The sequence below is a fragment of the Cajanus cajan genome, chromosome 6, assembly GCF_000230855.2.
Source record: "Cajanus cajan strain Asha chromosome 6, NIPB_CcT2T_4, whole genome shotgun sequence".
Classification (NCBI taxonomy): domain Eukaryota; kingdom Viridiplantae; phylum Streptophyta; class Magnoliopsida; order Fabales; family Fabaceae; genus Cajanus; species Cajanus cajan.
In genome coordinates this window covers 14,053,842-14,125,930 of record NC_138522.1, presented here as the reverse complement: position 1 = coordinate 14,125,930, position 72,089 = coordinate 14,053,842, and the positions used below count along the sequence as shown (strand labels likewise).

General features: G+C 33.4%; 1 protein-coding gene across 1 annotated transcript; it reads left to right on the top strand.

The window, feature by feature from the left end:
• Positions 1-32,384: 32,384 nt before the first annotated feature.
• Positions 32,385-34,012, top strand: LOC109814475 (dof zinc finger protein DOF5.4). Its single transcript, XM_020378913.3, has one exon. It carries the CDS (start codon positions 32,440-32,442, stop codon positions 33,580-33,582), a length of 1,143 nt encoding a protein of 380 aa, XP_020234502.2. The 5' UTR covers positions 32,385-32,439; the 3' UTR covers positions 33,583-34,012.
• The last annotated feature ends 38,077 nt before the right edge of the window (positions 34,013-72,089 follow it).

The following is a 72,089-nucleotide window of genomic DNA, read 5'->3' as shown; positions in this document are numbered from 1 at the left end:
GAAAGGAAATCTAGTCAATTAGGATAACTTAAAAGGATTTTCCTGAGGAAGTACACCCTTTAATATGTTAAGAACAAGGAAGAGAGTGTTCTTGGAACTAAAGCAGGACAACGATATGGTGGTAGAATACATCACCAAGTTTGAGGAGTTTGCGTGCTTTTTTCCACATTACAACAATGGGGACAATGAGCAATCCAGGTTCATAAAGTTTGTAAACATCCTATGATCGAAGATCAAGCGAACTGTAAAAATTTAGAAGATTTACTAGTTTCATATACTAATAAATAGTTGTCGCATATATGATGAGGATTGCAGGGCACATTAGCACATTACAAGAGTAAGGGACCATTGAAGGTGCAAAGGAGGCATTCAAGTTTTTTCGTATAGGCGTTCTTTAAGATGATTGTTGTGAATCCTTGGACTCCTCTCATAGGCTTGCTTTGTCTTTCTTCATCTTCTTTCCTAGTAGAGTGAAGTGTCTGTTGATGCATTTAATGCAAGTATTGAATGTATTTCACCAAATTGTCACCTTTTCTCTTATCAAGGAATTACTTATCACCTTTAATGTACAAAATAGAAGGAATTATTGTGGGTGTCAATTGAAAATGACTTTATTTGAGATTTTGCACAATTTAAGATATTTGTTTTTCGTTTCTTTGATCTTAAAAAAAAAATAATATATATATATATATATATATATATCAGTGCATAGCTATTTTAGTAAGAGAAAAATTTTCAAAGCATGAGTAAGAGTAGGATTATTATAGCATAAATAAAGTAAAATTATAGCAAGAATTCAAGTGTTTTGTATACCCCCCCTAAGATGGAGCAAAAATTAAAAACTAAAAAAAAAAAACTTAATATTATTTTCCCTTTTGGCACTAGCGAAAGCGAGGTCTAAAGAAAATTATTATAGCCACTAGTTCATGGATCATTCATTGTCAGAGTTAACTTCCAATTAGAGCTTATTGAGCAACTTTTGATACTTCCTATCAAGGCGATGTTACTGACGAATAGACTATTAGAGTGTGGTGACCAATGTAGTGACCATTATCTTTAATTTTGATATCGTCTCTAGCACTTCAATGACTTTTGTAGAAGATGTTAAGTCAAACGAAAAAATTCCTAACAAGATTTTGAGTGAGACAAATATAATACATGTTGTTATCTCTAACAAGTGTGTCAGTGTTTCAGAAAAACATAAGATCAGGTAAAATGAAGGACAAACATATGCATCAAGCACAATCTAAGGCGAAACATAAAGACTCAAATGGAAGATGCTCAATGACCAAGAAGAAATACCAGAAGAAATTGAAAGTTTGACCATACATAAGTTGCCCAGACGAAAGGAAAAGCCAATATATTAATGACAAATGCTCAGACAAAGGTTGAAGTTTGAGCTACATATAAGACTACCAGACACAGAAGAAATTGTCACACAACTACCTGAGGAATCAAGCCTCAAAGGACAAATCCAAGCATCGTCTACAAATACATAAGATCAAGGACAAAGTTGAATACAGGAAAATAGAAGGGAAGAATGAGAAAATCAAGCGCAGAAGTAAAATCATGCTTGTGTTAGAAAAAGTATATTACTTTTTTAGACAAGGACAAAACTTCACAGCTATGAGACTAGAAAAGGGGAAAAAGGTTCATAGGACTCTGTTGTATTCAGACACAGCTACTAACAGGGCAAGGAAACTTCACGCATTATCTATGAGCAGGAAGCAACATTTAATGCAAGAATCTGAGCATTAAATGAGAAGATCAAACTAGTCAAGAACGACTACATCAGCTTCAACGGACACTTGCAACAGACAGATTTCACAAGACTATATATAGGTCTCAATATCAAGCCTTAAAAGGTTGGTTGTTTGGCCCGAAATGGTGCAAGCATGAAGAAAAGCTATATTCAGTCCATGAAGTAACAAAATCAGAGACAGAGCAAGTAGATTCAAATGTACCTTAGTGTAATTATCTTTGTAAACTAAGGAATTCTAAATGTGTACATCCTAGAAAGCAAAACCTTAGTGAGTGTAGATCATATATGTATCCTCTCTATGAGAGTAACCCAAAATACTCGAAACCGACTATACATCTATCAATTGTAAAGCCTGAAGAGGCTAGGGAAAGAATACTTGTAAAGCTCGGAGGGGCTTGTCAAAGAATACTCATTGCTAGCCAGAAGTGGCTGATAAGAGAATACTAGCGTTGGTGAGTGAAGTCGACGGGCTAGGAGTGGTCGAGAATACTTGGGGAACCAGAAGTGGTTTAAGAATACTAGCGTTGGTGAGTGAAGCCAATGGCCCAGGAGTGGTCAAGAATACTTGGAGAACCAGAAGTGGTTTAAGAATACTAGCGTTGGTGAGTGAAGCTAGCGGGCCAAGAGTGGTCGATAATACTCAAGGCCAGGAGTGGTCGAGAATACTTAGGGAACTAGAAGTGTTTTAAGAATACTAGCGTTGGTGAGTGAAGCCGACGGGCCAGGAGTGGTCGAGAATACTTGGGGAACTAGAAGTGGTTAAAGAATACTAGCGTTGGTGAGTGAAGCCAACGGGTCAGGAGTGGCCAAAAATACTTGGGGAACTAGAAGTGGTTTAAGAATACTAGCGTTGGTGAGTGAAGCTGATGGGCCAGGAGTGGTCGAGAATACTCAGGTCCAGGGGTGTACGAAAATACTCAAATGTTCTTCAATTTGATATCTAGCGGAACCCTTCAATTGAAGGAGACTGGACGTAGCTCAATTGAGCGAACCAGTATAAAATGATTGCATTACATTTCCTGCTTAACTAGGAACAAATCTTCCTTATTGAGTAAATCTCTGTGAAAAATTTCATCCAATATTTACATACAGTTTTTAAACCAATTTTCAGACAAAGACACAAGTTCATTTAATAGATATATTACACCGAAAAGCTTTATCTAATACTTGTTCTTAAGCGAAACTACCTTGAAAAGGAAAATGTAAGAATTTCAATATTGATCATTATGAAACATTTTCCTTAGCAAAAGATAAACCCTTCAGACGCATTGATCTTATGTTAAACAAATTCTGCCTAACAGTTTGACGTTTAAAAGTGCATTGGACGAAGAACATTACTCTTGCAAAAATGATTTGAAAATTCCTGTGTACACGCACACACATATTCAACCCCCCCCCCCACTTCTATGTGTTTTTCCGCTAACTTCAGAAGAAAATGGTGGCACTTGCTCTTCTTGTCTAAGAAAGGGGAATGCAACAACAAGGGTAGAGGAAGTATTTGTATACATGAAATATATATTTACAAGAAAAGAAACAATAAAATGAAAACAAAAGGGGGATGGATAAACATAATGGCAACGTGGTTAATAGAAAGCATTGGGAGCAAAAGGCTTGGGGAATAGAGGGATTGGAGATTGCAAACATCGTATGCCACAATGAAAATAGGGTAATCCTTGTTGACTTTAGCAGCTCTGGATTGATGAGTTATTGCTTAAGAAGATACCTTATGTGATGGCAAAGGTAAGAGAAGTGATTGAAGTTCTTCTCCTAAGCTTCACCAATGCACGGATCTTCTTCAATGGAGACTTGAGGACCGAATGCTTGAACTCTTGAATGGAGAGGATTCTCGGATGGAATGAGGCTAAGCCTAGGATGGAAGCATCCAAGCTTAAAGATCAAGGGAAAGCTCACTTCAAAAAGGAGGAAAACCTAGTTAGGGTTCCTAAAAGTGAAGGCTCTCTCTCACAATGACTCTTGAAGAAATTTGGCAGAAAATGTGCTCTCAAATTTCATATATCAAAAGTATCTACAATGAGTGAAGGAGGGGCTTTAAATTGAATCCGGAATGGGTCACACTTGGCGCCAGTGTGAAGGCTTCACATGTGGCGCCAAGTTTTGAATTCAAATTTTGAATTTGAATTCAAAACTTAACTCACATGCTAAGTCCGGTCACACTTAGTGCTAGGTGCATTTAGGTTGGATTTAGTATGCATTTAGGGTTGAATTTTGAGTCACACATGTTCAACCAAGGTGGCGCCAACAATGTGACTCAAAATGCAACTTAAATGCATCCTAAATTAAACCTAGTTTACCCTAATTCAATTAATCTAATAAACCTCCTTAAATCCTAATCTATTGACCTAAATACATTGGTCAAAAAAATACAATGAATAGGAAAAATTACAAGAAAGAGAATGAGCCCAATATTGGGTATCAAAAGCCCAAAGCCCAAGAAGCCCAAATACAAGCCTAAAAATCATAAACCCTAATCTATGGTCAAAATACAAGACCAAAACAAAGTAACTTCCTATTCTAAGAATGTAAAATAAAACATGGTGTTTAATCAAGTAAAGTCCAAGTGAGAAGCACCCTAGGCCCACCAAGCCCATTGGGCCCACTAAGCTCTGAAGCTGACAAGTCTTCAAGTAGTCTCCTGGCCATAGCTCTAGTGGTTGGACCCTTGGTCCATGCTCTTCCATCATTCCCTCCCTCTTGAAAAGGATTCATCCTCGAATCTGAAGACTCCTCCTCATCATCACTAGCTCCTATAAAAGGTTTTAAATCACTGACATTAAAAGTAGGTCTTACTCCATAATCAGAGGGTAAATCAAGCCTATAAGCATTATCATTGATACGCTGTAAGACCTGAAAGGGACCATCTCCTCTAGGACTGAGTTTGGACTTCCTTTGTTTAGAAAAACATTTTTTTCTTAGATGAAGCCAAACCCAATCACCTTCCTCGAAGATCATAGGTCTTTTGCCTTTATTTCCTTGTTGAGCATACTTCTCATTTTGTAGTTAGATATGAGTTTTAATCCTTTTATGAATTTTCTTAACAAATTCAGCTCTTGAAGCCCCTTCCTTATGAATAAAATGTTCAACATTAGGAAGAGGTATCAAGTCTAACGGAGTTAAAGGATTAAACCAATACACAGCTTCAAAAGGAGAAATATGGGTAGTTTTGTGGACTACCCTATTATAGGCAAATTCAATGTGTGGCAAATACTCATCCCAAGATTTGTGATTGCCCTTTAGGACTGCCCTAAGCATAGTAGACAGAGATCTATTCACTACCTCAGTTTGGCCATCGGTTTGAGGATGACAAGTAGTTGAAAAGAGGAGTTTAGTTCCTAGTCTTGACCATAAGACACGCCAAAAATGGCTTAGGAACTTTGTATCTCTATCTAAAACTATTGTCCTAGGAAGTCCATGGAGTTTAACCACATCTCTAAAGAAGAGTTTTGTAATGTTGCTTGCATCATCTACTTTGTGGCATGGAATGAAATGAGCCATTTTACTGAAACGGTCCACAACCACAAAGATAGAATCCATTCCCCTTTGGGTTCTAGGTAAACCTAGCACAAAATCCATGCTAATATCTACCCAAGGAGAAGAAGCAACAGGCAAAGGTGTGTATGTTCCATGAGGCATCACTTTAGACTTGGCTTGTAAACAAGCCAAACATCTAAAGCAATGCTTTTGGACATCCTTTCGCATATGGAGCCAATAAAATTTTTCTTTCAGCAAACTAAGGGTTTTATCAACACCAAAGTGCCTCATAAGCCCACCTTCATGACTCTCTTTAATTAATAGTTTCCTAATGGATCCTTGGGGTATACATAACCTTCCTTCTTTGTACAAATACCCCTCAGCCATATAGAAACCATCAAAATATTTTTGTTGGCATTTTTTATAATTATCACCAAAGTCAAGATCTTTCTCATACAATTCCCTAATATTATCAAATCCAAGAATTTGAGTTCCTAGAGACATAAGCAATGTATGCCTTCTAGATAATGCATCAGCTACAATATTTGATTTTGCTTTCTTGAATTTAATAATATATGGAAATTGTTCAAGGAATTCTAGCCATTTGGCATGCCTCTTATTTAACTTACCTTGACCTCTTAAATATTTAAGTGACTCATGGTCACTATGGATGACAAACTCTTTAGACACTAAGTAGTGTTCCCAAGTTTGTAAAGCCCTAACCAAGGCATACAACTCCTTGTCATAGGTAGGGTAATTGAGGAAGGCACCTTTTAGTTTTTCACTAAAATATGCAATGGGGTGTCCTCCTTGCAATAACACAGTCCTCTATACCAACTCCAGATGCATCACATTCTAGCTCAAAAGTCTTTTCAAAATTTGGCAAAGCTAGTATGGGTGCATTTGTAAGTTGATCTTTAAGAAGTTGAAATGCTTGGTCATGCTTTGAAGTCCATTCAAATAAAACATCTTTTTTAACATGCTCATTCAAGGGTGATGCAATGCTAGAGAAATTAGGAACAAATCTTCTATAAAAACTTGCAAGGCCATGAAAACTCCTAACTTCACTAACATTCTTTGGTTTGGGCCACTCTTGAATGACTTTGATTTTCTCGGGGTTCACATGAACCCCTTCTTTACTCACAATGAACCCTAGGAAAACCACATGATCCACACAAAAAGTACATTTTTCAATATTTGCAAATAAGTGGTTTTCCCTAAGGATCATCAAAAATTCTCTAAGATGTCCTATGTGATCATCTTGAGACCTACTATAGATTAAAATGTCATCAAAATAAACAACAACAAATTTTCCTATACACTCTCTCAAGACATGATTCATAAGCCTCATGAATGTACTTGGTGCATTGGTTAAACCAAAAGGCATAACTAGCCACTCATACAATCCAAACTTGGTCTTAAAAGCAGTTTTCCACTCATCACCCTATTTTATTCTTATTTGGTGATAACCACTGATGAGTCATTATTTTCCCTTATTTTCTTACCTTTCTGTACTTATTTTAATCTCCGGTTTGTGCTTAATTGTTGATATTCTGCACTATTTTCTAATTGGGCTTTAATTGGACCAGTAATTCATATTTTAACTAATTTGAATTTTCTGAATCTAATTATTCCAATTTTTATTTTCAGGGCAGTTTAATAATTATCTGGGCTTGGAATTAAATTTTGGACTTCAAGTGGAGCTGCCACATCATCTGCCACGTCATCTGCCATGTCACTGCTACACCATTTTCCACCTCAGCATTCATTTTTAGTTCTTAGGCTATTTTGTTGAACTTGGGTCAGACTTGTATTTTATTGGGCCCAATTCGTTTTTGCTCATAGGACCCTAGGGTAGGGCTGACTTGGAGCCACTAGATGAAGGGTCTGATGTGACTACGTGAACAGTAGCCTCTCTTTGTTTTTGGGTTTTTACGTTTTCTCTCTTGTAGTTGCCTCTCACGTTTTTGGCTTCCCTGTTCTGCTTCCTTCACGTTTTCTTTAGTTTTTCTGGTTGTAATGTGAGAATCCATTTTCATTTTGAATATAGATTGCTCATCTCATTTCGTTTTCCTTCTCTGCCCTGCATTTTCGTTTCCCTTCTCTGCCTAGCATTTCTGTTTCATTTCTGTATTTTAATGGAAGGCTAAAAACCCCTGGGTTGGCTTCTTGTTGTGGATTGTAATCTCTGTTTGAGGTTGGGTTTGTGTGTTTATCTCTGTTCTGCTTTGTTCTTCTTCATTTAACCTCTGTATCAATGTGCCCATGCTTAATGGGCTGTGCCACAGTTTCTTAATCTGTGAAGAGGTTGATGTTGTATACGTTTGCTTAATTCGTGTAGGGAAATCTTGAGTTAATCTTCGCTTAGTTGGTTAACTCGGATGGAACAAGGATTAAGTGGTTAATAGAGTAATCTTTTGAGAACCAGGGATAAAAGAGTTTTGCAATCCGAACAAGGAGCCAATCTATTTTACTTGCTGTGTTATCTGCGTTTATTGTGTTACAAACTGAATTTCTGAACCAAACCCCCACTTCGTGTGTTTAAGCCTTTAACATAAAAGACGGTCCTTGGGACCTAGGAGTCACTTCCTAGTACTACATTTAATTGTATTTATTTGACCGGATACGGCTTCGATCACCACTTTTAAGATCAATTTTAGAAAAAATAGTAGCACCATGTAACTCATCAAGCAAATCATCAAGTCTAGGAATTGGGTGCCTGTACTTGATTGTGATATTGTTAATAGCCCTACAATCACTACACATTCTCCATTTTCCATCTTTCTTGGGCACTAACAATACAGGCACAGCACAGGGACTCAAACTCTTTTGCACCCACCCCTTGTCCAATAATTCTTGAACTTGGTTTTCTATCTCCTTTGTTTCTTGTGGATTTGTCCTATAAGCTGGTCTATTGGGTAGACTAGCCCCAGGCACAAAATTAATTTGATGTTCTATACCTGTAAAAAGAGGAAGGCCCTTTGGACCATCTTTAGGGAATATATCATCAAATTCTTTTAATAATTGAGAAACTTCAAGAGGTAAAGAACTAGGTTCAAGACTTAAATTATGACAACTAAGCATATTTCTACAAAGAAGAATGAAAGAAGGCTTTTCAACAAGTAAATTTTGTTTTAGAGTGTTTTCTTGTTGAATTCCCTCTATTGGAAGAGGTTTCTCTTCCTTCTTCTTCTTCGAAGATTTATGTTTCTTTTCTTTTTTTTTTATCAAGTTTTTTTTTTCTTCTTCTCTTTTCATTTTCATTTGTACTTGATCCTCTATCACTTGTGAAGGAGACAAGGGATGGAGTACAAACTTCTTTTCTTTATGAGTGAAAGTAATTTCATTGGTAAGGCCATTATGCATGGTTTTCTTATCAAATTGTCATGGCCTTCCCAACAAAATGTGACAAGCTTCCATGGGAACTATGTCACATACCACATGATCTTCATAGTTACCAATAGAAAACTTGACTTTCACTTGTTTATCCACAATGATATCCCCATCTTCATTAAGCCAATGAAGTTGATATGGTTTCGGATGGGGAATTGGAGTAAGATCAAGCTTCTCCACCAACCTTGTGCTACAACAATTGCAACAAGACCCACTATCCACAATGAGAGAGCAAGCTTTATCAAAAATTTTACACCTTGTGTGAAAAATATTCTCTTTGTGAAAGGTGAGACTCATTAGGTTGGCTTCCTAGAAGTCTTCTAATCATCAAAAGTTGACCATCATAAGGATATGCTCTTTCAATTGGATGGTCTTCCTCACCTGTTTCACTATCACTTGAAGTGGTAGAACTAGATTCATCAACACTACTATAAATGTCTTCTCCTCTCAAAATCATGACCTTTTTAGTTGGACATTGAGAAGCTATATGGCCTCTCCCAAGACATTTAAAGCATTTGATGTCACTAGTTTTACTACTAGAAGTGACAACATTTTTATTTTTATCTTTTTCCTTTTCTTTTTCTTTTTCTAGACCCTTGCTAAAATTCTTAGAGGAATCATATTGACCATCCCTCTTGTAGTCCTTCTTGATATAAGAGCTAGTTTGAGTTTTGCCTTTGAAATAATTTTTTCTCAAATTTTGTTGTTCCACCCTTATACAAAGTTGGACCAAATCATCAAGGTCCCTATAAGGGAGTAACTCAACTCTATCTCTTATATCAAAATTAAGACCACTTAGAAATCTAGCTATGGTCAATCTTTTTTCTTCCCTTATCCCAGCCCTCATGAGATACAACTCCATTTTTTGTCTATACTCCTCCACACTCATGTTCTTTTGTTGGAGTCTTTGGAGCTTATCCATAAGCTCCCTACTATAATATGAAGGTATGTGTCTTCTTCTCATAGCACTCCTCAATTCATTCCAATAAGTAATAGGAGGATCATTGTGAAGTCTTATCTCTCTCTCCAAGGATGTCCACCAATACATAGCTTGTCCTTGGAAAGCTAAGGTGGCCAAGGGAACTTTTCTTTCTTCACCTACTTGATGACAAGTGAAGATTTTCTCCACTTTCATTTCCCAATCCAAGTAGGTGTCAACATCTTCTTTTCCATGAAAGTAAGGGAGATCAACCCTTGATTCCCTCACTTTGGGTTCCTTAATGACTCTTCTAGGTGTAGGTTGGTAATATGAATCAATATTAAAACTACCTACATCCTCTTGGCTAGTAGAGGCATTGGAACTTCTAGTAGAACTCTTTTGACTTTTTCTTTTATTAATTTTTTTCAAAAGTTTTTCTTCTTGTTGTTTAATCTTGTTTATCTCTTCCTCAAGAGCAATAAGTTGTACTTCTCTTTCAATCTTTTCTCTTTCTTTTTGAAGTACCTCTTGTTGCTTCCAAATTTTTAGTGCTTCAACCTCCTTAACAATTCTAGAAAAACTTTTAGGAGATTCAAGATCACTATCACTTGTTTAAGTGTTTCAATCCGCCACTAACCCTTGAATCAAGTTGCTTCTGGACCTTGCACAATGAACACAACAAAATGGTTAATGTAGGCTGCTCACAAGGTCAAAGGAATGATCACTCTTGTGAAGGTAGTTTAGGAAAAGTTTGGTCACTAAATTAGGTCAAATTTTGTAGTCTTAATGTCCAAGTCTTTTCCTACTAATTGATGAGTCAATGCTTGATCCTTAAGCAAGGATTTGAGGCCACTTCCAGCACAGAATGTTTAATGAAAGAAAACAAGACAAGCAACAAAAGCACAATTTATAAAGCTTATACCAAAAAGCGAAGAGAAAAGTGTTTATGACAAGACTCAAAGATATCCAACAAAGAAAGCTGAAAAATAAGACTCCAATGAAAGCTAGCACTCAGTTAGGAAAGCTCCTAGATAGGTACTAGAGTAGATTAACAAAACAAAATTTTTTTTGAAGGAATTTGAACAAGTACACACAAAATAGTAGTCTAAAGAATTTTGAGGAATCAAGTGAATTTTCTTGTTTTGTTCTTCTCGGCTTTTTCCTTCTATAATTTCTTTTTTTTTATACTTTTCTTTTCCTAAATTCAAATTGATATTCCAGAGAAGACACTTGCTTTTTGTTTTCAAATTTTTCACCATTCCAAAGTATTAAAATCAAGACTACTAGATAGACAAATTTCAAGTGAAATTGATGTAACTAGTGCACTAGTTTTTAGGTTTTGATTGGATTCTTTTGTTCACCTTTTTTTTTATAACTATTTTGAAACATCATGCTCTGTTTTCCAGCAACTACACTTTTAAAATTTGAATCCAAAAGAAATAGTGCACTAGAAGTAATATGATTCACTTGAAATTTAAAGTAACACAAAATTGTTTCAAGAATTTTTTTTATAGAAAGTGATTTGAAAACTTAAGTACACAATGGAAACCTAACTCTAAGAAATTTGCTAGAACTAATAGCAAATTATGAACTCAATAAGGTAAAACAAAAAACACATATAGGTAGGCAAAAAGAGTAAGCAAACCGAGACCAAAATGTGAACAAACAACTCAAAAGAAAACTAGGTTAAACATGTTATTCAAGGAGTTTGCAACATATAAGGACTAAACACAAACTACTAAGACAAAACAAGGATTCAAAACAAAAATCTAATCAAATGTATGAAGTCCAATCACGGACACATGCAAGGAAATGAGAGACTCAAATAACAACAAAAAGAAGCACAAGCAAATAGGTCCTAAACAAATTGATTGTGGAAGAAAATCAAATACAATCAACAATGGATCTATGGAACAAAATTAATTCAAAACAAAATAGATCCGAATAGAAACTCAAGCAAGGCAACAAGAACACAAAGAACAACAAGGCAACTGACAAACAAATTGAAGAACAGTTATCTCCTTGAAGAACCTTGCTCTTGATACCAAAAATGATGGAAAAGGTAAGAGAAGTGATTGAAGTTCTTCTCCTAAGCTTCACCAATGCACGGATCTTCTTCAATGGAGACTTGAGGACCGAATGTTTGAACTCTTGAATGGAGAGGATTCTCGGATGGAATGAGGCTAAGCCTAGGATGGAAGCATCCAAGCTTAAAGATCAAGGGAAAGCTCACTTCAAAAAGGAGGAAAACCTAGTTAGGGTTCCTAAAAGTGAAGGCTCTCTCTCACAATGACTCTTGAAGAAATTTGGCAGAAAATATGCTCTCAAATTTCATATATCAAAAGTATCTACAATGAGTGAAGGAGGGGCTTTAAATTGAATCCGGAATGGGTCACACTTGGCGCCAATGTGAAGGTTTCACATGTGGCGCCAAGTTTTGAATTCAAATTTTGAATTTGAATTCAAAACTTAACTCACATGCTAAGTCCGGTCACACTTAGTGCTAGGTGCATTTAGGTTGGATTTAGTATGCATTTAGGGTTGAATTTTGAGTCACACATGTTCAACCAAGGTGGCGCCAACAATGTGACTCAAAATGCAACTTAAATGCATCCTAAATTAAACCTAGTTTACCCTAATTCAATTAATCTAATAAACCTCCTTAAATCCTAATCTATTGACCTAAATACATTGGTTAAGAAAATACAATGAATAGGAAAAATTACAAGAAAGAGAATGAGCCCAATATTGGGTATCAAAAGCCCAAAGCCCAAGAAGCCCAAATACAAGCCCAAAAATCATAAACCCTAATCTATGGTCAAAATACAAGACCAAAACAAAGTAACTTCCTATTCTAAGAATGTAAAATAAAACATGGTGTTTAATCAAGTAAAGTCCAAGTGAGAAGCACCCTAGGCCTACCAAGCCCATTGGGCCCACTAAGCTCTAAAGCTGACAAGTCTTCAAGTAGTCTCCTGGCCATAGCTCTAGTGGTTGGACCCTTGGTCCATGCTCTTCCATCATTATGTCCCTGAAATATCCTACGGGTCATTCTTTTCCTTTGTAGACAAAACATTACACAACTTTGAGTCTTGACTTAGATTGAAAGAATTGTGCCCATGGTTGAACCTGAGATGGCCTTTTGGTGCACCAATCATGAAGGAAAGTGTGTGAGATGTTTCATCATAGCCTAGCTCAATGGCGATCCTTGTTTAACGAACATATTTATTTTCATACCAAAGTTTTTTAATAACATCCATGGTTTGAACATTCAGATGATGTGGATAATATAGATTAGGGGGCTTCACCTCCAACATTTCCTCAGTGTAAGGGTAAAAACAATATTTTAGCCTTCTCTATTGTAGAGACTTAAGTACTCTTCCATGTTGAAGTAACTTGGTCGTCGAGGTGGATTGCTCACTAGGATGAAGTTTGGGCTATCTTCCTCATTTGTGAACTATTCTATGAACTATTTTAGATCTTTAGAAGCAAAACTTGTTACATCATGCGCTTGAATAAGTGGAACAGTCTATCCATAGTCTTCTAGATTTCTTGGGTCTAACTTCACTAGTGATGTGGAAAAATTTAGTGGTTCAACATCAATTTCACTAGAATTAGCAAAGGATGGTGCATTGTCATTAGTTGTTCCAACTGATGTTCCATTAGTCTATTCCTCAATTTGCAAGATTGCTCTAGTGCCTATATTATCCCCAACATTTTCCAAAGACAAAACAATAATTTCATTAGTTAGTGCAAATGGTGGTAGAACTTCTTAGACTTGTGGGGGGAGCTGAAGAGACTTCAACAACAACAAATGCTCCAATTTATGTTGGTTGTAAAGTCGGAGGGAGAGGGAACATAGGATACATGGCTAAGATAACCTTCTTGGAGAGAGGATGTTGAGTTTCCCTCACTATTCAAGGATGTTGCATATCATACATCACCTTGGAGAATGTCTTAGGTACATATAAGAGTCTCAGCGTCTACTCCTGTAACGACCCACCCTAGGCCGTCACATCTAGAACCAACCAAAGATAAATAATATATTAAAGAAAATAAAACAAGGGCCAGCTACGCTAGAGTGTGAATATACCATAACATATAAAATTGTTTCTAAAATATATAACAAAATTTTATAGCAAAGTCATCATCCTCAGTAAGATTATACAGTAATCCAAAAAGGTAATATAATTACAACGTCATGAAGACATCAAAATAAGACACCCTAGGTGCTGGTCAAGCTCTAAACCTAGCCACTTCTCAAAACAGTTATCCGAAAGACTCCTTGCTATCCCAAAGCCTCATACCTGATCTGCTCCCCCACATAGTGAGATCATCACAGTCCACATCATGGAAATATAAGGGTTAGCACATATAAAACCAACCATAGTATATCATAATAAAATATCATTAAACAGATATTTGTCCACAGTATTTATCCAGATAAACAAGTCATTTCCAAGCTAAATATAGACCAATCCAAAATATAATGTATACACATCCATGCCAATATATACATATTTTATGATAATAAAGAATCCATAACCAATGTATACAATCCATACCATATGTATACATATTCCACATCCAAAGCAAAGTCACACCACTGTATAATCCATGATGTAACCAACACATCCAAACCAAATGTTGGCCTCAACACCATCCAAACCAAGTGTTGATACGGTGAATCATGTCAGCAACCCATGTCCCACGCCTAACCTCTCATGGAAAATATACAGTTGGATTACATCGTCACGTAACCCTGGTGGGGCCACCTCATCCATCGGTATGACTCGGCCTAGACCCATACTGGTAGCAAATAGAATACTTAGAGGAGTACTTTAGAATCCACCCAACATCTGAAGTGGTTTATTATATAACCTTTGGAAAAGTTCCACATTGGAATCCTCATCATGGGATTCCCAAATTCCATATTTTTCCAAATATTATATCCTGATCTCACCAAGAGATCTAATCCATACCATAACCTTACACCTCTAAGTTCTATTAGCTTTCCAAACCACACACATATAGCATATCCCATAATTACATACCAAAAATTTCCATAACCAAGCCAAATTATTCAATATAATAACATAAATAACTAAACACTTAAAACAACCATCAACTTAAACAAATGATAATCTTCATATAAACAAAATAACATATTAAAAGTTATACTACCCTTATCATGCTCATACATACTAGATTAAGTCTTATAAGTACTACCCTTACTTGGATAAACCTGAACCAAAACTCGGGCAGAACCTCCTCCTCTTCCTTAAACAAGAACCGAAACTCGAGCAGAATCTCCTCCTCTCCTTCCTCTTTTCTCTCCCCTGGCAGAACCTCCTCTATTGCATTCCTCTTCCTTTCTTTCCTCTTTTCTTTCCCCTCCTCTCCCTTTCTCTCTCTCTCTCTCCTCTTTCTCTCTCTAGGACCTTCTCTCTCAATCCTGCTTTTCCAACACCCCCAACCCCCTATTTATAGAGTTCTGCCTGCCTAACCCGGAATGGCCCGTTCCAAAAGCGGAACGCCCGTTCTGGGCCTGAAAAATCCACGTAAAATTTTGAACTGGAACGGCCCATTCCAAAACCAGAACGGCCCGTTCCGATACTCATTCAGAACGGCCCGTTCTCCCTCCGGAACGGCCCGTGCTCCTTCCAGAACGGCCCGTTCCAAAATCAGAACAGCCCGTTCTCCTTGTTGGAACGGCCCGTTCTGGGCCCGTTCTCAATCTTTAAATCTAGTTCATTTTTGGTGCTTGGAACGGCCCGTTCCGCTTTTGGAACAGCCCGTTCCAAGTTACCCAAACACCCTCTATCTTTAAGAAAATTTACGAAAATGCCATTGATAAATAAATAATTAAAAAATGGGTATTACAACTCCAACTCCAACTCTCTTTTCCTTTTAGTAGCAGACGCTTGAAGTGCTTCCTATAAGAGCCTCTCCTACTCAACGACTAGGTTGGCTTTCTTCTGTTGCGTCTTCATCTCTTCTTGTAGTGAGAGACACTTACCACATTTTCAACCTAGCTTTTCCCAAAGCTTCATCTTGGGCATAAGAAGCACATGCACTAGATGTCATCTTTTGGATTTTGGAGGTTAGGGAGCTTCTATGGTGGTTTCTAGTGGTTGAGATGGAATGGCTTGTGGTCGAAAGAGACGAAAGAAAATAGGCTTATCTTTATAGTTTAATGATGAGTCATGGATAGTGATGAAAGATGGTGTTTGGTGAGCTGTAGTGGCTTTTGTTTTCTCTTTTGGAGGGAATGTAGGTGTTTGGGTTAGTGGTGTTGGTAAGGCCTTTTGTAGAGGTAGTGTTTGGACATATTGGGTAGTGGAAAGGCCATATAAAGAGAATTGGCTTATAGTAGGTTGTTTGATTATGTGCTTAAGACTTTCTTCTACTTTCATCTTCAAACTCTTCCTTTTTAGACCAGTAGGAGATGAGTTATCCCTATAGAAAAAAGGTAGGCGGTGTCAATGTCGATAGCCTTAATGACTTTTGTGAAAAGCATCCCAAAGTAATGAGTGCTCCTTTGGTTTTATCATGGTCTTTTTAGTTGAGACATGACTTTTAGTGGTTGAACACTAAACATGACAAGTTTAGTGCAACCCCCAAACACAAGTTGTATATGCAAAAATGATCTACGTCAGAATATTATCCTTGGAACCAAATCGAGGGATGAACATGTTGAAAAGTAGGTCGTGTATCAACCTACATAACGAAATCATGTTGGCAATGCAGAAGAACTTCTTCTACTCCACCTTCTCCTTTGGACGCTTGGAACTATAGAGCATGGCATCCATACTCTCCTTCAAGATGACCTTTTCCCATCTTCTGAGTATGTTAGGCCAACCTCCTTGCAACTAAAAGGAATCTTAATTTGGTTCAAAGTGATTCTAATTGCTTGGCTACCACATTGACTACAATGGTGTTGTCCTCCACCATTGTGCTTGCCTAAAAGTAGGCATATGGTGTGTAGTGCCAGTTGCACCCCAGTTCAGCAAAGTTGAACCATCCAACTTTGTTAGAGTAGTGCTTCACTGGAAAGCCTTTGTCAACAAGCTTGTTGAGGTTGACATATTTTTTAGGGAGGAAGTAGGATTCAAGGAACTCCACCATTGAGACCTTCGTTCTGGGAGTAGCTTGTTTTGATGTTATTTTAATGTAGGAAGGTAGGAGGCTTATGAGGAAGAGGTTTAGGGTTCTTTAAGGGAGCCTGAGAGAATAAAGTACAAGAGGTTTTCATATATGTGGTTGGTAAGGTGAAAAGGTGTGGAGAGAGAAAAGATATGTCATTATTAATTTCTAATTCAACAATGGCTATGACCATTTCACTATTCCACACATACTTTATCCAAAACCCCATTTTGTAATCATTAAAAAGAATTTATTGCAAGAGATACCTTTTTGTATGGAAGATGCTACGTTAGTGTTAATGTAACAATAAAATAATATTCATGATAGATTAATGAAATGAAAGACGGAACATGTAAAGATGATACATGTATGCTTAAGATACATGACAAATGATGCACAAAAATTAAAACATTTAAGACGGTGCAAGTACAATACTTAATCTAAGATGCATTTCAATTTAAGATGACTTCTAATCAATCTAAAGTGTTATTCAGTTAAAACTAGTAAAGATATCAGTCCATTAATGATTAGAATTAATAAATTTTATGTTGGAAACTCATTTTTTGTACATAATCTTGAATGATGTGATATCTTATCTTAATGTGCTTAGCTTTAGAATGTTGTATGGGATTTTTAGACAAATTGATAGCACTAGTATTACCACAATATACAGGTATGTTACATTTAAAACTATAATAGTCTTCTAATTGATACTTCACCCATAATAGTTGTGAACAAAAACTAGCGATAGAGATATATTCAGCTTTTGAAGTAAAAAACGTTATGGAGTTTCGCCTATTGCTTGCCCAAGAGACGAGGCAAGAACCCAAAAAATGATATCATCCACTTGTGTTTTTTTCTTTCAACTCTATCACCAGCATAATTTACATCACAATAACTTGCTAACCTGAAATCTTTGTTTTTCTCATAGAATTGACTTATGTTAATAGTTCCACCAAGATATCTAAAATCATCTTTTACTACTTTAAGATGAGACTCTATAAGGTCAGATTGAAAACATGCAAATAAACATACATTGTATATGATGTTAGGTCTACTAACAATGAGATACAAGAGTGAACCAATCATACATTTGTAAATCGTTTGATTTATTATTTTACTTGATTCATCTTTTGATAGACCTATGGACAAATGCATAATTGTTGACATAGGTTTGTAGTCATTCATCTTGAACTTTGTTAAGAGTTCTTTTGTATATTTTTTCTGATGAAGGAATATGCCTTTATTTGTTTGCTTGATTTGTAATCCCAAAAAGAACTTAAGTTCACCCATCATACTCATTTCAAACTCTATCTGCATTAGCTTAGAAATATCCTCACACGGAGATTTATTAGTAGCACCAAAGATAATATCATCAACATAAATTTGAACTACTATACAATCTATACTAGTCTCTTTTTTAAAATGAGTTGTGTCAGCTATGTCTCTCATAAAGCCATTGTTGATTAGGAAATTGTTTAATGTAACAGCCCAATTTTCACTAGGCCTTGGGCCCAATTCGTTGCCTGGAACGGGCCGTTTCAAAAGTGAATTATGAGATGTGCGTATGGAATTGAATTATGAGATGTTGTGTGGAATGTGAATGAGATGTGATTGTGGTTCTTCACACCTATGACCAGGGGTGAGCACGGCCCGAGATTGTTACGTGAGTATCGTGACCTTGGTTAACATGTTAGGGGTGAGCACGGCCCTAGGCTAGGGGTAACGTGACCTTGGCACAGTGTTATATCAGGGGTGAGCACGGCTCTGGATTGTTACGTGGGTATCGTGACCTTGGTTAACATGTCAGGGGTGAGCACGGCCTTGGGATAGGGATAACGTGACCTTGGCACAGTGTTATATCAGGGGTGAGCACGGCCTGAGATTGTTAAATGGGTATCGTGACCTTGGTTAACATGTCAGGGGTGAACACGACCCTGGGATAGGGATAACGTGACCTTGGCACAGTGTTATATCAGGGGTGAGCACAGCCTGAGATTGTTAAATGGGTAGCGTGACCTTGGCATAGGGTGAAGTGCAAGATTTGTGATGATTTGGGTGATTGAGAATTATGACGTGATGACGATGCATGATTGATTGAAATACGATATGTTGAAATATTTATGAATATTAAGTTATAATGAGATAATATGTTATGTTTTCTTATGTGGTATATATATAGATATTTTCTTTTCTCACCGTGCGATTTGTGGATATTTTAGGTGAGGAAGATCCGGCTACGAGTGGCATCTAGAATGCCAACGGTTGAGTTGTGGGTATGCTCTGATATTGTGACATCGGGGCAGAGGATTTTCTTTAGGACATAGATTTTTATATGGAATTGGAATTGTAAATATTATTTTTGAAAACAATTTGTAAACTCTTGCGTTTCATTTTTATTATTGTGATTATTGAAGAATAATTTTGAAGATTCTCATGTGAACCCTTTTTACCGAAGTTAAAAAAAATTATTATTAAGTTTTCATTATTACAATATATGTGTTGGGGTAGTAAGGGTGTCACATTTAGTGGTATCAGAGCAGGTCGATCTAATCGGCCATGAGTTATGAGTCTACTATGCTTGTTTGGTAGATGAATGATGAAATGAATTGTGGAACTTATTGATGTGCTAATGATGAACGACTATGTTTGTTGTTTATTTAATTGTGTGTACTCTAATAATGTTTTGCTTTATGGTGAAGATAATGATAATGATGATGATGTTTCACTTGCGTTGTTAGTGTTGTGCTTGCACCTATATTGTTTTCTCATAGTTTGGCTAAAGACATGATATAGCTTAGTTGATGTTAGTCATGATTGCTTATTTGTTTTGATACTTCTTGCTTACGTAAGAAGTAGTTGTTGAGTGGTATTGCTCGTGTTGCGAGCATATGTGCCAGTAGTAGTGGACGAAGTCTTGTGCTAGCCAACTAGAACTGTTAGAACCTTGGATGTGGGTAAGACATTCATTTGTCGAGTGTATTAAGAGTTTTCGATTAGTGGAGTTTCCAAAAGCCATAGTTGTAGTGATTGAATCCAAGAGGTTATGTGTTGAGCATTAGAGCTTTGAGCGTTCTTGATGAAAGGTCAAAGTTTTGGTGATTTCCTTTAACCTAGTTAGGGGTTAGGTTGCATGAGGATTTTTGATAGTTTCACGCATTTTCAGTAGTTCTTCTGCTTCCAGGATAAATTCTCCCGCTTGTGCCTCATAAAAAGAACTAGCGGGTTGGTGGATCATTACCCTGATTGTATAATTTAATAAGTGTTTCCCTTATCTTGATAAAGATTTTGATAATGATTTATCCTATATTGGTAAAGATTTTCTTTATTCCCTAAAGAAAGGGGATAAGCGATAAATACAAATAAGAAAAATAATGACCAAAAATAAGATTCCATAACCGTACAAGCATTTTATACGTATTGATGCATACGGCTTTTCCACGTATGTAATTTCTTTTTTTCCTCTATAGATAGAGTATTTTCTTCTATGAATTTTTTTTCTTCCATCAAAGAAAAAAAAAAGAAAAAAGAAGTAAAAAATCTACTGGGTTTTTTGGATCCAGATCCTTAAATAATAATAATAAACAATACAGTAACCCATTTTCTTTTTTATTTTTGAATAGAATTCAAAATACTATGAGGGTTCCGTTGTTTTTTTTATTTAATTTTGTTTGTTATTCAACAATCCGAAAGTTTCTTTTTTTTCATATGTTATGTTTTCTTCTAATTTAAATAAAAATTGTTAAAAGCTTTCTGGTATGAAAAAAACAAAAAAGTCTGTGACACTCAAATTTAACTAGGTTCCTGATAGATCAGATAAAATTGTAAATACCCTCTTTTTCATACTACTCTTTCTATATAGAATCGAATGGTTTAAAAAACCTAAATTTTCATATGGAATTCGAAATACCATGCTATTATTACTTATTAAATGTTTTTATGGCGAAGGTATAGTCTTTATATATATTCTCAAATAAAAGAATCATTGGCGCCGAGCGTGAGGGAATGCTAAACGTTTGGTAATTTCTCCTCCTGCCAGAATAAAGGATCCCATTGAAGCGGCTAATCCCATACATACTGTTTGTACATCTGGTTGTACAAATTGCATAGTATCATAAATAGCTATTCCGGGGATTACCCACCCTCCCGGAGAATTTATAAACAGATACAAATCTTTATTATCGTCCTCTATACTGAGATATACCATAAGACCAATAAGTTGATTCGATATTTCACTATCAACCTCTTGACCTAAAAAAAGTAATCTTTCTCGATAAAGTCGATTGATTAGGATTCCATTTTTTTCCTTAAGAGCCGTACATGCGCCTTTTGATGCATACAGTTCACCAAAAATCATATAATAAAAAAAGGAATATATGAGTTGTTTTGGTTTAGGATTATAGTAGAAAGCTTGAATATGAAGTTGAGGAGTGAGTTTGGAATGGTTGAGGTATTTTGTGGAATGTTAGTACACTATCGCTGTATGGTATAAGGGATATTTTCGTTGCAGTTTCGTTGTGCCAATATGAGTATAATATTGACAGAATTAGATTTTGTGGTCTTCATGAAAGTGGTGGCTTTGGATATTATATTTTCAATGGAACTGGATTAAGATAAAATAGAGGTCTAGAACTTCAGTTATAACTGTTTTGATGATCAAAAGTCTAGTTGTAAGCGTTGAATATATTTGTTATAGTTTTTGAATTTTTAGCTAACAAGATGAATTTTTTTTTTTAGAGTCTTATGACTTCATAAGAGTTATAACTTATTCCCTTAGATTTCTTTTGATATAGGTTTGAGATCATTTTGATGAGTATAACTCTTTGTGTGTCAATTTCTTTGACATTGTTGAAGGGAGGTATATGTTGTCATGATGTTTTGAGTTATTAGGCATAGCAAGGATAGAAACTGATTTGGATATGATGTTCTCTGAGGTGTTGTCATTGAGAGGTTGTTTAAGGTGATATGATGCCATGTGGTAAGGTTGATTCATGCTTTATGGTGTAAACGATGATTGATTCGTATATGCTTAGGGATGGTATATATGAAGATTTAAAGTAGGTATTCTAATATGATTTGATATGCATGTATGTTGATATGAGGATAGATGACTTTATGGATCAATTAGTGGATGTTTGTGTATTAATGAGATTGACCTTAGGATGTGATATCACCATATTAAGAGTTAAGTGTGAACATATATCCAAGATAAATTTAGGATAGATTATCTAAGTATGATTTTTGACTGTATGAGATGAGTGTTCTAGGCCATGTAATTTTCTTGCGGAGGTATAACGTAGATCTATCTAAGATAGAAGTTGTACTTAAGTGAGAGATACATGAGTCTATTAGCGAGGTTATGAGTTTCTTGGATTAGCTCATTGTCGTTGGATATTTTATTGAGTAACTTTCTAAGATAGCATTACCTTTGAACAGATTGAGTAAGAAGAGTGTTACTTTTGTGTGAGATAGTAAGTGTGAGAGTAGTTTCCAAATTCTTAAGGAAAGATCGACTAGTGCGCTAGTGTGAGCATTGACCGATCTTAGTAAGCCTTTTGTGATATATAGTTATGCTTCGAAAGATATGTTTGGGAGGAGTATTGTGGCAAGAAGGAAAGGTAGTAGGTTATGATTTTAGGCAATTGAAAATTCATGAGAGGAATTTTCTTATCTATGACCTTGAGTTAGTAGCTTTAATATTTATACTAAGATTTGGAGACATTATGTATATGATTCTAAGCTTGAAGTATTTATTGATCGTTAGAGCCTTAATTATCTATTGACTGAAGGAGTTAATTATGTGACTAAAGAGATAGTTTAATTTCTAGAGGACTAATATTTCAAACTTAGTTGTTAATTGAGTAAAGCTATTGTGGTGACCGATGTTTTGTGTAGGAAACCTTTATATTTATCTTCCCTTATTATTAGAGAGATGAATCCTTTTGGCTCAAATTAGAGATTTAAGTTTGGCTTATAAGGTTACTCTTAGTAGTGTGAGACTAAGTATGACTTGAGTAACGAATGGATTGTTGAAGGAAATTGGAGAAGCACAATTTTGGTGACAAGATATGAGGCTATAGGATAAGATGATGATAAGAGTTTGACTTGGGTGTAGATGGAGTGGTGAAATTAGAGATCTGATATGTATACCTAGTGAACTTACACTTAGGTGCTTAATCTTTATAGATGATCATAGAAGTAAAACCAATGTTGTGGTAGATGCCTTGATTATGATGACCTCTGGTATATCATTTTTGATGATTTAAGGGTTGTATTTGATTGAAGAATTTAGAGACTTATGCTTTGTGTGTGAGATTATCCTTAGGAGCATTGAATTGATTATGTTGAAAGTGACTAGTGAATTAATGGATGAGATTAGAGAAGCCTAGGAGTTAGAGCCTTTCTTAGAGAACCAAGTGGAAAAGATTGGTAGGAGTGTAGATAATTTTTTTTAGTAGAATCGATGTTGTTTTGAGGTGCAAGAACAAATTTGGGTGCTTAGTAACCTTCTATTAAGAAAGATGATTTTAGAGGAAGGACATTCATTTAGGAGCTACTGAGATGTATCGGGACCTTAGGAGGATGTATCAGAGTGGTGCAGCGGAAGCATGGTGGCCTAAGGTGAAGAGAGGAGTAGAGAAATTGTATCCTCGTGTTTAGTATGCAAGAAGTCTTTTGGAATTTTGTAGCACTTAGACGTCCCATTTTGGAACTGTAATGGTGAGTGGATAGACCTTAATTGTAGGTTTGTCTGAGATACTTAAGAGATCGATTCTATTTGTGTTTTAGTGGATAGACTCACCAAGTTTACTTGTTTTACCTTTAGATATCCTTTGGTGAAATTGATAGAGTTGTACATCAATAAGGTAGTGAGGTTGCATAAGAATTAGAAAGTAAGAAGCGAGGAGTCTACCATTGCAAAATTTTGGGGACAAAATTTCTTAAAGGAGGGGAGTATTGTAACAGCCCAATTTTCACTGGGCCTTGGGCCCAATTCGTTGCCCGGAACGGGCCGTTTCAAAAGTGAAACGGGCCGTTCCGGAATAAATATTTTGCCTAAAACCGTAGTTGAGAACGGGCCGTTCCAGTTGGAGAACGGGTCGTTCTGGTTTGGAGAACGGGCCGTTCTGAAACTGGAACGGGCCGTTCTGCTGGGATTGAGAATGGGCCGTTCTGGTTTTAGAACGGGCCGTTCCAGTTGAGAAATTTACGTAGGTTTGAAGGGCCCAAAACGGGCCGTTCCGCTTTTAGAACGGGCCGTAGTGGTAGGTGAGCCAGAATTCCTATAAATAGGGGGCTTCACTTCTCATTTTTCACACACCTCTCATTCTCATTCTTTCTTCTCTTCTGTTCTCTCTTCTTTCCCTCTCCTTCTTTCTGAAGACCAAGAGGAATCTAGAGTAGAAGGTTCTGCCCTAGTTCCTATTTATCCAGGTACGGGAGAAAATGGAACTATTTATATGTAGAGTTACATGAGGAAATTGGGTAGAGGAAGAACCCTAATTTTATAATTATTTCTGTTTGAAGAATTATTGGTCTTATTTGATTATGTATGTATTTAGGAACATGGATATATGATTAATTGGTAAAAATGATGCTCTGGGAGAGAAAACGAAATTATAGAAAAGTGCCTGTAAGTTAGGTTGTGAAAAGTTGGATGATTTCTGTTTGAGGAATGGATGATCCCATTAGATTCTGTATGTGATGAGGATTATAAATATGTCAATAATTTGTAAGAATGATGATCTGGGAGAGAGAACGAAATTATAGAAAAGTGCCTGTAATCTAAGTTTTGGAAAAATTAGAATATTTCTGTTTGAGAAATTAATGATCCCATTAGATTCTGTATGTTTTGAGGATTAGAAATACATATTTAATTTGTAAGAATGATGACCTGAGAGGAAGAACGAAATTGTAGAAAAGTTCATGTGAGTTAGGTTTTGGAATAATTGGGAATTTTATCGTTTATGTTAAGATTGTATTAAAATTGATTATTATATTAATTTATGAATCTTATTGCTATATTACTTGATAAAAATTGATGACTTAGATGTGAATTGCTTGAGATGTGCGTATGGAATTGAATTATGAGATGTTGTGTGGAATGTGAATGAGATGTGATTGTGGTTCTTCACACCTATGACCAGGGGTGAGCACGGCCCGAGATTGTTACGTGAGTATCGTGACCTTGGTTAACATGTCAGGGGTGAGCACGACCCTAGGCTAGGGGTAACGTGACCTTGGCACAGTGTTATATCAGGGGTGAGCACGGCTCTGGATTGTTACGTGGGTATTGTGACCTTGGTTAACGTGTCAGGGGTGAGCACAGCCCTGGGATAGGGATAACGTGACCATGGCACAGTGTTATATCAGGGGTGAGCACGGCTTGAGATTGTTAAATGGGTATCGTGACCTTGGTTAACATGTCAGGGGTGAGCACGGCCCTGGGATAGGGATAACGTGACCTTGGCACCGTGTTATATCAGGGGTGAGCACGGCCTGAGATTGTTAAATGGGTAGCGTGACCTTGGCATAGTGTGAAGTGCAAGATTTGTGATGATTTGGGTGATTGAGAATTATGACGTGATGACGATGCATGATTGATTGAAATACGATATGTTGAAATATTTATGAATATTAAGTTATAATGAGATAATATGTTGTGTTTTCTTATGTGCTATATATATAGATATTTTCTTTTCTCACCGTGCGATTTGTGGATATTTTAGGTGAGGAACATTCGGCTACGAGTGGCATCTAGAATGCCAACGGTTAAGTTGTGGGTATGTTCTGATATTGTGACATCGGGGCAGAAGATTTTCTTTAGGACATAGATTTTTATATAGAATTGGAATTGTAAATATTATTTTTTAAAACAATTTGTAAACTCTTGCGTTTCATTTTTATTATTGTGATTATTGAAGAATAATTTTGAAGATTCTCATGTGAACCCTTTTTACCGAAATTAAAAAAAAAAATTATTATTAAGTTTTCATTATTACAATATATGTGTTGGGGTAGTATGGGTGTCACATTTAATCTCTCATACTAAGCTTTATGAGTTTGCTTAAGATTGTAAAGTGTCTTTTTGAGTTTGAAAACAAGATATTTTAGAAATTGATTTTCAAAACCTAAAGGTTGTCTAACATAGACTTCCTCTTTAATGACCTTGTTTAGAAAGGCGTTATTTATGTCCATTTAAAAGATCTTTAGTGAAATCCATACCTTTTTTTGTTGATTATAGCCTTAAGCTATTAATCTAACTTTATTTCTTATCATTTTACATTAATTGCTCATCTAGATTGTTTCTAATGACCCATCTAATTCCAATGATACTTTGATGTCTAAGCTTAGGAATAAGTGTCCAAAAATCATTTCTCTCAAACTAATTAAGTTCTTCTTGTATAGCTAGAATCTAGTCACCATCTTTGAGAGCTTCGTCAATCGTCTTCAACTCAATTTCTAAGACCAAGGCATAGTAAACATTGTCTTTGAATGCAAACCTTGTTCTTATCCCTTCAATCCTTCTCAGGGTCAATTTGCAAATTCCTCTTCTTACTACTAGAAAAGTGATATTTTTTAGCAAATTTTCCTATAAAAAATATTTGTAGGAATTTTCTGTGATTTTTCTTACATCAATAAATTCTTAAGAAGTTTTTACAACTTTTTTAAGAATAATAATTTGCAAAAAAATTATCATAAACTTATGTATGAAAAGCAATCTTTAAGAAATTTTTGCAAATTTTGCTATGATTATACTTCTTATAGGATTTTTTTTCGGGATGAATATCCGTAGAAAACATTATAGGAATTTTTATTTTATTTCCTATGGATTTTCTTGTGAAAATAAATTTGCAGGTAATATTTAATAGTATTTTTTAATGAATGGTAGGAAAATGTCTCAGGTAACTTTCCTACAAGTTTTCCTACAAATTTTAATCTGTAAAAAAAATTTCTTTAAAATTATTTACTTAACAAAATATTGTTTTACTAAACCCTAAACCCTAAACCCTAATAATTTCCCACATTTCTTTAGTAGTTTTGTAACTTCTAATCTTATTATTCTTCTTTGTAGACAAAGAGCAAGTTAGGATTTATCTTGCCTTTGTATTGAGTTGCATGATATTGTGGTCTTCCTATATGTAGTCATTCTCTGGCTTGTTCATGAGAACATCACTGTCTGTGATGATCTTCAAAGGGTAATATTAGTTGGACTTGATGAACATCTCTATCCTATCCTTTCAATATGGGTAGTCTTCTTCATTAAAGACTAGTGACCTTGTAAGAGAAACTCCTTCATAAATGTATTGACCTTCATTACTTTCCCTCTTAGGATCTTTCCTTTAGCATAAGTAGATGCTCGACCTCATCAAAGGTTGAACTCTAATACCAAATTGTGAAGTAAAGAAAGATACTAGAAGGAGGATTGAATAATATCAATTAAAAAATTCAACACGTTTTGAAACAGTGAAGTAGTAACGAGACCTTAAAAGTGCAAACAAAAAATAAAGTACAAAGAATGCAAGATATTTTTATATTGATTTATCTCAATCGCCGAGATTATGTCTAGTTGTTAATCAACCTAATCAAATTACACTATCTCTCATCTTTTTAATTGAACAAAATTATAACATTTTTTATTTCTTCCATTAATTTTTTCTCTCTCCTTTAAACAAAACAATTTCTTGCACTAGATTTAATAAACAAGAAAGAAATAGATGAAGAGAAAAGTATAAGTAAAAAAACAAAATATAGAAAAATATATAAAAAAATAAAGTGAAAATAAAAATTTTTAATAAGAGAAAAAGAAAGTGAAAATTTAATTTTAAGCGATTATATGTATACTAAAATATAAATAAATATTTATTTATATGCATAATTAATTTTTATTTATTTATATATAAGAAATATTTAAACCATCCAATTCGTATACCAAAATACAAGTGTTTTTGATAATCATGAATAAAAATTGCACCAACATTGTAGGACATATATTTTAGGGTTGATTGGTGGTGTAATTATGCAAGACAAATCAGATAACAAACTTCACTTAATGTATTTACTACTGTTGGCTAACTTAGAACGTGTAGGACGATATAGTTGGGGCTCTGCTTGTTTAGCACATTTGTACAGAGAAATGTGTAGGGCGATTTATCCATCTTCAAAGAAAATGGATGGATGTTCTTTACCACTGCAATCTTGGGCTTGGTATCACATGTCCTTCATCCAACCAAGAGCAAAACGAGAAATTACATATACCCTTGCATTGAGGTATGAATTAACTTATATACCACTTTAATATGTCGAACAATTACATTCTAACTAAATTTTAATCAATATTTAATTTTGTTAGATGTACAAAAAGAGGGTTAAGATTTATAAGCATGCCCCATGGAGATTTACTTAGCTATAGATTAAGATATGACAACATGAATCATAACAAGGTAATACAATGTCAATTTGTCTCAAAAATACTCTCTCTTATTCAATTAATTTATAGCCTAAACTTTTTTCTTTCTTCAGTTTCAGTGGATGCCATATAGGGGATTTGAGTCCACATTGCCAAGATTTGCTTACAAGGATTTCAGAATATGGAATTCTTGCATTGCTTTAACTTCATTTGCAGTTATAGTCTAACATCAAAGTGATAGAGTCCAATTGCAATCTGGCTTGTGGCAACCGATTCCCAATAAAGCACATAATCTTGAAAAATGAGAGGACATAGCGACACAACCTGGGCTGAACAACATGCAGATTGGATTTCCATATGGAAAGACAGACACAAACATGATGTTTTTGGCCAACTACTTCAAGGGCTTCTCCAACACACTACTGAGTATTTGTAATTGTTTCATACAAATTCTAAATTATTTCTTTCTAACCAATATTCTACATCAAGTGCATCTGCTTCAAGTGCACAACTCCCAACAACTATAGGATTTCAACAACATTATCCAACACCATCACATACTCCAATGGTTAGAGATGATTATTCACCTTATAATGTGGAACGATATCCCCAGTCATATTCAATGAATCCACCAATTCATATGCAGCATGATCAATTGATGTACACCCCACCATCAACAAAAGGTCACACGGAGGGCTTCATGAACAATCTATTTGGTGTCGACGTACACACCATAAAGTGCATATGATTACATGTTAAGTATGAATTTTCCTTCATTTTCTTCCTTTCACTCTGAGGTCAATGGAAGTGCTTCATCGAATCCTACTACGAATAATGCTCAAATAAAACATGATCGAGACCAACTTGAACCAGAACAACCACACATTGTTCGTCAAAATCCAATAAGGAACCGACAACCTCCAAAGTGTGGAACTTGTGGGGATAGACATCATTAACCTAGCTTGTTGTTATATAATTTGGTAGACTGTGATTGTGTTGTTCTTCTTATTTATTTATCTTATCATTTGATCTCATATTCTGTTGGCACAAGTATTTCAAAACTGTTCATCTCAATGAAAGCATTATCAACTATTCTATTCACACCAGCAAAGTATACAAATTAATTGACTCACTTCGTGGCCTTTTATTATGTCTTTACTAAGTTAATTTTTTCTTACACACAACTATTTCCTATAATTTTTATGTCAATCAATCTATCCTACTTTCAAGTCTCAAAAATGTTCATGCCATCCTTTAAAAGTCACTCAAAAATTAAAAAAATTACACTTTCATACTAAAATTCATTGATTTATAACACAAATTTTAATATATAATATAAATATTTCTTGTTATATAACTTAAAAATTTTATATAAATTAATTAAATTTAATTTAAAATATTTTTCAAAATTTTATCATTTCTAATTACTTATCTATAATTATTAAAGAAAAATTTAAATATAAAATATATTTTACATATTTAAAAATATACAAACGATTTACTAAGTTAAAATATAAATTATATATATATATATATATATATATATATATATATATATATTTAAAGTTATTTTTTAAATATTAAAAAATAAATTATTATTTTAATTTTAATTCTGAATTTAAAATTCAATTTAAATAATTTTTTATTTTTATAAAATAAATAATTTGCTACATTATCTTTATTTTTAACATAAAATTTGAATATTAAATATGATTTTTAGAATTAATATATAATTATAATATTTAATATATGAAATTTAATTATTTAAAATAATTTTCAAATTTTGAATTTTAAATTAAATTAAAATAAAATTTTAAATTTAAAAATAAAAAACAAATAAAAAATGAAGAAAAAAAAACCCAATTGAAAAATTAATTTTTAAATAACTGATTTTTCAATGAGATAAAAAATAAAAACAAAAAATCCAGTTGAAAAATTGATTACCCAGAAATTAATTCTCAATTGTAAAAAAAAAAAAAACGGATGATTTATGTAAATAATAACCGGATATGGTTATTTAAATAAATAACTAAATAAATAGTATAATAAAAAAAGGTCCCAATTCGGAAATTTTTACTTAAATAATTTTTTTTTTTAAATTATAAAAGTATCAACTGTGCAGGTTTATTTACCAATATAGAACTGTTTACTGTTCATGCTCAGAATTCGGTTCCCGGGGAACCGAATTCTGAGCTTCAAAATCTTATTTTTTTTGTTTTTTCAACTCAGAATTCGGTTCCCGGGAACCGAATTCTGAGTTATTTAAATTTTTTTTTTCTCGTGTTTCTAGCCCATTTTGGGCAAATGTTGGAAGTGGAACGGCCCGTTCCAGAAGCAGAACGGGCCGTTCTGCTTAATGATACATAGTCCTTTTTTTAAAAATTAAACCGGGACCTGAACGGCCCGTTCCAGAATAAAATTTTTTAACATTTTTTGAATCTGAAACGGCCCTGGAACGGCCCGTTCTGGAAGATGTTTTCAGGAAGTAGAACGTGGTTTGGAACGGGCCGTTCTAGTTTTGGAACGGCCCGTTCTGGGCAAACAGTAAAAAAAAGATTAAATTTTTTATTTATTTTTTTTTTAAAAAGAAGATAATAAAGTTAAAATAATGGAATATTAAGCAATAAATAGGAAATATATTCTCTCCGACAATATAATTATCAGATAAAATTTTAACTATTCAATCAATTTTATTAAAATAATATATTTAGACAATCACTTAAGATAATATCTTGCGTTTAAAACGTACAATTATCCCTGAACTATAGGGAATATATTCTCTCCGACAATATAATTATCGGATAAAATTTTAACTATTCAATCAATTTTATTAAAATAATATATTTAGACAATCACTTAAGATAATATCTTGCGTTTAAAACGTACAATTATCCCTGAATTATAGGGAATATATTCTCTCCGACAATATAATTATCAAATAAAATTTTAACTATTCAATCAATTTTATTAAAATAATATATTTAGACAATCACTTAAGATAATATCTTGCGCTTAAAACGTACAATTATCCCTGAATTATAGGGAATATATTCTCTCCGACAATATAATTATCGGATAAAATTTTAACTATTCAATCAATTTTATTAAAATAATATATTTAGACAATCACTTAAGATAATATCCGATAATTACTCTTATTTCTTCCTTTTCAAATCTTTTAGTGTTTTAGTCTTTAATTTTTATTCCAAAGTAATTAATGTTTTATAAATTTCAAATCTCAATAATTTCAAGTCGCAATAATTATATTGTCGGAGAGAATATATTCCCTATAATTCAGGGATAAGTGTACGTTTTAAGCGCAAGATATTATCTTAAGTGATTGTTTAAATATATTATTTTAATAAAATTGATTGAATAGTTAAAATTTTATCCGATAATTATATTGTCGGAGAGAATATATTCCCTATAATTCAGGGATAATTGTACGTTTTGAGCGCAAGATATTATCTTAAGTGATTGTTTAAATATATTATTTTAATAAAATTGATTGAATAGTTAAAATTTTATCCGATAATTATATTGTCGGAGAGAATATATTCCCTATTTATTGCTTAATATCCCATTATTTTAACTTTATTATCTTCTTCTTTTTTTTAAAAATAAAAAATTTAATCTTTTTTTACTGTTTGTCCAGAATGGCCCGTTCTAAACCACGTTCTACTTCTTGAAAACGTCTTCCAGAACGGCCTGTTCCAGGGCCATTTCAGATTCAAAAAAATGTTAAAATTTTTGTTCTGGAACGGGCCGTTCTGGGCCCGTTTTAATTTAAAAAAAAGGACTTTGTATCTTTAAGCAGAACAGCCCGTTCTGCTTCCGGAACGGACCATTCCACTTCCAACATTTGCCCAAAATGGGTCAGAAACACGAAAAAAAAATTAAATAACTCAGAATTCGGTTCCCCGGGAACCGAATTCTGAGTTGAAAAAACAAAAAAAATAAGATTTTGAAGCTCAGAATTCGGTTCCCCGGGAACCAAATTCTGAGCATGAACAATAAACAGTTCTATACTGATAAATAAACTTGCAGAGTTGATACTTTTGTAAATTTTTTTAAAAAAATATTATTTAAGTAAAAATTTTCCCAATTCGTATACCAAAGCAAAGTACAAGTGTTTTCGATAATCATGAATAAAAAATAGTGGTAAAAAATAAAAGCATGTGAGTAGGAAATAGTAGTGTATTTGTTTGAATAAGTGTGTTGGTAATGGTACCGTATTTTGGAAGGCTGGGTGGTGGCCCATCCGGTGCAGACACAGGGTCGTTTCGGTCAATTAGCTTCCAACAAAAAAATATTAGAAAAATGGCAGATAGCGATACGCCTCGGATATTTGTCACTCACAACACTCTTCTTCCTCTCTTCCTCTTCACACCATTCCCCAAACCTCCTTCCTTAACCTTCACACACCAAAAACAACTCTCTTTCTCTCCTTCCCAATTTCACCCGGAAATGCAGGAAATACATTCCCTCGGCGGCACCAGGTTCTTCGGCGGCGGCGGCGGCGGCGGTGGCGGAGACCGCAGGCTGAGGCCGCACCACCACAACCACCACCAGCCGCTCAAGTGCCCTCGCTGCGACTCCCTCAACACCAAGTTCTGCTACTACAACAACTACAACCTCTCCCAGCCCCGCCATTTCTGCAAGAACTGCCGCCGCTACTGGACCAAAGGCGGCGTCCTCCGCAACGTCCCCGTCGGCGGCGGTTGCCGCAAGTCCAAGCGCTCCAACAAGCCCAAAACCGCCGCCGCCGCCGCCACCAGCAACAACAACAACAACAACAACAACGCTTCCTCTTCCGCTCCGGCCACCGCGTCGTCCACTCCGCCGCCGGAGGCGAACTCCAACTCCCACTCCAGCAGCGAAAGCTCCACCCTAACCGTTGCCGCCACGGAGGCGATGTCGGCGCCGACATCAAACGTTGCGTCCAACAGCGGTTTCCTTCTGGACAACGTTCGCGACTCGAAGATGTTCGGTAACGCTAACAACCTCTCTTTGGAAAGTGGTTCCATTTTCTCGGAGATTGGAAGCTTCACTAGCCTCATGGCTTCAAATAACGAAGCATTGGGGTTTGGGTTTGGGAATAGTAATAATAATAACAACAACAACGACACCAGCAACAGCAACATCCTCGACGCGACGTCTTTACGGTTCGGGGTTTCTCAGCCGGATGGGAGTGATCAGGTGCATGTGGCACCAGGTGGAGAGCATGGTCAGTGGCAAGCGCAGAGTCATCAGGAGTTTGGTACGGCGTCGTTTCTCGATCACGCGGTGCCGCAGCTTGAGTTTTCGTCGATGCAGCATAAGAGTGGATTTGGATCGTTGGATTGGCAACCCGGTGCGGATCAAGGTTTGTTTGACCTTCCTAACACCGTTGATCAACCTTACTGGGCCCACCACACTCATTGGTCTGATCAAGATAACCCTTCTCTCTTCCATCTTCCCTGAAAATCAAAGTACTCAACAAATTTCCCTCTTTTTTTTTTCTTTTTTTTTTATAACTTGAGGAAAAAAGAGCAAAGAATAGTTGGTGAAAACAAATTGGAAGAGAACCTGGAACTCATAATTAGTAATTACTAATTACTATATGTAAATTTTTACTTTTTTTTTTTTTTTTGAGAGGTGGTGGGCTTGAGCTTGATCATAAGTAGTGAATAGTGATGTTCATGTGTGCAACTAACATCCATGTTAGTTTTTTTTTTATGATTTTTTTTTAATGTATGTAGTTGAAATTTGATTTATTAGGGGGGAAAAACGTAGGAGCGGTGTTATAATTTAATATATTGGGGATTGGTGGTATGCGATTGTTATTTGGAATTTGAGGGATTGTAATGTTATTCTGGCGTGTATATGATATAGTATATGTTCTTGATCTGCACTATTAATGGATATGAAAATGAGGGAAAGGACAAAAGACATAAGACATGGTGTAGAATGTGCCACGTGGATTTGGGTGTTGATAATGACGATAATCATGCCCTGATTTAAGCGTGATGGTGGTGTTGGTTGGTCACCGTGAATGACGAAGATATAAAAAATAAAAGGGTAAAATAATTTATTTTACATTTAAAATAGATATAAATTTATAGGAAATAGAAAAAGGAATAGGGATATTTGATGGGGAAGTGGAGAGTGGGTGGGGGCTGCATGGTAGGGAGAAGTCACATCAGCGATGATGACTCCACGTGGCGAGTGAGAAGACGTGAATGTGGTGGACAAGAAAAAAGGTAGTGGCTGTTACTTGCTATTCATCATGCAGGTGCCTGGGCCCTTCATGCTTCATGTGCCCCGCTGAACAAAGCCTTACCCAAACTTAAAACTATTTTTCTTTCTTTATAAACCTACTCCACTCATAACTTACTAATCTATATTTAAAAGACTAATCTATATTTATAGTTTTTTTTGTAATTAAATATTATTCTAATATAGATAAAAATTAAATTGGAATGTATCGGGTTAATCTGTATTACAAACCAAGACTTGGTTGAAGTTAAACTAAATTGCTTCTACCATTGTAGATTTCAATTTTCCTTTTAAAGACTTGGTTAAAGTTAAGCATTTTTATAGGAGGTAGTAAATGGAGTTGTTCTTTCTTTAAAGTGTTTTAGAAAAAGAATTCTTGTACAAATTAGTTGTAAATTGGATACTTCCTTAACAGAGACTGTTCTTCAATTGTTATTAGTTCTAGATGCATTAAGAACTTTCTAATTGCTTGTAAGGTTGGATTTGATTTTTTTTAATTTCCTTTCTTTATATTTGTAGAAGAAAAAAAAAAGTGTTTTATATTGAATAAAGTAATAGTATTTTAACTTGTGGGATGTATTATAATTTGAAGTTGAAATAAATAAATATTAACATATTAGTTATATTTTAATTTTGTAATAAATAAGTTATATTATAATATATGATTATTTTTAAATATTGGTAATTTTAAAATATTAAAATTTAATTTGAAATTAAAATAATAAAAAAAGATAAATTAAAATAATATCTTTAAAATTTTTTCGTTAAAAAATAATTTTTAAAAAACTCATAAATTAAATATTGGGATTGTGTAGGAGAATGTTGTTCACTATTCTTTATTTTTTTTTATCTCTCACACACACACACACACATATATATATATATATATATATATATATATATATATATATATATATATATATATATATATATATTTTATATTTGTTCTTATCAAATTCTATCATGTTTGGATATGAAGAGAGAAATAAGTGAGAAATACACTAAAGAGAAATAAAAAAGAGAAAAATAAGAGAGTAGAAATAGGTAAGAAATAGAATGAAAATATGAGTGTTTGGTTTGAATGGATGGAGAAGAAATAAATTATAATTAGTAATAAAATTAAAATATTACTTTCCTGACAAATTCTTTCACATTATTTTATCCAAATAAACATATGTTTATTCAAATAACAAATATAATATATGTTTTATTTGAATAAAACATATTTATTTGAATAAGTATGTGTTGAATAAAGATATTTTTTTTATATTTAATAAAAATTATAATTTTATCTTTCTATTATTTATCGTAAAATCATTGTTTATTTGATTTAACAATATTTATTTGAATAAAACTAATTTTAAAATTTTGTTTTTATTGGAATAAACAACACAGTTGAGGAATGAAAATAGTTAAAAGTAGGTGTGAAGAAATGAAAAGAAGAGAGAGATAAATAAATAAGTTAATAAATAAATAGATTAAAAAGGAAATAATATAAAATAATTTTTAAAAAAATGAATTTTTATTAATTATTTTTATTTTAGTCAATTAAATAAAAAATTATATAATTAAATAAATAATATTTTTGAAATAAAATAAATAATTAATTAAAAATAAAAATAATTATATAATTATGAAAAAATTTCATTCGAATACGAAAACTTATTTGAATAAAAGGTTTTATTATTCAAATAAAAAGTTTTGGCATTTGAATGAAAGTTATTTCAGAGATAAAATTGTAAAAGTGAATGTATAACGTATGAATATGAGAAATTCTGTGTTTTTTCTTCTTTATTTCACGGAGAATTTTATAGGCATGGGATCCATGTCTGTAAATTTCTATTCTAACAAATTTCTTTTGAACCAAAACGACCTAATCTATTTTCCTAGACTTGTTTCTTGTCTCTCCCTTCTATTTCTTCGGTAACTTTCTTCTATCAAACACAGTGTGCAACTAATCTATTAATTAGTTGAACATTTATTTGAGAAAATTTTCTTCTTATCTTTTTAAATTTTTATAATCACTTTAAAAATTATGAATTTTTTAAGTCTTATACATGATTATTTTTATCAGTTATTTATATTTAAATAAAATAATATGATAAATTAAGCAAAATAATTAATAATTACGAAAGAAATAAGAAATATTTTAAATTAAGAATTAAGCTAATTAAAATAAATGCTCAATTAATTTAATTACCATTTTTTATTTTACATGGACATGCACAGATTTGCATCTAAAGTAACCAATTTAAGTATCAATTTTTGGACTCAAATACTTTAAAAGTATAAGTATATCAATGCTGTAAAAAAATTATAAGTATGTCAATGAAGATAATATATAATGAGGAAAAATTAGAAGTAATGAAAATTATATTAAATATTTGATAATTTAATAAAAATAACTTTAAAAACGGTAATAGAAAAAATCTTTAAAAATGGCAATAAAGAAAAAAAAATTATATAAACGATAAATACACTTATCAACTTTATATATGTATATGGAATTAGCTTCATATCAACCTAGAGACAGACTTAACTGAAGAAATAAGTAAATTGCTCTAAAACTATATTGAGATGAAGACTTTTTCTTCAATTTTGTTCGTTTTGCTTGTTCTTTTCATTGTTATTGGTATGTTTTCTTTCTCATTTATTTAAGATAATCATTCATTTAAATTATTAATTTTTAAAATTCTTTTTTATTTTTAAATTATTTTTTAAGTTTGGGATTTATCGTTTAATATCTAATTATTTACCTGTGCATGACATAGAAAATGGAAGGCCATTGAAAGTGACAGAAGCAAGAATTTGTGAGAAAAAACTACGATTATTGTGATGAAGACTGTGTCAATGATTGTCTCAAGAAATATGGAAAGACATCACTTGGTATCTGTAATTTGCCTAATAATGAGTGTATATGTCATTATCTATGCTAAATTTTAACCTTCTTCTCTATTTTATTTATGGCAGTTTATGTGTTTTTGTTTTTGTAGTTCATTTTTTTTTATAAGGAGTTACAATTTTATTCCAACGGCATATTTAAAATAAATAAATTATGATTTTATTATTATATTTAGAGTATGGTTATTTTTTTATTTCATGGATAATTTCTAGATCACAGATTTAGATCAATTTAAAAACTGATGAATCCAAATTAATCTAAACCAAAAAATTTGAATCAATTCTTATTATTGGTTCGAATTATATTGAAAAAAATAAAAATCCAACTTAATTCAACTGACAAATTATTATATATTATTGATTTTTAAAAAAATTTACAACTTATTAGAAAAAAAAAAGTTTAAAGTTTGGACTAAAAGTCCATCTAAACTTTCAATTCATTCTTAATATTACACTTCAATTACTACTCTACAATCCACACATACTTCTCATTTTTATAGTTGTATATTTTTGTTCTCCTCACTTTGTTTGGATTAAAGTTTAAGTGAGTCTATTACACCTAGTCAAGTTACATGAAAGTAAATATAGCATTAATTTAAATTTTTAATTTTTAATTTTTTAAAAATGATAAATCTAATGATGTGACATAAACTAACTTGATCATAGTTGGATTGATTCGGATTATAAAAAGAAAAAAGAGAAATCTAATACGAAATGATTCAATTAAATTTAATCAGATTGAATAAAAAAAAAACACAAATCAAATCCTAACCAATGTGTCCACTCCTAACAATTTCAAATTAATATATTAAAAAATTAGAGATAAATTACTTACAAATGAATTTGTCAAATAAAAAATTGATATCTTAAGAAAAAGAGAATATTATACTCTAATAGTGTTAATATTTAGTTTTACACAATTATTGCATGTGTGCATGCATGTGAGTGTGATGCCTTTTAGTGATAAATTTATACAAATAGTGATAAATTCATAAAAACTCATGAAGTGTGTGTATAGAAGATGTTGTGTTGGCAGATTAGATAGAATGGACCATGATAGATTGGTAGATTGGAACCCCTAGCTTGACTTGCTAGACTTAACTTGTTTTATCATTCTTACTTGATAAGTTATAAAAAGTTTGTAAAAAGAATACTAATAACTATATATGACAATGGAGACAAGGCAAAATATGAGTAATAATCTCCTTTTCACTCACCATGTACTACATGAGGTATGAATAAATAAATATCAATGAATTTTATAAATAATTATGGACATTCACGAATATAAATAGATATTTATTAAAAATAATTTTGTATATATATATATATACTAAAATATAAATAATTTTTTAAACAAATATTTATATTAAAAATAAATTAGAATAATATACTTTTTATATTATATAATTAAAAATTTTAAGTAATTTTAAATTATGAGTACTAATAGGTATAAGGATATTACTACATGTTTCCTACTCTATTAATCAGACAATCTATATTGATATATAAAAGGAATATTTTTCTCTATAATCATTTTTAATCTCCACTTTTAATTAGATCATTATATCCTTTAATTATTTTTAAAAAAAAATTAATGTCTTTTTTACACGAATAGTAGCCTCGTCAAACTCTTTCAATAACTACTCACTTTATTATTTTTTTCTAGTTTTATTTAATTTTTTTAAATAATCTACATGATAAAAAAAATCTCTTAACACTTTTTTTTTTAATAACTATGCACTTAATTATTTTTATTTTATTTTAAACTTTTAAAAATTAAGAGGCACTTTATACTTTTTCGTTATTAGTTAGATAAAAAGTTAAAAAAATTATTAAAAATACTATAGTGTAAAATAGTTGTTTGCGTTTAATATATTGAGATTAATTTTAGTATTGATTTATAGCTAAAATTAGAGTTTTATTTCAACAATTTTCATAACTAGTTTTTTTAGCATATGGATTTTATGACTAAATGTTTATTATATGAAATAAAAATATATACAAACAATATTGAATATATAAATTATACTTATAATTTTTATAAATAGATATTTATAATTATAAGAATTATATTTTAGATTTAAGATAAATAATTTTTATTATGATATAGATTATACATAGTTATTAATAATTTATTTTAAAAATATTAAAATTTATTTCATAAATAAATATGATAAATTAAAAATTAAATTAGATAAGAAATAAAAAAAACTCTAAAAATACCTCTATTAAAAATAACTTCCAAAAATACTTATGCAGAAGAAAACTACTTGCATGCTTTTCATACTATAAACTAGGGATGATAATGAGTAGGGTTTAGGTAGGTTCTTATAGTACTCGTTTTCATACTCATGTTTAAAAATAATAGCTGTACCTAATTTCATACTCGCACAGATAGTAGTTTTAATCCTCATTCACGTACCCGTTGAGTGTTTGTGTACTCATATCCAAACCCGCGATTCGCATTTTACTTATGTATGAAATAAATGAATCAATAAAGAAATGATATTTCACACAAGCAAACATAATATTAATCACGTCTTTAACATTACAAAAATCTAACATAATCATTCTTATAAATAAAGATTACAAATTATTTAATTCTTGTAAATAAATTATAAAAAAATCAACATAATAAAAGTTGTAATTAAACTTCCAATATCATGATCACGTTTTAACAATATTCTCTAAGACTTGTGAAAAAATTATACAAAAATTATTTAGATAAAAATTATATATTAAATTATATACTATAAATCTCAATAAACAAATATGTAAACATTTGACCTCATCATCGGAATCAACTTTTTCATATTTTTGCAAATGTTTGTTTTCCAAGTCTATATATTGTTTTGGTTAGTAATACTAATATAAATTATATGAGAAGAAAATGAATTATTAGACAATTTAAATTAATAATTTAAATCAAGGATAAAAAATAAAATATTTTTTATTAAATAAATAAATTTTAGTTATTTATTATTTTATTGTTTGTGTTTTAACTAACTTTGTGCACACATAAGTATTTCCATAGTTAATTCATGGAACCTAAAATAATGAGGACTCAAAAATCTACCTCCCCTGCTAAATACAAATTTTGAAGCTACGATTGAAATTGAGATTACCAAAATATCCTCTCTTTTTTTTTTTTTTGTAAAATTAGATACTTGATCTCATTTTTTTTTTCACTATCCAAGAACGTCAAAAGTAGCCTCTTAGGAAAAACTTTTTCTTTCAAATAGAGCTCTATTTCAATCTTTGCTTATGTTTCAATTGTATCATTCACAAATGAGTTATAATCACTAAAAAAATGTTAATATCTAGATTATCCAAGTTTTACTCATTGAAATTTGCTCATGAAGTTGAACTTTCACTATTCCCTAACTTTGGTTTGATACTCTTCAAACAATGAGTATAATAATTTCTTGATATTATTAATTTTAATTGATGAGTTACCATAAAACTTGGGAAAAAAAGTAATCAAAGAACTTTAACTTGTATCTTGAATCTAAAGCGATATCACTATTATTATATTAATATATATATATATATAAATTATTATTAAGTAATTATATATATGAGAGATTTGTTTACTCTAAAAGTAAGTCTACCTAAATTTATTCCGTTCAATAACTCGTACTCTCGTCAAATTTCAACGATCCAACTGTTGAATTTAAAGTTCTTAATACATAAATCAAATCTTCAAATTTTTAAAAATTTTGAAAATTATTTGATACTTCATTTCATTAATTCAATTTGATGGATAATTATAAAAATATTTTATATGTTGATTTGAATTAATGAAAAAACTATCAAATAATTTTCAACTTTTTAAAAATTTGTAGATTTAATCTATGCATTAAAAATTTTAAATTCAACAGTTGAATAGTTAAAATTTGATAGAGTATGAGTGATTGAACGAAGTAAGTCTAGATAGACTTATAATAACACTGGTGTAACTTTTACTAAATATTACATCACTTAATAACTTTATATTAAATGTGAATTTTGTAAATCCAATCGTTATATTAAAAGTTCTTTACTCTTAGATCATATATGTAAAATTTTATATTAATCCATGATGATTTGATGTTTCATTCTTATAAAAAAAAATTGACATAATATATTTATTTCAAAATATACTAAAATATAAATACTTTGATTATCTTCAAGTTATTATTCAATTTTAACAAAATTTGATATAAACATATAAAATGATATGAACTTTCAATCTAACGGTTGGATTTATAAAATTTATATTTAATATAAAGTTATTGAACGGTGTAATACTTGATAAAAGTTACACCAATATTATTATAACCTTCATCTCTATATATATATTTCTAATACTCGCATCCATTAAATTTCGCAAGTCTATATCTATTTCATATAAACCCAGATGAAAATATTTTTACATGTGTTCATAGTTCCAAATCTATTTTGCGATTCCTAATATAAACATAGAAAACTACAATCGATAAACATATAAATTTATCTTACGATATCACTTATGTGTCTTTAGATCTTGTTTTTATATTCAAGAATAATAGTTTGTGAAAATCAAGTATCATTTATATTGATCAATTGATTGATAATCTTTTCCTCTATACGTAAGGTATTTGTTTAAAAGAAAACTGTTTGCCTATTTTTTATTAGACTTTTTAATTCATTTATTTTATTAATTATTTTTTTTACCAAAGTACTTTAATTTTTGTTTACAGTAAATATTAAAAATTAATCAGATAAAATAATCTCCTCTCTTGTGAGGTTAAAGAAGATAACTAATTAAGAAAAACTCTAATAGTAGAATATTGTAAATTTTTTTAAGATAATGTTTGTTTATGCATCATATATGTTGAAAATTAATTCTATTAGATCTAAAATAACCAGAATTATGTAACATATTTGTCTATTAACAAAATTGATCTCAATATTAATTACTTTTTTGTCAAACAAAATCATTTATGAAATTTTATCTACTCAAATTTATAATTATATATTTAAAATTAATTTTGATAACAAATTTTTAAAAAACATTTAATATAAAAATTACATTATTACTCAAAATTAGTTCTATAAATTTAAATTAATTCCAAATTAATTATATCAATACATATTCAAACACACTCGGTCCTAGATTTGATTCTCATAAAAAAAAAAAAAATCAATACACATTAATTAAGTGAAAAAATAAAATGATAAATGCTAATAATTAGTTAAAAGAGTTTTATATTTATAAAAGTAGCCTTTTCTACAGTGTGTTGTTGGAGTCCTCCAGTGCTCATTCAAACCTTGTACATGTTGTCACTTGTCGGTAAACAAACCTAGTCATTGGTGGCATCTGAGCTTCACTTACTGTGATTGATAAGGATGAAGGGATTCACCATTATTATACGTGTTTGACAGTAAAACTAGGTCACTGTCATATATATTTATTGCCATTCTGACAACGATGTCTTAACTTTTCACTGTTAAAATGCTACTATTTGTAAATGAACCTTTGATTTGTGATATTTTATAAGTTTTTAATTTACTTCAACAAATTTTGTGATACACCTTATCAAATATTCTTTTTTTAATTTACTTTGGTAATTTTTACATTCAAATTTGTGAATAAGTTCTTAGTTTGATAAAACAAAATTATAAGTAAATGTTTAATTAAATTGTTGGTTTAAATATGTTTTTAATTTTTTACATTTACGATAAATTTATTTTTAATTTCTTAAATTTAAAATTGTTATTTTTAATTTTAATAATTTTTAAAAATTTTATTTTAGCTCCTTATATTACTAATAACATATTTAAAAGTGATAAATCAAGATGATTATATAATATTAAATGAATTTAATATGATATTTTTGCTAACAGAAATATTAAAATAAATTTTATACAATAATATTTTATAAATTTTTAAACAAAATTTAAATATAAAAATTAAAATATTTTTTTTTTAAATTTCAAGAATTAAAAATAACAACTTTAAACTTAAAGGATGAAATTAAATTTATTCAAAAGGTTAAAACAGAGAGCAGAGAAATCAAATGGTCCAAAACAATGTGCTCTGTAATACATATCTGTTTCACTGTTTGAGTGGATTCGGATGGATAGCAATTCCAGTGGTTTTGGTTTTAGAAGTGCCAAACTTGGTTTACGTCAAGTCTCAATTTGAATTTTTTTATAACTCCCATATACCATTTAAATATAAATTTAGTCCTTTAAACATATGTTTTTTTATCTTGTAAAATAATAATAATAATAATAATAATAATAATTATTATTATTATTATTTTACAACAGTAGAATTATTGTTTTTTAAAATGGTTCGTGTAATTTTATTTTAATCATTATAATATATCTATTTTTCATCTTATTTCCTTTTGAGTTACTTTCTTTGAAAAAATTAGTGGGAATTAAAAAATCAAATTATTCACATATATTATAATTACAAAAATGAATAATTGAATATATTACGAGAACTAAAGATAATATCATGGATGAAAAAAACAAAGAAATTTCATCATTACTATTTTAAAAGTAATATTTTTATAACGATTAAAACTTGAAAGTTGATATATTACATAAATTAAAGATATATCTAAAACTTGTCGAAGAGTTAAACAATATAAGGAGAATTTCATTAATAAACAGAATAGTAAGTAAATTAAACAAGTGGATATCACATTATATTTCAAAACCTTAAACATCATGTTGATGGATTATTATCATTTAAATATTATTCAATATATCTAAATCTATCATATGTGACTTTCATTCGCACTTAATTTGAACAAGGTCTTTATTTCATAACAAGTTTTTATTTATTTATAATGTTTTTAAAGTATATTATATTTTAAAATTCAAAATCTTCAATCAAATGATCCATCCATTCTATATCAACTCGAATTTGATCTATAGTTGATTCCCTTCAAATGGTTTGGTCTTCAACAAAACTTCACCAAACTTGACCAAAAGTGGAAGTATTCCAATCACGTTGGACTCATTTTCTTAAACCCAAATGACACACCTAACAATAATTTAAACCATGTGAATTTGGTGTCCAAAGAGTCGTGCAAGCCAAGAAGGATTATCTAGAACTTAAGAAAACAGGACCATGCATGGTCCATGGCGTAGCCATTCAATGTGACAGAGCGACATGCATGTTAGGCCTCGTAGCTAGTTATCGTGGTCCTCTTATTCTAAGTAATATGGATTGTCACAGTGTCGCTATTGAATTGGTGTGTAAAACTTGGTTGCACCTGCACAATCATGGCTTGGCTAGTTTCCCCACAAAAGAGCTATTGAATTGGTGTATAAACTTGGTCCTCTTATTCAACTATTATTTTTTTTTTCTTTCCCCTATGGGCTTTTGATAACATTTTAAAAACATTCTCTAATTATATATAAATGTTAATTTATATTTATATTATTAAATGTTGTATAAATTTTAATATTTTTATATAATTATTACACAATATTTTGTAAAAGTTAATAAAGTAATATTTTTGTTACATTTGAATAATTTTGATAATTAAGGTTAAATAAATAAACTTTATAAAATAATAATTAATTTTAATATAGATATTACTATATATCATTTGTACTTTATGGTTCATAGATTCTTATAAGTCCTTTAAGGTTGAAAACATTCTCGGTTAATCACTACCAAATCTAGATCAAATATCAAAGTTTATTTATTTTAAGTGTTATTCTATGATTATATATACTCTTTATGTGTTATTTGTTTACTCTGTGTAGAACTTTAATTTTAGGAAACAATTAGAGATTATAAATGTACTCTTTATATTACATTCTTTTACTTGACATGCATGAGACTTTAATTTTGAAAACAAAAAAAAAATTAAAATAAAAAAATATTACTTTATATATAATAACATTTTTTTTAAAAATATTACAAATAACATATTAACTTAATTAATAATAATAAGTAGATAAATATTACTAAAGAAATTAAATATAATAGGGCGTTTAATAAAGATGTATGTATAATTGCTTCCTATCAGATTAGTCCATATAAGATTAAAGTGATAAATTTAGTTATAATTTTATACCCAAATAAAAATCAAATCTTATATTTATTAGGCAGCACAAATACCAAACCTTTTATACTAATTACATATGGTTGAACTGTTATTATCGCCAACTGACGAAGAACATGCCATAAATACCAGGAAAGAGTCTCTTGATCGGTCAAGAGATTTGTTGAATCTCACATGGTAGGAAAGGTTGAAATTCTGCCAACAGATTTCCATAAATTATAGTCTCTACCTTCTACGTCGATTACGTACCCAAGCTGGTACAACCGTTTTTGCGGAAAATGTTAGTAAAATCGGTCTTCAGAGTTGATTTTAATTATTTAACTGTTTAGTATATATATATATATATATATATATATATATATATATATATATATATATATATATATATATATATATATATATATAGGAGGGTTCAAACGACATCAGTGTGACTTTTACTGAGTGTTATACCGCTTAATAACTTTATATTAAATGTGAATTTGGAAAATCCAACCGTTAGATTGAAAGTTCATATCTCTTAGATCATATATGTCAAATTTTGTTAAAATTGAACAACAACTTGAAGGCAATCAAAGTGTTCACATTTTAGTATATTTTTAAATGTATATATTACGTCAATTTTGTTTTATGAGAATGAAGTATCAAATCATTTTAGATTAATATAAAATTTGATATATATGATCTAAGAGATATGAACTTTGTTGAATTTATAAAATTCACATTTAATATAAAGTTATTGAACGGTGTAATACTTAGTAAAAGTTACACCGGTATCGTTTGAACCCTCCTCTCATATATATATATATATGAGGAGGGTTCAAACGATACCGGTATAACTTTTACTAAGTATTACTGATGGGTTCCTTCTCCATGAAATGACGTTGAGATGAAGGAGAGGAAGCCTTGCCCTTGATCTAGGTTCAACAAGGAAGATAAAAGGAAGGTTTGTGGTGACAAAGGTGGAAGTTAGGCGTGAAGATGGTGTTTGGGCGGAAGCTTTTTAGGTGATGGTGTTTGGTGATTTAGGTTGGCTCACTCCAAGGTAGGTGGAGGCCACTCTAGGTATCACTCTCCAAGGGTGGAGAATGAAGGTAGGCTAGCCGAAGCAACCCTAGGGACTAAGGATAGGATTTGAGGCAAAGAAATGCTCTCTCAAATTCATATAATCCAAAGTATTTACAAGTGGTGGGGTGTTGGGTATTTATAGGAGGGGAGGCATCTAGGGTTGCATTTGGAGCAATGCATGGCCGAAATTCACAAGGCAAATGCACTCCAAATGCAATGCCAAATGAACCCTAGATGCTACTTGGTGGCCAAGGATGGAATCTAAGGGGTTAGATTGGCTACAACTAGGTGCATGATAAGTCCATGCAACCTTTGCCCTCCACTTGGGCCTAAGCCTTTCTAACACCAAAAATAGATCCAAAAACCATCAAAATAGGCGTCACCTCCTAATGGAATACCCTAGCCCAAAATAAAAACCCTAATCATCTAAAGCACCCCATAATATAAGGGTAAAATGGGAAATACAAGAAAAATAAATCCTATGACTAAAATACCCAAAATACAAGGGTAAAATTGGCAAATAAAATAAACCCTATACTAATGAGGCTTAGGAGAGTACTAATACTCTATGATCATGAGGAGAGTATCCTTTGGTGTGTGAACACCCTCCTCCTCTTCAACTCTCCTAGCCATGGACCTAGTGATGGGGCCCACGTGTGTCTTCAAGGATGGTCCTCCATCATCCCCTCCTTCTTGAGAAGCATCTGTCCTCAGATTAGATTCCTCATCTAAATCCTCAGCTCCTAAAAATGGTGTGAGATCACAAACATTAAAAGATGAGCTAATGCCATAATCAGAAGGAAGGTCTAATTTATATGCATTGTCATTTATTTTGTGAAGGACTTGGAATGGTCCATCTCCCCTAGGATTTAGTTTTGACATCCTTTGAGTAGGAAATCTATCCTTCCTCAAATGAAGCCAAACCCAATCCCCAACTTCAAAAGTGAGTTTCTTTCTTCCTTTGTTGTTGTATTTGGCATATTTTTGAGTTTGTTGTTCAATTTGACTCTTGACCTTTTCATGGTATTTCTTAATAAAATCCGCCCTAGATACTCCTTCTTTGTGGAACAAGGAAGGGGTGTTAGGGAGGGGTAAAAGATCAAGAGGAGTGATTGGATTAAAGCCATATACAACTTCAAAGGGGGAAAGATTAGTAGTTTTATGGACTACTCTATTGTATGCAAATTCTAAATGGGGGAGACAATCATCCCAAGTTTTCTTATTTCCTTTGAGAAGTACCCTCAACAAAGTAGATAGGGATCTATTTACTACTTCGGTTTGGCCATCGGTTTGAGGATGACAAGTAGTAGAATAGAGGAGCTTAGTTCCTAGTTTTTCCCATAAAACTTTCCAAAAGTGACTAAGGAACTTAGCATCCCTATCGGACACAATTGTTTTGGGTAGACCATGCAAACGGACCACTTCCCTAAAGAAAAGTTTAGCTATATAGCTAGCATCGTCCACTTTGTGGCATGGTATAAAATGAGCCATTTTGCTGAAACGATCCACTACCACAAAGATGGAGTCAAATCCCCTTTGAGTTCTTGGAAGCCCAAGCACAAAGTCCATGCTAATATCTACCCAAGGGGAGCTAGCTATGGGAAGGGGGGTATAGAGTCCATGAGGCATTACTCTTGATTTAGCCTTCAAACAAGTAATGCATTTGGAGCAATGCCTTTGGACATCTATTCTCATGTGTGGCCAATAAAATTTAGCTTTCAAAAAACTTAGAGTTTTATCAACCCCAAAATGGCCCATGAGACCTCCTTCATGACTCTCTTTGACCAAAAGTTTTCTAATGGATCCTTGGGGTATGCAAAGTTTGCCCATTCTAAAAAGATACCCCTCAAGAAGATAGAATCCATCAAAAGGCTTTTGGAGACATTTGGCATAAGTGGCTTGGAAGTCTAAGTCAAGCTCATACAATTCCTTTACATCATCAAAGCCAAGTATTTGTGTTCCTAAGGTGGAGAGCAAGGTGTGCCTCCTCGAAAGAGCATCGGCTACCACATTGCTCTTTCCCTTTTTATATTTGATGATGTAGGGGAATTGTTCAAGGTATTCCACCCACTTTGCATGCCTTTTGTTCAACTTCCCTTGCCCTCTAAGATACTTGAGTGACTCATGATCGGTGTGAATAACAAATTCTTTAGTCACTAAGTAATGCTCCCAAACTTGTAGAGCTCTTATGAGGGCATAGAGTTCCTTGTCATAGGTGGGATAATTCAAGGTGGCCCCATGAAGTTTTTCACTAAAGTAAGCAATGGGGTGACCTCCTTGAAGTAACACGGCACCTATGCCCAAACCGGATGCATCACATTCTAGCTCAAAAGTTTGTTCAAAATTTGGTAGAGCTAGAATGGGTGCATTGGTGAGTTTCTCTTTTAAGGTTTTGAACGCTTTTTCTTGGGCTTCACCCCAAAGGAAGGGTACATCCTTCTTAACAAGCTCATTAAGAGGGGATGCAAGTGTGGAGAAGTCCTTTACAAACCTCCTATAAAAGCTAGCTAGGCCATGAAAACTTCTAACTTCTCCAACACTCTTTGGGGTGGGCCATTCTTGGATAGCCTTTATTTTCTCGGAGTCAACTTGGACTCCCTCTTTGCCAACAATGAAACCCAAAAATTTTACTTGTTCTTGGCAAAAGGTACATTTTTCAAGGTTGGCATAGAGGTGGTTGACTCTAAGAATTATTAAGACTTGCCTTAGATGCCCAAGGTGATCATCTAAGGTCTTACTATACACAAGGATGTCATCAAAGTAGACAACCACAAATTTACCTATGCAATCCCTAAGAATATGATTCATTAGGCGCATGAAAGTACTAGGGGCATTAGTAAGGCCAAAAGGCATCACTAACCACTCATATAAACCAAATTTGGTCTTAAAAGCGGTTTTCCACTCATCACCTTCTTTGATTCGAATTTGGTGATAACCACTCTTAAGGTCAATCTTGGAAAATATGATGGCCCCATGCAATTCATCTAACATATCATCTAACCTAGGGATTGGGTGCCTATACTTTATTGTAATGTTATTGATGGCCCTACAATCCGTGCACATCCTCCATTTGCCATCTTTCTTAGGCACCAAAAGAACGGGGACGGCACAAGGGCTAAGGCTCTTTTGAACCCAACCCTTCTTCAACAAGTCATCAACTTGAGTTTCTATCTCTTTGGTCTCTTGTGGGTTAGTCCTATAGGCGGGCCTATTAGGAAGACTAGAACCCGGTATGAGGTCTATTTGATGTTCTATTCCTCTTAAAGGTGGAAGTCCACTAGGGACTTCTTGAGGAAATAGATCATCAAACTCCTTTAAAAGTTTTTGAACCTCTTGAGGTAGAGACTCAAGCTCATGACTAGTGGCAGCAAGTGTCTCTTTGAAATAGAGAAGGTACAAAGGTTGTTCAATCAAAAGTGTGTTTTTGATATCATTTTTAAGGGATAAAACACTTTTATGAACAACTTCTTTAGAGGGGACACTTTCCTCTAAACTTGGCACCTCCTCTTTCCCTTCTTTATTCTTAAGGGAAAGGTCTTTTTTTTCTTTCTTTGGCTTTTTACTTTTTTTTCCTTCTTCCTCTCTTTTGATTTTCATCTTGAGTTGGTCCTCATTCACTTGAAAAGGTGATAGAGGACACAACACAATCTTTTTACCTAAGTGATGGAAACTTATTTTGTTGGTTAGGCCATCATGAATAGTTCTTTTATCAAATTGCCAAGGCCTCCCAAGTAGAATATGACTAGCATCCAATGGCACTATATCACATAAAATTTCATCTTGGTATTTGCCAATGGAGATAGGTATATTCACTTGTTGATTAACTTCAATACCTCCCTCCTCATTGATCCATTGTAATTTGTAAGGCTTTGGGTGAGGCATCGTAGTTAAGGATAGCTTATCCATAAGCTCTCGGTCATAATATGGAGGAATATGCCTCCTTCTTAAGGCACTACGGAGCTCATTCCAATATTGAATTGGAGGCTCATGGTTTATTCTTTTTTCTTTTTCTAAGGAGGTCCACCAATACATAGCATGCCCTTGGAAGCTAAGGGTTGCTAAAGAAACCTTTCTATCCTCACTTATTCCATGGCAAGAGAAAAGTTGCTCCACTTTCATTTCCCAATCTAGATAAGTTTCAACATTATCTTTGCCATGAAATGAGGGAAGATTGATGTTGGGTTCCCTATTGGAAGACTCCCTATTTCTATGATGCCTTGGGGGTCTTTGATAGTAATCATTATTGTGATGACTACTATGGAAGATATCACTTAGAGGTTGGGTATGATGCCCTTCCTCCTCATGAACACTTGAATACATATGCCCCTTGCCTCTTGAAGGTTGAGGAGAAGTGACTTTTGGTCTTGAACCACTAGCCTCTCCTCCCACAACTAATCTTTCTAGCAATCTTTTTATTTCATCATTATTCTTTTCCAACTCTTTTTCTTTTCTTCTTAATTCTTCTTCTCTTTTTATATTTTCCTCTTCTTTTTTTCTTAGGTACTCTTTCAATTCCCTAAGTTCATCCCTAACACTAGACCTAGTGCTACGAGAATTATGACCATGGACACTAGAATGATCACTCATCTTTGATCAAGAAAAAAGGTTTTCACAAATTGTTTTCAAAAAGGGATTGAAAAATGGTTTTCACAAAGAGTGAGTGATAAAAGGTTTTTCACAAATTAAAGGTTTTCAAGGTGCAAGATAGGTAGGAAAGGCCTAAGTGCACAAAGTGAACTTTCAAGGGGAGGTGGACTACAATGAATCACTTAATAACCAAGCCCTATCAAGTAAAAATCACTAAGCCTTTTCTACTTTTTCTTACAAAAACGAATTGGCACAATTAAAGGTGAGTGTGTGCACGTTACCCCTAGTAGGCAAAACAAGCCTTCTAAACGTAATTGCACAAAGATAAAGTCCTAAGCAATTATACTACTAAAAGCTTTAAAACATGCAAAAGGAAAGCACTTAAAATATGTTCTAGTCGAGGTCCTAGGTGAAGGTTTTCAAATCACCTTCAACTACACGAACTAAAACCAAGTTGAAGAGGTTTAAAAATGGCCAAATTACAAACCAAAATAATGAGACTAAGGCCAAAAACAACAAAGAGGCCGAGAGAGAAAATTAAGCAAAAATTAGACAAAAACAAGGATTTAAGTCTTCAAACTCCTCCACTTGGGTTCCTTCACAATGAGCAAACTTGTTAGTCCTCTCCAAGTGTTTGTTCACTCCTTTATGTGTGGTGTAAGTCCCTCCAAAGGCTAGGCTTGGATTCGGTTCACCCCTCCACTCAAATCCACCAAAGGTGTGAAAATTGACTAGAGTGGGTTTTGACCTACAATGAAATTAAAACCAACCCAAAGCAAGAGTCCAAGAAATAAAAACTGAAAAGCACAATTAAGAAAGGCTAAACTCAAAGAGAATTTAAGATGACAAAACAAAAGAGGCCAAGAAAGACAAGCAAAAAAATTAAGACTCAATCAAAGAAAGGAAGCACACAAAGAGAATAATCCTAGAAAAGCACTAGAATGAATAAGTGTTTAAGTTCACTTGATTAAGTCCTTTATAGTTTCGGTCCAGCCAAAGGAAAAGTCCCAAAATAAGGTCAAAATGTCATAGGTCCAACTCCCAAATGCATAGGTATTTGTCCAAGTCCACAAGTCTAGCAACAAGTCCTTTTTGGTCCAATTTTTTTTTTTGTTCTTTGATGTTGTTCTTTGTTGCTCACGGCAATTTTTCTTTTATAAGTCTTGGGTCCGAATTTTTTTTTTAAATTAAGCCCAATTGTTGCTTAGGTTTTGCACTTGTGGATGGTCAAAAATTAGGTTAAACTTTTAGGAGAGGAGGTGATGACAAGTGGCATGAATTTAGAGGTCCAAAGGGAATCTTTTTAGTGGAATTGGTTTTGTACTATTTTGGACAAGTAGTTTTGCACAAAAAATTCAGCACACCTCTTAGATTCTTTTAGGGTTTCATTAGGCATACAATAGACTAAATCAAGTGAGAAATGCAAGGAAGTGGGGCGGCAATGCATGTGCAAGAAGGCATTTACACATGGATGACAAAAATCACATAGAACATGCTAGAACTAAATAGCATGCATGAATGACTCCTAGATGGTTCATGTATGGCACGCCCACTATGTAATGCAAAATGGCATATTTTGTTGATTTGTTTCATGCAAAGTGTTTGGCACATACATGGAATTTATGTAGACAAAATATAGGAAACAAAAATGACAAAACTTTAGGTGGATTCAAAAATTAAAAAGCATGTTCTTCATGTTCATATGAGACTCAAGAAAATGAAAAGCATGGCAACCCTAAAACATGGAAACCTAAAAATTGCATGGAAGGCTCACAAAGAACAAGGTGTGAACCCTAAAGCTATTCGGCCACACAAAGAAAGCAAGGAGTAGGGAAGTGACCGAAAGCAAAAAGACTCAAAAAGACTCAAAGAGACTCAAAAGGATTAGATGTTACCCTTGTAGAACCATGGCTCTTGATACCACTTGATGGGTTCCTTCTCCATGAAATGACGTTGAGATGAAGGAGAGGAAGCCTTGCCCTTGATCTAGGTTCAACAAGGAAGATAAAAGGAAGGTTTGTGGTGACAAAGGTGGAAGTTAGGCGTGAAGATGGTGTTTGGGCAGAAGCTTTTTAGGTGATGGTGTTTGGTGATTTAGGTTGGCTCACTCCAAGGTAGGTGGAGGCCACTCTAGGTATCACTCTCCAAGGGTGGAGAATGAAGGTAGGCTAGCCGAAGCAACCCTAGGGACTAAGGATAGGATTTGAGGCAAAGAAATGCTCTCTCAAATTCATATAATCCAAAGTATTTACAAGTGGTGGGGTGTTGGGTATTTATAGGAGGGGAGGCATCTAGGGTTGCATTTGGAGCAATGCATGGCCGAAATTCACAAGGCAAATGCACTCCAAATGCAATGCCAAATGAACCCTAGATGCTACTTGGTGGCCAAGGATGGAATCTAAGGGGTTAGATTGGCTACAACTAGGTGCATGATAAGTCCATGCAACCTTTGCCCTCCACTTGGGCCTAAGCCTTTCTAACACCAAAAATAGATCCAAAAACCATCAAAATAGGCGTCACCTCCTAATGGAATACCCTAGCCCAAAATAAAAACCCTAATCATCTAAAGCACCCCATAATACAAGGGTAAAATGGGAAATACAAGAAAAATAAATCCTATGACTAAAATACCCAAAATACAAGGGTAAAATTGGCAAATAAAATAAACCCTATACTAATGAGGCTTAGGAGAGTACTAATACTCTATGATCATGAGGAGAGTATCCTTTGGTGTGTGAACACCCTCCTCCTCTTCAACTCTCCTAGCCATGGACCTAGTGATGGGGCCCACGTGTGTCTTCAAGGATGGTCCTCCATCAATTACACTGTTCAACAAAAGTTAAAATTTAGGAACCTATATGTCACAAAATCTTTCAAGGATATATATATCGGTCACCTTTACCATCTTTCAAGGACTAAATTAGGTGTTTACTCAAATAATTTAATACATGTATAAGTCACCACAATTATATTCATTAATTATAAGAACAACTATTTAATCTTTGATTGGTTTATAAATGTTTTATAATAATAAATATTAATATACTCATAAACCAATCATATATATGAAGAAGATTTAAATGACACCAATGTAACTTTTACCAACTATTACATCACTTAATAATTTTCAATTAAATGTAATTTATCGTTACATTGAAAGTTCCTTACTCTTAGATTATATATACAAAATTTTATATCAATCCAAAATGATTATATATATATATATATATATATATATATATATATATATATATATATATATAACATCAATTTTGTTCTATAAAAATGAGAAATCAAATCATTTTGGATTGATATAAAATTTTGTATATATAATCTAAGAGTAAGGAACTTTCAATGTAACGATAAATTACATTTAATTGAAAATTATTAAGTGATGTAATAGTTGGTAAAAGTTACATTGGTGTCATTTAAATCTTCTTCATATATATGATTGGTTTATGAGTATATTAATATTTATTATTATAAAACATTTATAAACCAATCAAAGATTAAATAGTTGTTCTTATAATTAATGAATATAATTGTGGTGACTTATACATGTATTAAATTATTTGAGTAAACACCTAATTTAGTCCTTGAAAGATGGTAAAGGTGACCGATATATATATCCTTGAAAGATTTTGTGACATATAGGTTCCTAAATTTTAACTTTGTTGTGCAAGTTAGTCATTCCGTTATACTAAGTTACTACCTGTGTTAGTCTCATGGCCAATTAATAGGTAATTGACATGTTGACACATATTTTCTTTCCTAATCACTTAATATGAATTATAATGCAAGATTTTGGTACTTTCCAATCGACAACAAACATTTTCTCATGGTTAAATATTTTGGTCATGGATGCTTTGGTTAAAATGCAAGGTTTTGGTACTTCCCCACTTCTACAAGAGGATTTTTGCTATTCATTAAACATAATAGAAACACTTATATTTGATTGACACATCCTTACTTGAGATCTTTTAGAATGATCACTTGTTTTATTAAGCTTTAAATTCAATAATCTAGGATTTACAATCTTAAATCTATAACCAAAATAGACGAAAAAATTAAGAATGACTGAGATAGAAAAATCTAACTACAGGAGACTCTACAAAATCCAATAATAACCTTTCATTTTAACAATAACACATATGACCAAAATATTTAAACATGACAAAGTGTTTGTTACTGATTCAAAGCATCAAAACCTTGTATTATGGTCCATATTAGAGACTTAAAAAAGAGAACAATCAACAAGAAGAGAGAATAAATGTCAACTTGACACTTAACTATTGATTGTTCAAGAAACTAACACAGTTAGTATCTAAGTATGCTAGAAGGACTAATTTTCATAACGAAGTTAAATTTTAGGGACTTAGATGACACAAAAAATCTTTTAAAGACCAATCAGCCACCTCTACCATCTTTTAGGGATCAAATTGGATGTTTACTCTAAATTATCTATATATTAAAAGGTAATAAGTGATTTTAATTTATGCATGTTTAGTTGTTAAATAGTGATTAAATTTTGACTTAAATGAGTCTTTAGTCTATAAAATTTAAGGTAAATATGTATTTGTTAGGTGGGTCATCAATTTATTTAGACTCGCGTTGACTTTCTTTTAGAAAAAGGCTATTCTTGAAAAATGGGCCAAAAGCCCAATATGCTAATTGTATTATCATAGATGTGGTAACTCTTGAAATGTGAGATCAACCCTACAGAAAGAGAAATCAATGTTTGTGCAAATTTGTGAAATAGAGAGAAGAAAAAGAATTCATGAAAAGGAGTGGAGCAATCAACTTGGAGAAGAAGTGTTTGTCACCAATTTCATTGTATTTTGACTCTCTATTATTTGATTAGGTACCCATATGAGATTTTTCTTGTATTGTTATCCACCTTATTGGTGATGACCTATTTCTAGTTATCTCTGGTGGTTCCAACAAGACTTGCAATATTAATTATTATTAGTGGAGTTTTTACTAGACTAGGTCTCATGAGTTTTTTACCTCACATTGAGAGTTTTTCCACATTAAAATTTGATGCTTGTTGATTTCTATTTTTCTATTTTGTGCACTATGTTACATGCCTCAAATTATCTTGTTGCTTTTGGAGCCTATTGTTATTTATATAGGGAAAAGTAGATCTAGTTTTGCTTTTGTTTAATTGTTATTATTTGTTATATTTTCCCAACAATTTTCAGTGTCCCAAATTAAAAATTGATCTTTTTAGTTCTTTTAATTTCTAAAATTTTTGTCTTAATCCTAACATATAACTGTGACAGATTAAGCAAGTTATGCAACATCAGTTCGATTTAATGTGATGTTTTCACTAATGTAAACACTCAATTTTGTCTAATAAAATATTAAAATTTTCAAAAAATAATAATTACCCAAAAAAGAATATAAAAAAATACGAGTGAAAATTAAATATAATCACAATAAATTCTTAAAAAAAATAAAAAAAAATTTTAAAAAAAGAAAATATATAAAAAAAACCTTTCTTGACTCCTCCCACAACCCCCAACTTTAGCCTACTATAGCCATCTTCTTCAGCTTGCTATAGCCTCCTAATTCTTCAAACTACTTTAATTAGTCTTCTATCACCACTACAAAACGACATAAAAGAGAAGCAACTTGCAAATTGAAAATCATTTTAAGTCCCTCATTTCTATAAGGAAACTAGTGTAAAGGGGGGGTTGATGTGACAATCTCTCACTATACATTATGTGTTAAGATTCACGGATGGTGAATCAAGTTCTAAAGTGTTTTGATAATAACAAAGGTCATGAATGAACAAAAGAGAAGACATGAAGACCATGAATGAATATCAAATGTAATAGGAGTAGTATATGTGTTTTTATGTTTTATGTTGCTTTGTTAGTTAATTTTATTTTCTATGCATGTTTATGTGTGTTTATGCTTTGTGCATGAGTCAAATCTTAATTCTAATTGTATAAGAGTGAGTATGATGATGATTGAGTATAACTTGGAGAGTTTTTGGATGTGTGAAATCGAATTTTGAGAACTAACTCAAAATAATGGACTATTACTAACTATAATCGATTATTTTTGCTCTATTTTTTAATAGTCAAGAAACCTTGCTGTAATAATCAATTATTTGTGAAATAATCGATTATCCCATAATGTGTTCTCTGAAATAATCAATTATCCTGCAAAATAATCGATTATTCTGTTCTTGAATGATTTCTAGAAATTATGATGAACAAAATAATTGATTATCCTTAAAAATAATCAATTATCTGAGTTTGAAAACTTTATAAAAAGGGTTCTCTCATTTAGAAACTTAAGAAAGTAATATTGTGCAAACTTTGTGATATATTTTTTATCTTTGTGATCTTGTTGGAGAGTTTTCTTTGTGAAACCAAGAAGTAAAATACTTTGTGAAATATTTTGAGAAAATTCATCATCATCACTACATTCTTGGAGAGAAGGACTAAGATTTGTCAAGAATTCACTGTCTGATCTGTTCAAACTTTCAGGTGAATTCATTCCTTAAATCTTTTTGTGTATTATGGTAAAAATATTGAGTAAGTTTCTCAAGTGGCAAGGAGTTCTTGTAGTGGGTTTCTACAAGAAGTACTTTCTTGGGTGCACAAAAGGGTCTATCTTGTGTGTTGAAGTGTTTGTAAGTGTGGTGTGTTTGTAAAACTTCTTCATTGAGATAGTGGAACAAATCTTAATCAGGCTATGATTGAGGACTGGATATAGGTCACATGTGGAGTGGCTGAACTAGGATAAATAACTTTGCATTCTTCTCTCACCCTTATCTTTTACATTAAGCAATCTTTAATTGAATGTTAAAATGATTGCTTATGATTAATATACTTGTATGATTAAAATGATTTAAATTAGAACATAAGCACTGCATGTTAATTTTTTTTTAAACTTTCAATAAAGATTAATCAAGAAATCATATAGGAGTCATTCATGTATACTAAGAGGTTCAATATACTTCATTGGAAATTGGTTTTAGGAAATTTTTAAAGAAATTAAGATCTTTAAACTCTGATAAATTTTGAAGTGTTAATAAATCCAATTCATCCCGCCTCTTGGATTGAGCCATTCTTTTCTATCACTTTGCACTCACAGACTCATTTTGTTTCTTTTCAGAAACTTTTGTATTCTCCCAAATATATAGTTCCATCTTCTCTCACTATCGTGAATGTCCCAAAAGGCTTCTACCCCCCGTGAGTGTATGCACCAAAGAGCCATGACCTAGCTTTCATTCTCCTTCTTATTAGTCAAGGGTACATCACACATAATATTGGGTTCTCATTTTGTCTTCCAGAGGAACATCTCAGAAGCACTAGACATTTCTTTTTCTTTACTGATATCATACATAAAGATCTTCATTCTTCTCTTAGCTAAGCACCAATGACTTCCCTCACTTTCAAATCTCCATAGGCCATGATAACACTCACTCATTCACAACTTTATACACACACAACACTTTTATGCAAGCAACTTAATCATCTTTATCCACAAGTACATCAAACACTTTCATCATATCTCCTCCCTTATAAGGTGTTTGGAGGATTTTCACGCAAATGGTAAAATACCGAGAGGGTGTAATTCTTCTTTCATCACATTAATCGCAAAGAAAATGGACATTGTGGGATTGGGTGACTCTAAGCCGATTTCATTGATTGGATGTATATATAAAATCTTAGCAAAAGTTATGTCAAATTGGATAAAAAAGGTGCTACCTAATTATTAAGTCAAAAGACAACCTTGGATCCCTCAAGTTTTAATGATAACAAACAAAATATTTTCTTTTTAAGCAAAGTCAAATATCTACAAAGATATCCTATATCAAACGAAATGTGAAAAATATATATAATCTATAATATAAAAAAAATCAAACGAAACATACAATTTGTCTCATTGCATTAAATGTATACTTCTAAGTCAGACTAACATTAAGTTTTATTTAATGTTTTATTCCTTAATAAATCGAACTAGAAAGAAATGTTGGATCTTTCAAAATTTGTTAAAGAAAGAAAAATATAAATTATCCATTAGAAGCAAAAAGGCAAAATCTTAGATATCACGAATAAAGCGAAAAAGGCTCTGTAAAAGATTATTTTACACTGACTTCAACTGCTCTACGCTAACATTACTTCTACCATGCCTATTTTAAAAGGAAATAATGATAAGTAGCCTACTAGATCAGATAAGAGATACACACCTTACTAAAAGAAATTTAATGCTTGCATTAAATGTAGCAACGATAATCTCTAAGATCAGCAAATAAGATAAACGAAGCAACTCATGAAGCAAATCGTGAGTTCAACTTAAAATTTCCACAATGGTCAACTTCTCTAAAGCTACTATAAAAGGATCAAGTCTTCAAACAACAATTGAGGGACATATACAAAGGCATAAAGAAGTAAAACACATTGAGAAAATTGTATAAAGAAGCATATTGAAACATACAGAGCAAAAAACTACAAAGAAACATTTCATTGTAAATGTTGTACATATTTCTTTGTAGATTACTTGTGCTTTTAGTGTTGATTTGATCATGTCTAGAAGAGACGAAACAATTCTGTAATCATCCATTACCTTTGTTGTAAGGGTTTTGCCTGGATAGGCTTGTGTGAAAGAATACTTAGTTGAGCTTGGAGAGGTTTGGTTGAAAGAATAATTAGTGTTGAGTCTGGAGATGCTTGGTTGAAAGAATACTTGGTGCTAAGCCTAGAGAGGCTTGTTTTCAAAGAATACTTGGGTAGTTGCTTGAAGATGCAAGTCAAAGACTACTTAGGATGAGCCAGAAGTGACTTGGTAAAAGAATACTTGTAACTTTGCTGAAAGTTAGTGAAACTCAATTTGGTTGGATTGAGAACTGGATGTAGTCTCGGTGGTTGAGATGAACCATTATAAAAATCTCTAGTGCTTCATTTGACTCTTCTCCAACGCTTTGTCTGATAAGTTGTTTTCTTTTCACTACAAAAATATGTAAGTTTTTGATACACACTATTCAACCCCTCTTCTAGTGTGTGTCTTTTCTCCACACTAATGTTATCGATCAATCACATAGTGCCTTTTTGGGAGGTAGAAGTTTGTTGCATAGTGTAATGGTTGCAAATGATGTACTAGATGAGGTGAAGAGGAAGAAAGGAATATGTATGTTCTTCAAACTGGAATTCGAAAAAGCATATGACTCTGTTAGTTGGGGATTTTTGTTATATATGTTTAAAAGACTATGCTTTTGTAAAAAAATGGAGAGATTCGATTCTTAAATGTATAGCTACTAGTAGTGTGTTTGTCCTTACCAATGGTAGTCCAACAACTGTGTTTAAAATACAAAAGGGGTTAAGACAAGGTGATCCTTTGGCACCATTCTTATACATAGTTATGGCAGAGGGACTCAGCGGTATGATGAAGGCAGTAGTGGAAAAAAATCTATATGCTAGTTATAAGGTGGGAGAAAGACTTGTAGAAGTTAGTCTCCTCCAATATGAAGATGAAACAGTGTTCCTTGGTGAAGCTAGCCTTAACAATGTGATCATGACAAAAAGCATTCTCCGATGTTTCGAACTTGCATATGGTTTAAAAGTAAATTTCTACAAGAGTAAATTTGGGGTTGTGACACCCTTACTATCCCAACACATATATTGTATTAATTTAAATAAACTTAGGAAATAAATTTTTCAGCATTGGTAAAAAGGGTTCACATAAAAACCTTCAATTTAATAGGATCTTAACTCAAATAGCAAAACCCCCAATTTTTCCAAAACCTAACTTACAGACACTTTTCTATAATTTCGTTCTCTCTCCCAGATCATCATTTTTACAAATTATTTACATATTCCTAATCCTCAATACATGAAAAATCTAATGGAATCATCGATTCCTCAAATAGAAATAATTATAAAATTACCCATAATCCTACGAAATTCCTCCATTACCCAATTCTCTCATGTAACTTTGCATACAAATAATTCTCTTTTTCTCTCGTACCTCGATAAGCAGTAGCTGAAACTAAAGCAGGATCTAGTTGGTCTTTTTCTCTGGGTTCTCCTTGGTCTTTAGAGAGTGTAGAAGAAAAGAAGTCAGAAGTGAAAAATGTGTTTTTGAGAGTGTGAGAGCGTGCTATTTATAGACATCAGGAGTGGGCAGAACAACCCATTTTGAATCTGAAATGACCCGTTCTGGACTCATTCGTCATGTGTAAAAATACATATCCAGAACGGCCCGTCCTTAAACCAGAACGGCCCATTCTGGGGTTGCATTTTTAACCCATAATGGCCATATTTCGAACGACCCGTTCTTAAACCAGAATGGCCCGTTCCCAACTAGGGTTATAGACCTTTTTAGTAGTTTGGAACGGCTCATTCCAGTTTGGGAACGACCCGTTCTGGGCTACAAAAAATAGGACTTTTTAGTAGTTTGGAATGACCCATTACAGTTTGGGAACTACCCGTTCTAGGTTACTAAATCACCCTTATTGGGCTTTGAGCCTTTGTATAATCCGTGAAAATTGAGATGTTACAATTCTCCCATCCTTTTTGAAATTTCGTCCCAGAAATTTACCCGAAAACAGAAATGGGTAGGCTCCTCGCATCTTGCTTTCTAATTCGTAAGTCATAATCTCTCCAATCCCCTTTCGGAAACTATATTAGTAGGAAAACCTATATAACCTCACTACCTCACTGATGTACAAATCTATCAATCTCTCTTGGGAATATTTATTATCAATAAGGGTAAGACAAGCAAACTTGGTGAGTTTATCCACTATAACCCAAAAAGAATCAAATTTCTTAAGCATCTTTAGGAAAACCTACAACCAAGGTCTATCTACACACCATCTCACTTCCAAAATGGGATGTCTAAAGGCTAAAAAAATCCTAAAGACTTCTAGTGTTCTACCTTAGAATTCTGGCATACTACACACAAGTACACAAATTCCTCTAGGGGTGGCAAAATGGGCCGTGGCCCGCGGGCCGGCCCGCTGGCCCGCCAAAAATTGGCGGGCCGGGCTCATCATTTCAGCCCGCCAAGCTCGCCCCGCCAACCCGGCGGGCCAAATAGCGGGCTGGCCCGTCCCAACCCGCCAAGCCCGCATAAGTAATAGGCTTAATATAAAAAAAAAAACAGGCCCAACAAAGCCCATTTCCAATCACCAAAGAGGCAAAACCTAAATCAATTTCAGCCAAAGCCAACAGAGAACGGGCTGGCCACCAATTCAATATGTGTAATATTTCAATATGTCCACCAATTCAATTACGTCCACATGTTTTGGAAAGTTATTGCAGATTTGCAATTAATTTTTCTTAAGTAAATGAAATTAATATTGGTACATGTTGGTGAATGCATAAAATTAACCGTAAAATGCGGGCCACGTTGCACAATTAATATTGGTATTATTAGAGAGAGACCCTTTTGTAATAAACTATTATCTCTATTGGGTATTGACTCACATATTACCTGAACGTTGAAACATTTTTGCAGATACATGACATGGATATTTAAAGTGTCGGTTTTGATTATGCACCAAAAGGGCCCCGTTGCACAATTAAGTAAATGAAATTAATATTGGTATATGTTGTTTTCTGCAAAAAGTGTTGTGCCAAGTGCTTATGTGTGTCTCCTGGTACTTATGGTAACAAGCAATGATTCCTTTTTTTATAATTTTTTTTCATTTTTTTATTTAAACATAATATATATATATATATATATATATATATATTTTTTTTTGGCGGGCCATTGGCGGGGTGGGCCAAAACGGGCGGGCTGGCCCGTTTTGCCACCCCTAAATTCCTCTACTCCTCTCTTCACCTTAGGCCACCACGCTTCTGTTGTGTCACTCCGATACATCTTAGTAGCTCCTAAATGAATGCTAAGAGTACTCTTTTGTCCTTCCTCTAAGATCATTTTCCTTAATTCGGGATTACTAGGCACATAAATTCTATCCTTGAACCCCAAAACACCATCAACTTCCACTTGTAAATGACTATCTATACCCTTACCAATCCTCTCCACTTGGTTCACTAAGAAAGGATCTAACTCCTGAGCTTCTCTAATTTCATCCATTAATCTATTAGTCCTTTCCAACATACTCAATCCAATGCTCTTAAGGGTGAGCTCACACATCACACTTAAGTCTCTAACCTCCTCAATCAAATCCAACCCTTACATCATCAAAACGATAGATGAATGATCATCCTACTCAAGGCATCTGTCATAATATTAGCTTTACTTCTAGGACCCTCTCCAAAGATCAAACACCTAAGCATAAGTTCACTAAGTACACATACTTGGTCTCAAAGTCTTACCACTCCATCTATACTTAAGGCAAACTCTTATCAATTACCTTGTCCTATAACCTCATATCTTGTCACCAAAATGAATCAACTAATTATGCTTCTCCATTTTCCTTCAACAATTCATTTGTTACTCGAGTCATACCTAGTTTCACACTACTAGGAGTAATCTCACCAATCAAACTTAAATCCCAATTTTAGCCAAAAGATCTATCTCTCTAATCATAAGGGAAGATAAATATAAAGGTTTCCTACTCAAAACATCGGTCACGACATTGGCTTTGCCCAAATAACAAATATGATCAAAATTTTATTCCTTAAGAAATTCCAACTATCTCTTTTGTCTCATAATCAACTACTTTGGTCAAAAGATATTTAAGGCTCTTATGATCACTAAATACCTCAAGCTTAGAATCATATAGGTAGTGTCTCCAAATCTTAGTATAAATTTTACAACCGCTAACTTAAGGTATTGGGTAAGGTATTTCCTCTCAAGCCCAACTTAGAAGCATCACAAAAGACTTATCAAAATCCGGTAATATTAACATTGACACACTAGTCAACCTTTCCTTAAAAGTTTAGAAACTACTCTCACACTTACTATCCCGCATAAAGGCAATTCTCTCTTCCTGGTCAATCCAGTCAAAGGTAATGCTATCTTAGAAATTTCCTCAATAAATCTCCAATAACAAAGAACTAACCCAAGAAAACTCCTAACATTACTAATTGACATTTGGTATCTCCCACTTAAGCACAACTTCTACCTTAGGTTGATCTACGTTATACCTCCGCTAGACTTCGCTAGAGATTATAAGGCCTAGAAAACTCACCTCATACAATCAAAAATCACACTTAGATAACTTAGCATAAAACTGTCTTGGATATATCTTTATCCTCATCTCCAATATGATGATATCACACCCTAAGGTTAATCTTACTCGACACACAAACACCCACTAATTGATCCATAAGGTCATCTATCCTCATATCAACATACATGCATATCAAATCATATTAGAATACCTACTTTAAACATTCGATATATATCATCCCTAAGCATGTACGAATCAATCACAATTTACTCCATATAGCATGTACATGAACCAACTTTACCACACAGCATCATACAACCTTAAACAACCTTTCAATCCATATGAAAAAACCTCAGAACATCATAACCAAATCAATTTTTATCCTTGCATTGCCTAACAACTCAAAACATCATGACACCGTACATATCCCTTCAACAACTGTCAAAGAAAATGATACCTAGAGAGTTATACTCATCCAAATGATCTCAAACCTATCTCAAAAGAAAGCTAAGAGAATAAGATAAAACTCGTATGAAGACATGAGATTCTAAAAAGATCATCTTCTTAGCTAAAAATTCATAAACCACAATAGATATATTCAACGCTTACAACTAGACCTCTGATCACTAAAGCAACTATAACTGAAGTTCTAGGCCTTCGTTTTACCTGATTCTAGTTCCATTGGAAAGATAACGTCCAAGGCTACGAATTTTGTGAAGACCATAAAATCTAAATCTGTCAATAGCAAACTCGTACGGGCACAACAAAATTGCAGTGCAAACATCCCTTACACCAGACAACAATAGTGTATCAACATCTAAGGCCATGAAAATACCTTAACCCTTCCAAACCCACTCCTTTCCACCTCAACCTCATATCCAAGCTTCCTACTACAATCCTAAACCCAAAACAACTCACATATTCAACACAAAAGACTTAGAAAATAAAACTCACATGCTACCTAAACCATAAAAGGTTAACATGAAAGCACCAACACTCAAGGAAATTACCAACATTTCAATCTCTCATCAAGAATACCAAAACTCCAATTCCAACATACAACCTCCTTGGATTCAATCGCTACAACTATAGATTTCAGAAACTCCATCAATCATAAACTCTCAATACACTCAACGAATCAATGTCTCACTCACATCCAAGGTTCCAATAGTTTCTAGTTCATTAGGACGATGCTTCCTCCACTACTACTTGCACATATGATCACAACACAAGCGATACCACCCAACCACTACTTCTTACATAAGCAAGAAGTATCAAAATAAATAAGAAATCATAATAATGAAGAAAACTAATAGAAATAGCATCAACTAAGCTATATCATGTCTATCAGCCAAATTATGAGAAAACGATACACACAATTAAATAAACAACAAACATAATCAATCATCACACTAGTATATCAATAAGTTTCACAATCAATTCATTCCATCATTCATCTACCAAACAACCATAATAGACTCATAACTCACGGCCGATTGGATCGACCTGCTCTGATACCACTAAAATGACACCCTTACTACCCCAACACCTTTACTACCCTTACAAAAATATGTGAGTTTTTGATACACACTATTCAAACCCTCTTCTATGGTGTGTCTTTTCTCCACACTAATGTTATTGATCAATTACATAATTCCTTTTTGGGAGGTAGAAGTTTGTTGCATAGTGTAATGGTTGCAAATGAGGTACTAGATGAGGTGAAGAGGAAGAAAGGAATATGTATGTTCTTCAAAGTGGAATTCGAAAAAGCATATGACTTTGTTAGTTGGGAGTTTTTGTTATATATTTTTAAAAGACTATGCTTTTGTAAAAAATGGAGAGATTCAATTCTTAAATGTCTAGCTACTAGTAGTGTGTCTGTCCTTACCAATGGTAGTCCAACGATTGAGTTTAAAATACAAAAGGGGCTAAGACAAGGTGATCCTTTGGCACCATTCTTATACGTAGTTATGGTAGAGGGACTCAGCGGTATGATGAAGGCAGCAGTGGAAAAAAATTTATATGTTGGTTATAAGGTGGGAGAAAGACTTGTAGAAGTTAGTCTCCTCCAATATGAAGATGACACTGTGTTCCTTGGTGAAGCTAGCCTCAACAATGTGATCATGACAAAAAGCATTCTCCGATGTTTCGAACTTGCATCTGGTTTAAAAGTAAATTTCTACAAGAGAAAATTTGGGGCTGTGACACCCTTACTACCCAAATGCACATATATTGTATTAATGTAAATAAACTAAGGAAATAAATTTTTCAGCAATTGGTAAAAGGGTTGGCATAAAAACTTTCATCAATGTTCTTCAATATCCAAAATAATTGAAAATAAAACATAAGAGTTTACAAATTGATTTTAAAATAATAAGTACAACTCCAACTACATATAAAAATTCATGTCCTAAAAATCCTCTACCCCGATGTCACAATATCATAGCACACCCACAATTCAACTGTTGGCATTCTAGATGTCACTCAAAGCCAAATCTTCCTTACCTAAAACATCCACAAATTGTACGGTGAGAAAATAAAACATTTATATGTAAAGCACACAAGGAAAATCCACAACATAATCTCATCATAACTCATTACTTAATGAAATATTCACAACCATTTCTACATATCCTAACTCTATCAATCATGCATCATCTTCACATCACAATTCACAATCACACCAATCCATCACGTCATATAATATGTACTATGTTAAGCTCACGCCACCCCTGTAGCATCTCGTGCCCAAGGTCGTGCCATCCTTGACATAAGTGTGAGGAACCACAATCACATTTCATTCATAATCATTACAAATCTTGCAATTAACACTATGCCAAGGTCACGCCACCCCTGTAGCATCTCTTGCCCAAGGTCGTGCCACCTCTGACATAAGTGTGAGGAACCACAATCACATTTCATTCATAATCATCACAAATCTTGCAATTAACACTATGCCAAGGTCACGCCACCCTTGTAGCATCTCTTGCCCAAGGTCGTGCCACCCCTGACATAAGTGTTAATTACCTCACATGTCCCACACTATGCCAAGGTCACGCCACCCTTATAGCATCTCTTGTCCAAGGTCGTGCCACCCCTAACATAAGTGTGAGGAACCACAATCACATTTCCTTCACATTCAACACAACATCTCATTTCAAGCCAACATACTCACATCATAATTAATTGAACAATTAAGCCATAACATATGCATATCCCAAGAAATTCGATTACCATCTAGATCATCAATTTTACCAAATAATGTAACAACAACATTTATAAGTCAAGATAAAACCTGATTGAATCACCAATTTAATAGGGTCTTAACTCAAATAGTAAAACCCCCAATTTTTTCAAAACCTAACTTACAAACACTTTTATACAATTTCGTTCTCTCTCCTAGATCATCATTTTTACAAATTATTTACATATTCCTAATCCTCAATACCTGTTGTACCACCCCTGATGTAAGATCGAGGTCATGCCGAGATTTATGTTCCATCCCTGATGTGGGACCGAATATTAGCTGACTTAAACCTTGAAGTCAGTAATACCAACACCTCAGTATATAGGGAACATCAAATATATAACACGTGATAATAATGACCGACTTAACCATAGTTAACTCACCTCGGACAACCGCTATAGCAGTTACATCGGAAAACCGCACAACCCAGGTAAAGAATAAGTATGAGAATAAACAATGGAAGAAGGCTAACTTGATCGTCGGAGTCTTTTTTGTAGGTACATCCAAGGCGCTCGAGCAAGGAAACCAGGGAGAGGAGATTCATCCTAGCAACCGACCTCATACGATCTCGGCTGGACTAGAACGATCAGAACAAGGAAGATGACTTATCCGAGTTAGGGATCCGACCTGATTCGTGTAAGTACATTTGGCGCTAGAAGGAGGGCAATAATCTAATAATTATAATCTAATAAAATCTAATAATTATAATCTGATTCTGTAAAATCTAATGGAATAATCGATTCCTCAAACAAAAATAATTATAAAATTATCCATAGTCCTACGGAATTCCTCCTTTACCCAATTCTCTCATGTAACTTTGCATACAAATAATTCTCTTTTTCCCTCGAACCTCGATAAGCAATAGCTGAAATTAAAGCAGGATCTGGTTGGTCTCCTCCTTTGGGTTCCCCTTGGTCTTTAGAGAGTGTAGAAGAAAAGAAGTCAGGAGTGAAAAATGTGTTTCTAGGAGTGCCCGAGCGTGCTATTTATAGACATCAGGAGTGGTCAGAATGGCCCGTTTCGAATTTGGAACGGCCCATTTTGGACTCATTCATCATATGTAAAAATTCACATCCAGAACGGCTCGTTCTTAAACCAGAATGGCCCGTTATGGGGTTGCATTTTTAACCCATAACTGCCATGTTTGGAACAGCCCGTTCTTAAACCAGAACGGCCCGTTCCCAACTAGGGTTATATGCCTTTTTAATAGTTTGGAACGGCCTGTTCTACGCTATGAAAAATAGGTCTTTTTAGTAGTTTGGAACGGTCCGTTCCAGTTTGGGAACGACTCATTCTGGGCTACTAAATCATCCTTATTGGGCTTTGAGCCTTCATATAATCCGTGAAAATCGAAATGTTATAGGGGTTATCGTGATAGAGACAAAGGTGATAGAAAGGTTTTCCAGTTTACTAAATTGTAAGATTAAGACATTTCCATTCAATTACCTAGGCATTTCGGTCAGAGATAATACAAGAAATGAGGAGATGTGGAGGCCTATCCTAAGTAAATTTAAGAAGAACATGTCAAAGTGGAAAAGTAAGACTATTTCTATGGCTAGAAAGGGGGTGCATAATAAATTTAGTCCTAACTGTTTTTCCTCTTTACTTCATCTTTTTCTTCAAAATGCCTAAGTCTATAGTTAAGAAAATTGTAACGATTCAGAGAAATTCCTTATGGGGACAGATGAAGTAAGAAAGAAAATCTCGTGAATAAGATGGGAAAAGATTTGTTGTCCAAAATCTCATAGGGGATTGGGAGTGAAAGACATTGAGATTTTTAATGATTCACTTTTGGGAAAGTGGAGATGGGGCCTCTTCCACCAAAATGATAGTTTGTGGGGGAAGATATTGGATTCTAAGTATGGGGGATGAAAAAATTTATATAGTGGAGATGTCAGTAAATATGAATCTTCATGGTGGAAAGATTTGAGGAAAATGTGTGGGGGCAAGAACAAACACAATGATTTGATAGAATGGTTGAATGAAAAATGGGCGAAAGGGATAAGATAAGGTTCTGGTTGGATAATTGGTTGGCTAAAGAGAGCTTAGCTATGTCTCATCCTAGGCCATTATTGAATTTTGAACAACAGCAACAACTATTGAGAAGCATGGGAAAATGGGTTGGAGATGTGTGGGTTTGGGAATTCCAACGGAGGAGAAGTTGGTTTGTATGGGAGGTTGAACAATGGGATGAATTACTGACAATGCTACACAATATTAAATTGGAAAAACTTAGGGCTGGCTTGATGGAGCTACAACGATGTTCACATTTAAATTCGCTTATAAAAGTATACACTACTTGATGTATGGAACAAAAGTAGATACAGTGTTAGCAATGGTTTGGAAATTGCAACTCCCCCCAAGAGTAGCCGTTTTGGTTTGGAGACTCAATCATAATGGGTTGCCAACCACGGATAATCTCAAGAGAAGGAATATCCCTCTGGAAGAGAGAGACTTAAAATGCAGATTTTGCAATGCAGAGGATGAATCAACAAATCACATATTTTTCTTATGTAGGGAGGTAGGTAAGCTATGGAAAGAATGCTACAATTGGGCCTCAATCTCTACTATTTTACCATATTCTACAACTCAACACTTGCGTCAAATTCCACTTAGTATTGCAACCAAAATAGAAAAAAGGAGGTGGAAGGTTATATGATGTGCAATCACATGGAAGATTTGGGGACATAGAAACAATTTCATTTTCAGAGTTGGTAATTTTGATTTTCAAAAGTTAAAGTTGGATTCTCTGCTTGGTCTTGGTTAAGACTAGACACTTAGTTTAAAAACAATTATGTGCAATGGCTTGCCAACCTAGGAGCCTGCATATCGGGTACTAATTTTTAGTGAAGGACATTTTGTATAGATTAAGCTGAAGGAGAAGGAAATGACAAGGTCAAGGAATATTTTACAATTGTTTGGTCAAGAAATTATAGGTGGGGGTACATACATGTGCATGGAATTGATTTGAGGTGTCACATTATGGCTCATAAGGAATTGAGGAATGAGTGTCCGTCCAGAAACCTTAATTTTATAAAACAAGTTTTTTGGTTGTGGCTTAGCTATACAAGTATTAAGCAAGCAAATAATGGTGTCAAGGTGTTTACACTACCATTTGGGGTGGACACATATGCTAGTTTCTGGTGTGCCTTTAACTTGTACTTTAGAGACGTGCTTTTTCAAATGGGTTCAAGTATGGAGGGTTACTGCTACAACAAGAAATTGGATTCAGGCATGGAGGACTACACATTATTTGTATAATAATTCAAAAAGTCAGTGTGGGGAAAGCATCTTAAATTGGATCTAAATTTATGTGTAGCTGGTAATTTATATCTTGTTCAAATGTAAATTACCATTAAATATGGTTTAAAAGGGATGATGCAGTATAGTAATTTACCATAATCTATTATATACGGGTTTATCGTACCCTTTTACCTACTTAATATAAATATATATTTTCTGTCAAAAAAAAAAAATCTCCTCCCTTATGAACGTTGCTGCAACACACAGAAATCCTCAAGATCATTCATGTACTAGGAGGCACCTTTTCGGCCAAACAATAAGCCGATAGGGGTGCCCGAACCGATGAAGACGCTGTCCACAGGTAGGTACCCCTTCGGTCAGATAATAGGCCGAGAGGGGCACCCGAACCGATGTAACACATTACTACACCCCCTCGGCCTTAGGATAGGCCGAACACCTCCTCGGCCTTAGGGTAGGCCGAACACCTTTTCGGCCTTGTACCTGGCCGAGGACTTCAACAAAGACCAGCTCACGAAGAGCATGGGGCAAAACCCTCGGCATTGACTTAAACCGAACACCTCCTCGGCCTTAGGGTAGGCCGAACACCTTTTCGGCCTCGTACCTGGCCGATGACTTCAACAAAGACCAGCTCACGAAGAGCATGGGGAAAAACCCTCGACATTGACTTAAACCGAACACCTCCTCGGCCTTAGGATGGGCCGAACACCCTTTCGGCCTTGTACCTGGCCGAGGACTTCAACAAGGACCAGCTCGAACAACACGTGACAAAATTAGGCGCTTATTATACAGTAATTACCATGCCTGATTAAGAAGAGATTAAGGTTAACTCAAGTGTTACCCATCTCCCAAGACTAAAGGCCCACCAGGCCCAATTGTGTCACTATAAATACACAGGTGATGTGACATAAATGAGGTACGTTATTATCCAATATAAAAGCACTTATCGCTCTATACCGAATACTCACTTGATCGTTGGAGTGCCTTTGCAGGTACCCTCCCCACCTCTCGGGGACAGTATTCCGTCGGCACGAAGACTTAGAAGACCAAGAAGGAAGAATGACAAGAGGAGTGTTTCTACGCAGGAACATTTTGGCGCCCACCGTGGGGCCGAAACCAAAACGGTTCTCGACCCTGAAGCAAGATGGTAACTACTAGAAGTCAACAGGAGAACGTAACCGAATACCCTTTCGGGATGCCCCGGGACACCATCGATTGGCAAACTAATCAGAACGAGGATGGGATGGAAGAATCGTATGTAGACCGGTCTCAACAACCTAATCCGTCTTCGGCCATCGAGCAGCTGAAGGCTGAAATGATGGAACTCAGAAGGCTCAGAGAAAAGGACGCCCACGAACTGTCGGCCCTGAGAAGAGAGAACGCCGAGCTTAGGAGCGATAATCGGACGTGGCACCCGTCGCACAGTACACACAATCACTCCTAGATCAAGGTGAGTCCTCGGGATGGTACAAGGAGGCTAAGGTCCCTCAGC

What these genes read in the sequence shown, in the direction of transcription:
- LOC109814475 (XM_020378913.3), top strand. Translation starts at nt 32,440, where the DNA reads ATGGCAGATAGCGATACGCCTCGGATATTTGTCACTCACAACACTCTT.